This window comes from Micromys minutus (genome assembly GCF_963924665.1).
Source record: "Micromys minutus genome assembly, chromosome: 27".
NCBI classification, from domain to species: Eukaryota; Metazoa; Chordata; class Mammalia; order Rodentia; family Muridae; genus Micromys; species Micromys minutus.
The window spans coordinates 22,845,097-22,906,101 of record NC_137962.1 but is presented as its reverse complement, the minus strand read 5'-3'; the positions used below and the strand labels follow the sequence as shown (position 1 = coordinate 22,906,101).

The following is a 61,005-nucleotide window of genomic DNA, read 5'->3' as shown; positions in this document are numbered from 1 at the left end:
TGAAACTTGTAACACTTGCTTCTGCTTTGTGAGTGAACAATTCCTGCTGTAACAACTATTGTACAATGCAACGAGTATAATTTTTTTAAAGATTTACTTATTTTATTCATACGAGTACACTGTAGCTTTCTTCAGATGTAGAAGAGGGCATCTGATCCCTTACAGATGGTTGTGAGCCACCATGTGGTTGCTGGGAATTGAACTCAGGACTCTGGAAGAGCAGTCAGAGCTCTTAACCACTGAGCCATCTCTCCAGCCCCCAAGTATAATTTTTTAAAGTGCACAAGCCAATGTTTTCAAATTGATTGGAAAACATATCATCTCAAAGTAAGATCAGTTATTCGTTCACAAGCTTGCCTGAACTTTCGAATCACACAAGAAGGTAGGAGTTCGTGGGTGTGTCCCATACATGCTGATTTATGAATCTTATTCTAGAGGTTTGATATAATTAATCTGCAATCCAACTTCGGCTTTAGTCGTTTTCAAAGCATGGAGTACAGCTGTGCGGTTCAAGTTGAGGACCACAATTTACCTGCCAGTCAATGAAAATCCTTAGGTCTTTCCTCACAAGATCATATCATTAGGATCATTCCTTGACAGTGTGACTGGTTGCCTTTTAAGTTTATTTAGAAGTAAATAAGTCTCTATGGTTAAGAATGCTGTTCCCAGAACCCACATGGCAGCTGGCAACTCTGTAACCAATTCCGATGCCCTCTTCTGGCCACGGTTAGCACCAGGCATGCATGTGGTGTGCATACATACATACATGCAGGCAAGCTCCCCTACGCCTAAAAGTAAGTATTTATTAAAGTAAAAGAGCATTAAGTGTTTTCTGATGGAATTGTATTGCAGATAAAACAGCTTTTAGCAAAGTGTAACCAAGGCTGGTCTTGAACTCATAATTCTCCTGCCTCTGTCACAAATCCTACTTTGTGTTCCCCACCACACACAGCAGGGGACATTACAAAGAGAAAACTAGGTTTAAAAAATTGTTTTGATGTGTCTTGATGATAGGATACACCTTTAATCTTAGCACTAAGGAAGCAGAAGCAAGTGGATCTCTGTGAGTTCAAGGTCTACGTACGGAGTTCCTTGTCAAACAGAGTAATGATGATACCAGTCTAAAGTAAATAAAAGTAAGTAGGAATTGGGCTCACCAGTTAAGAGCACTGGCTGCTCTTCCAGAGAAATGGATTTGATTTCCAGAGGTGGATCACAACACTGTGTAACTCTGGTTCCCAGAGAACTGACATCCTGGGGCACCAGGCACACACGTGGTGCACAGATCACAAGAGAGCAAAACACTCGTACACACAAGATAAAGTTTAAAATATTTTTATTAAAAAATAAAAATGTAAAAGAGTCTTAATGTGCCCAAATTAACCATAAATCTATTATAATAGGTATTGACATTCATGGGAAAGTAATGACATTTGCTGTCTTACTTTTGGGCAGGGTTGATTGAGAAGGTAGACAGCAGGGAGCCAATCAGCTGCTTCACTAAAACTCCATAGCACCCTGGGGTAGTGAATCCTTCCCCCTCCCCAATGTGTGTACTGAATGCAATCAAAGGGAGAAACATTAATTATAACCGAGCAGTCTCCATGGCCATCGATTCCTAACTTTGAGGTGCTGTTGTCCCACTTGTGACTGCCGTGAGCTCAGACAGGGTCATCTTCTCTTTAGACTGCATGCCTCTCCACGTGAGCTGACAATTATTTTTAAATGGGCTCCTATAAAACAGGCAAACCATGTCTTCCCCCCCCCCCCCCCCCCGTAAATAAACTATAGTCATCTCAACTGAATTTATTGTTAATCTCTAAATAGTTGTTCTAAAAGAAACACTCTATGTGGGGTATGTGTTGGAAGTATAATGGTCAGCAGAAATATTTATTTAATCACCTTGAAAGTGAAATGCTGAGTCGAACTACTGTGAACGTTACTGATGTCACGGCCCAGTCATTGAGCCGTGACTTCAATAGTCCAGTGTGGAAGGACTCAGGCAAGTCTTAGGGGTCTTAAGAAAAAATGTATTAACTTCTTTGTTTACTGGTTGGGTTTGGTGTTTTGTTGTTTCTCAGACTCTCACTATGTAGCCCAGGCTTGCTTATCTTAATCTTAAGCTCATGATCTTCCTACCTCAGTGAAGCCCACACACGGCGTTCACTCACACACAACCCAGTCCTGCAGAGAACAGGGGTTGTAGAGGTGGCCCACCATAACCAGCTCCTAAGTGCCCTTACAAAGACAACACATAAGCCTTGGGACTCTGTACCATTTGGTTGTGTGTGAAAGAAAGCCTGAAATCAAAGTAATTTAAACATCACAAGAGACGTTTCTCTTTAAAAATAGACTTATTTTTCAGAATGCCCACTGTGTATATGTGTCTACCATAAGAGTGCCTGGTTCCAGTGGAGACCAGAGCTGGAGTTTCAAGTGGTTGAGCCCCTGGTGTGGGTGCTGGGAACTGAACTCATGTTCTCTGCAAGAGTAACAAAAGTTCTTAACTGCTGAACCAGCTCTCCAGCCCTGCTCTTTCTCTCTTATATAAGACCAAAGACAAACAGTCCAGGACTGGATGACAGCCAGCATTAGATATGGGGTCCTACCAACTCCTCTCTCTGTCTCTGTCTCTCTTTGTCTTTCTATCTCTGTGTCTGTCTCTTTCTCTGTGTCTCTCTGTATATGTCTGTCTTCCTCTGTGTTGCTTTATGTCTCTGTCTCTCTCTGTCTCTCTCTCTCTCTCTCTCACACACACACACACACACAGTTTTTACTAACAGCAGAATCTCAGGCTCCAACAATCTTGTCTAAAATCTAGCCAGCAGGGAGGGACAAAGCCATAAACAAACAGCACAACCCTCTGCTTGTTAGAATTTCTTCCCTGGGGGATGGAGAGGTCGGTGACTTGACAGTTAAAATTGCTTGCTTGAGGATGGCCTTATCAGGCATCAACAGGAGGAGAGGCCCTTGGCTCTGCCAAGGTTTGATTCCCCAGTGTAGAGGAATACCAGGTCGGGGAGATGGGAGAGAGTAGTGGGTAGGGGAACACTCTCGTAGAGGGAGGGGGAGGGGGGATGGGATAGGGGGATTCCAGAGGGGAAACTGGAAAAGGGAATAACATTTGAAATGTAAGTAAAGAAAATACCCAATTTTTTAAAAACTGCTTGCTGCTCTTTGAGAGAACCAGAGTTCTGTTCCCAGCACCCACAGCCATGCTGAGCAACTCACAACCATCTACAATTCCAACTCACTTTCACACAAGTGGCATTCACTCATGCAAATACAAACACATACACATAAGTAAAAATAAGACCCATCTTTTTAAAAATCCCTTCCAATGAGACATTGTATATAAAAGGGCTATTTAGCACAGCCTGAGACAGGCTAAGATCTTAACAAAGGTTACTTCAAAGCTTAGGTCTAGACCCTGGGATACAATGTATCTCTCTGTCTCCAGTTATCTACCAAGGAGATCTTAAAGAGACCAGTAAGAAAGAGAGGATGAGGGGACCAATGGGCAGAAAGGTTAAAATTAATCTGGCAAAGGTGAATTGTCTCTCCTAGAGCAAAGTAAACTCCGCAAAAGTCAGACAAATCTGCTGTTGCCTTGAGCAGGAAGATGGCTCATCAGTTAGGAGGACTGGCTGCTTTGCAGATGCCCTGGGCATAGTTCCCAGAACCCATATGAGAATGGGACCACAACCACCTCCTGTTCGAAGGAAACAAACACCCTCCTCTGGCCTCCGTGGATGCTAAACAGGCATACATACAGCAAAAAATTTACATGTAAAATAAAAATGTCAAAAGTATGCTATCAGACACTATTAATCCCAGCAATGGGGAAGCAAACAGATCTCTGTGAGTCCAAGGCCAGTCTTGTCTAAATAGTCAGTTCTAGGACAGCCAGGGCCACACCTATCCTGTCTAAGAAGACAAAACAAAAACAAACAAACAAACAAACAAAAAACCACCACCAACAACAAATGGCTGAGAAGAATGTGTTTTTACATTGCTAATTTCACACTGGTAATTAGTAGCTTCCTTGTGTTCCTGTTAAAGACACTGATATGAATATGAAATCTGTCCATGCGGTCGGACCCTGGAAAGACTTGTGGTGATCTAACTTCAGTATCTAGTCCTTGACTACCAAATCCTCCTAACCTTTCTCTTGCCCACTGGATCAGAATTATTCTTAGGGAGGGCAGAACAAAGCCCTGCCTCATCAGTCTAGGCACTGTACCTCATAGGAGTTAGTCCTGCCTAACATCTTCAAACTGTGGCCTAAACAATCCGATCAGTCTCTCTGGCACCCTGTCTTCCTTCCACTTGGTCAACCCCTGTAGCCACAGAAGCTGTTTCTGAGCCCCCTTCTGCTCCTCGAGTATGTGGTCAGGGGACTGGTTACTGGGACTGAAACCACCGGTCTCCATGTGTTCCTCACAGACGTGTGGGATGCTCTTTGCTGTGTTGCAGGCATACCCAAAGAGTCTTTTCTTCCTCCCCAGGATAGAGACCCACTGAAGCCTCAGGCACTTGGTCCAGGTAGCACATTCTCAGTTAGGTGGCAAAGTGCCCCAGTCCTGTTTCGGAAAGGAGGCCAAGAGACTGACAGTCAAGGTCAATCTATACAAGGGCAAGACACATTTCAGGTTTTCTCCAGTGGCTTTAATTGGAAACTTGATGCCTCTGAACTGTGGCACAAGCTTAGCTCTGTGGAGCTACATCTGGCCCCTGAGCATCGGGGAGGAATAAATACATCATTTGGGGTTGAAATAGAAACCCCAGGGTCCTTCTCCCAGCCCAGAATGTTTCAAATTTATGGCAGCTGAATAAACAATATAATGGTCAATGACACCAAATTACAGATTCTTTTCTTCCTGTGATGCTCACCCATCCTCCCTACTATGAGGGGAATTCTTTTGAAATGAAACAAAACACTGTGGGCTCAAATACATGTGTGTAACTGCACTGAACTTCTGCAAGCAGGGAATTTTCTAGAAGCAGATGCTAAGTTGGCCATACGGATGTTTAGGACTGAGGAAACCACCTGCCCTAGCCCCCTTACCATCCCAATCCATAACTGCACTGTCATAGGCCTGATTCTCTAAGATTCACCTGCTTCTTTGGGACCCAACACAGGGTGGGTCACAGCTGCAGACTGTGTGCACTGAGGGCCATTTGGTAATCCTAAACTCCTACCACCTGTTCTCCCTACAAACAATGGAAGACACTTCACAGTCATAATACCGTCAGCCTCACCCCCTCCCCAAGCCCCACAGAGGAAAGGGGGACGACCCCTCCCCTTCACATTAGAGGGAAGTGTGAGGCCAAGGACTTGCTCATGGCCCCACTACGCTAAAGAGCTGCTCCTTTCTCTAGGCAGAGGGAGCTCTATTTCCTAGTTCATGTTACCAAAATACAGGAAGACAAAGGTTTGGCTGATTCTCTGCGGTTTTTCTAATTATACCCTTTTTTTTTTCCCTCTCCCAAGTGGGTATTTCTAGATGGGAGATTCCTTTATAAAACCAGGCCCTGGGATTCCTCCCAGGCTCCTCCCTCCCATCCCTAGTAAAGAGCAAATAGCACCTGGATCCTGCTTGGCCCTCTGTCCCTCACACCCCGCTGGCTGCAAGCTCTATTGGGTAGAAGACACCACATAGGCAGTGGCAATGTACTTCTTGCCATTTCCGTAGGTGGTCTTATCCCAGGTGTATGTCTGGATGGCCAAAGGATGGCCGCCTAGGCTCAAATGGCACCTGTGGGGAAAGATCGTGAATTGAATTAGCGGAGCCCACAACTTCACCTCCCTCTCTTCCAGACAGGAAAGATCTAGTCATCCCAGCAGAAGGGCCCCACAGCCTCCTAGACAGAGTGACCTGCATCCCAAAGGTCCTTCTCCAACTCCCTGCGTTTGGCAAGCTTTCCAAACCCAGACCTTGGTGTCTCTCTGTCTATGGGACAATGAACGCTCTTGCTCCTCCCAGAGCAATACTCTGAATGCCTTGAGCCGAATGCTTCAGAAATTAGGTGTTTGCTTTCTGCTTCGAAAGCAATAGGACCAGAGCAAGGTACTGCTGGTGTCACATAGCCATAAACCCAGCGCTCAAGAGGCTGTGAGTCAAGAGGATCTGTAACCCCAGGTACACAGTGAGACAACCCCCCCGAAATAAAAACCAAAGTATTAGGACCCAAAACAAGTTCTCAAGTGACAGAGACCAGTTATTATCAACTGTGCTCTTCGGGACTCTCTGGTTCTGCTAAATAGCCTCCTGTGCCAACCAGGGAGGCAGGACAGTTGCAGTGCTGGCTTCTGGAAAGTTCCACTTTAGGGGGAAGGGAGGGAGATGGTTCCACTGCTTGATGAAGACTGGCCACTACCAAGCTAATCTAACCACTTAACCATCGACGGGAAGAACGGTGGTTTCTCCAACTGTCCGGCCACCGACCGGCAGACTCAAACTCTCCTGACGCTATCCTGAGTGACAGTAGTCAGAGACACCCCTACTGCCATGGTCCCTGGGCCACCCAAAGCTCACTTTTTGCCTGGCCTGGTGATGAAGCACAGAGAGTAAAGGGCGAACTCGAACTCAGGGCTGCTGCCGATGAAGACTGAGCCCACTTCCTTGTAGTAACCATCCCAGTTGAACTGCAGGGCCAGGACATCAGGGTAGGAATTCCACTGCAGAGGAGAGGACAGCAAAGGTTACATGCTAGAACCAGGCACTGACAGTCAGCTAGTGTATATGGGGGTATGGGGGAGCATCCAAGGGGAGCCTTCTGGAGAGACTGACTTCTTTAAGAAGACGGAAGTCTACTGTGCAAAGTGTCTGGGTCCCACTCAGACCCACTATCTGAAGCTACCAGCAGCAAGGTATGTACAAGCCAGAGTACAGGGACACAGCTCTTCCCTACAGCCCCCCACATGCAGGAGGCCAGTTCATTGTCCCCAGATTGTTTTCTGATGTAGGACAGCAAAAGTTTCAAATGACACATGCAGGTTAGCTCAGTTAGCGAGGCCGAACGCTCCAGCCACTCTTCACGGACAGGCAGATGCATGTCTTTGTTCTCGGCTCTAAGTCTTGATCCTTGACCTTTCCCCCACTTTGTCCCCCGGCAGGTTTGGAGGATTCACTGTAGGGACTTGGGGTGGACGTGACATCCATGGTCCCTGTTGGGCGGGGGTGAGGGCCAGAGCAGGTCTGGAGGTTTGGAAGGCAGAGGAAGAGCAGGAAGTCTGGGCCCCAGCCAGGCTCCTCCCTCCAGCCCAGGTACTCACAGGCCCATCGTAGTTGTGACTGTAATAGTCAAGCAGACCCTCCTTCTCCTGCAGGTAGAAGCGGATCCAGTTATGGAAGCCGGTGACCTTGCCCTTCTTCACTTCGCCTGCAATGAAGAGTCCAAGGTGGGTGGTCTGGGCGCCCTTTCCATCGCCTTCCCCATAGTCCCCTTCTACCTCGTCATACCACGCCCACCTCCTATGTCCAGGCTCTGACTTCTAGAACATTCAGCTGCTTACTTAGCCCCTTGCCTGATGCCTTCATATGCTTGTCCTTTCTTTTTTTGGCTCAAGACCTCAGGAGACTCCTTCCTCCTAGACAATCCACTTCCCTGACACACTCCTCTGTTTCCAAAGGAGGAAGCCAGGCTCAGTGGGAACTTTCTGGGATGAAGGGACACAATGGCCTAACCCAACGACAGAACCAGAGAACTGCTGAGAAGCAGATAAGCCAGTAAACACTTGCTGGTACTAGATAGAACCCTGGGAACCCAGAGCTGGTATTCTTCCAAACTCTTAGATATTCTAAAGCAACTGTCATCCCTCAGCATATTTCTCAGACACCTTCTTAGTTGGCCTGGGAGTCCCCCCCCCCCCCGCTAGGAGGTTTGGTGGCCTGTTAACCAATGTTTGGGGCTGTCCAGACACAAAGCAGAATCATTCTCCTTCATCTTTGTCCCTCCCGTTCCTCTCAGCCAAGGAGAGCGATCCTACCAGAGAAGACATGTTCAAAGCCACTAGAATCCCCTTCTCCATTGCCTCTTGAGTAGAGCCCAAACCACATGTTCTTCAAATCATCCACAAACTCTTGTTCGGAGCTGTAACGGTCTGTGGAAAGAAAAACAAAGAGCTATTCAGGGAGGAAATGGGTCAGGTCCTGGGAAGCAAAGAAGGGTGCCTGTTCCAGCATATCACACACACACACACACACACACACACACACACACACACACACACACAAAGACAGACAGTTTCTGTTTCTTTTCATGGGAAGATATGAATAATAAAAAACAAATAACATCTCAGATTAGTACAAAGTCTACCCTGTAAGAACTATAGGAGAAGAAAGATGTCAAATCTGTGTGCTTTAGGGCTTGGGCTTTTGTTGTTGTTTTAGATGGCATCTCATTAAATAACCCTGGCTGTTCCAGAATTGGACATGTAAAACAGACCAGCCTTGAACTCAGAGCTCTGCCTACCGCTACCTCCCAAGGCAAAGGAGTTGGGGCTAGAGCCAGAAAAGGAGGCTGATACCTGGAAGATAAGAACTTCTCCACACAGAGATCTGAAGAGGCAGCTCCCAAAAACAGTGAGCAGAAAGGGAGAAAGTCAAGTCAGAGAAAGAAGCAACACCCAGGTCCTTCAAGCCATAGCAGAAAGGTCAGATCTACTCCAGGAATATTACTCTAGTTAATACGCCAAGCCAACCGTGCAGCCCTACGGAGTCCTAGCTGCGTTCACACTAGCCACGTTCACACTAATGCTCCAAGTGCATCTGTAGCAAGACTTGATCTTCACACATCTAATGACACTTGTCAGCCTGAACTTGGAGATGCAGAAACTGAGGTAGACAAAAGTTACAGAACTCATGCAAGAGGACACACACTGTAGCCACTGCACTTGGCCCACACAGTATGGCTCCAGAAATGAACCTCTTACACCATGGCAGGTTCTTTATGGTAGACAGTGGCCTGGTTGTTTTGTTTTGTTTTGTTTTTGGTCAACTTGACACAAGCTAGAGTCATCTGAGAAGTGGGCAATTCAACTTAGAAAGTCCCTGTCAGATTGGCATGTATGCAGGCCTGTCAGACATTTTCTTAATTGGTGATTGACATAGAAGGACTCCACTCACTGTGGACAGTGCTCGCCCTGGGCAGGTGGGCCTGGGTTATATAAAAAAGCTTATGGAGCAAACCAGGAAACAGTAATTTTTTTTTAAAGCAAAATCCTGCCTCCAGTTTCCTGCCTCGACTCTGCTCAATGATGGGCTGGAAGAGTAAAATGAAATAAACCCTTTTCCTTCCCAAGTTGTTTGTGCCTATGGTGGTGTTCCTCACAGCAACAGAAACTCCATGACATGAATGGACAAGACAGTGGACATAAAGGGTTTGGGGGCGGGCAACTGTGTGACATGAGTTGTGATTTAAAGGGCCACTCTGGCTGTGTATGTAAAAGGTTAATGGGGCCCTGTAGGCAAAAGCAGAGAGATCAGTTCAGAAGCTAATGCTTTGTCCATAAGGTAGTGCTAGCTTTAGCCAGTGGCAGCAGAGAAGGGGTAAGAAGCAAGCAGATCTGCAGTATGTTTTGGAAGTGGAACAACGGAGATTACTGATGGGGAAATAGGGGTGGGGAGTGGTAGGGTAAAGAGAAAAGTCAAATGTATTTTGCTGGGGCTGCAAGCTCAGGGGAAAACTGATTGCCTAGCATGCACAAGCTAATTAGGTATAATCTCCAGCTACACACACACACACACACACACACACACACACGCACATACACACACACTTATAGAGACATTCACATACATACACACATAGACATATATACATATACATACACATATACATATAAACATACATATGTACATATATACATATTCATGGACATACACACAGACACACACATATACATACATACATACACACATACGTACATACATAAACACACACTCATAGACATACATATACACACAGATATATACATAAATATACACACACATACACACACAGACATGCATGCTCACAGACATACATACATGCACACACATATTCACATATACATACACATACATACACACACACTCACAAACATACAGATATTCACATATACATATACACACAGACATACACACTCACAGACATACACAATCACATACACATAGTCATATATACATATACGTACACACACACTCACAGATATACACAAACATACATGCACATATATACACATATACACACAGAGACATGCATACATGTATATATATATGGACATACACATACATATATGTGCATTCATACACACATATACACACATACACAAATGTACACACACATACACACACCCTAACTCCTAGGCTTTGGGTCTGAGAGCTGCTGGATTATGGTGATGTTTATGAGCTGAGAAGACCGAGGGAGGAGCAAGTCTGGGGAGGAGGTGGGAACAGTGAGTTCTCTTCACACTGTGTTATATAAATAAGAGATAGCCCAGTGACATGCTTGAGAGGGACACTGGGCTGCCGGGGAAGGTCAGAGCTGAAGTTTTAAATCAGGGACTTCCAGAATTGTGTAGAGGATTCAAAACAGATACCAGGAATATTCTCTCCTTTCAAGGACTTAGACCGCTGAGGGAAAACAAGGCTGAGTGGACGGGATAACAGACCAGCTTCGCAGAGCGAAGAGATACCCTTATTAGTACTGGCTGGGCTTCCACTCGGAAGCTCTACAAGCATCGGTCCCTGAAGACCTCGTGTCACAGATCAGACAGGGAGAAGTGACACCCGAACGGTTCAGGTCTCCCGTGTGCTGCTAAAGCCACGTCCCTGCCAACACCTAACTCATACTGAGTAGCAGTTTGGTGATCTCACATTCTAGAGTTTAGGAAATCTAATATTGAGCGCTAACGTCTGAGAAAGGTCAGGCAAAGGCAGGCACACTAAAGAGAGACGGAGTCTGTGATAAATGATGATCATGAATCAAAAGTTAAGTCGGCTCCCAAAGTTCTTACCTCTACATACCAGGAACACCTGACACTAGACATGACGGGTTTGTTTGTTTGCTTGGTGAGGGTCTGAGAGGGTTTCTCTGTGGCACCCTGGCTGTCCTGGAATTCACACTGTAGACCAGGCTGGCCCGGAGCTCACAGAAACATGCCTGCCTCTGCCTCCCGAGTGCTGGAATTAAAGGTGTGCACTGCCACCTGGCTGAGATTATGTTTCTAATACGGGAAATTTGGGAGGCCCCTTTAAACTATAACACCAGAATCTCACTTGTGGTAACGGAACCAAGAGTCAAACCAAGGCTGTCTGGTCTTTTTGGCAAACCATCATCTCAAAAAAAAAAAAAAAAGTTTGCATTGTGATTCATAGCTGTAGTAAAATTACTGTTATGAAGTAGTGACAAAAATAATTTTATGATTGGCGGTCACCACAACACAAGGAACTGACTGTATTTTAGGGTAGCAACATTAAAAGGTTAAAAAAACACGGGCATACCAGTCTCTCATGTGTTTACCAAGAGCAGGCACCAGGGGGCATCCCAGGATTGCGTGTATGTTAGAGAACCCTCATGTGTTTCACTTCTAACAACAGTTGGTAACTGTTGTCTGTGGTTGTAGACAGGTTTGCCTGGACGCAGTCCCCAGGGCCAGCAACAGAAACCCATACCGATCCGCATCTGAGACAGAATTCAGCTTGCCAGAGTTCAGGAAAGGAATCTGGAGCGCACTAACAAACAGAACCCAGAGCCAAGAAGTCCCAAAGCCAAAACCTTTTTTGGTCTGATTTGCATGAATCTGTATCTGAGGTGGTCCAGCCAGACCACTTCCTAAGAGAAAGGCTGTCCGAACCTTGGCTGGCTCCCTGTTGCTGTCCAGAAGGAAGTGGCAGGAACCCAAAAGCAAGGCTTCTAATGTGACTCTGGGATCTCTGACGTGGCTGAAAAGTGCCCGGAACGGAAGTAGAACTGGGGATATGGGGACCCTCGGTCCCTTCAGAGGGTAGAGAACTCACAAGACAGCTGACATCCAGTCAAAAGATGAGACAATATAAAGAAGCCAGGAGATCATTCTGCTCCTGCTAGGACCCTGATCTCAGTGACCTTGTCTGTGGCCCCTTCCAGATATTACTATCCTCCATGCAGTTTCTCCTCCTAGACTGCTCGCTCTCACACACACACACACACACACACCCCAGAGACCTCAGCGGTGTCTGGTTCTCCAGGAGACACCTCACCCCACAGCTCTGAGCAGCAGAGAAGGCTCACTCACTCTGGTGATGGAGAAAACTGTAGAGTTCCTTCATGACAGCTGTCTTCATGACCTCCCTGAGGAAGACACCCTGCTCCTCCAGCTGTTGGGCACTGAAGTGCTCCCCGTGGCCTGTGGCCCGCTGGTAATTGTTGAGTAAGTTGATAAAGGCTGCGTAGGTAGGCTTGGAGAAGAGCTTCTCGTTGACATAAGTGAAGAGTCTGGGCAAGTGGATGGAGACCCATTATAAGAGACTGAATATGCACTTGAAACTCTCCCCAGATCTTCCAGACAGGAAGGACATAGAGATGGCTTTGGGAGCGAGGGCTACCTTGAGGTGCTTTGTGGGTGGGTGCTGGTTTTTTGTTTTTTGGGTTTTTTTTTTTTTTTTTTTTTTTTTTTTGGTGGTGGTGGTTTTGTTGTTTTTTGTTTGTTTGTTTGTTTGTTTGTTTTGCTTTGTTTTTCTGTTTGTTTGTTTAGTTTGATTTTGAATTAGGGTTTCTCTGTGTAGCCCTGGTCATCCTGGAATTTGCTCTGTAGACCAGGCTAGCCTGGAACTCATAGAGATCCATTTGCCTTGGTTACCCAAGTGCTGGCATTAAAGGAGTACACTACCACCACCTGACTGACTGACTGACTTTTGACGGCCAACTCTGCCCACCTGTTCCCTTCCATCTCTCCACAGAAACCCGACCACACACCCGCCTAAGCTCAAGGTGATTTCTTTGTTTCTGGACTCCAGGGTCCGTTTCAGAAGGACATCCTCTCCCTTTGAGTTTGCCTGACTTGAGGTGTAAAGATCTGAGGCAGAGAAGGAAGTGAGGGTGGAGGAGAGACAGGGTGAGGGGTTGGAAGGACTGAAAGGCACTCACGGCTCTGGGCATCGGTCCACTTGGCTTCCTGTCTCTGCCGGAGAGATCCGGTTTTGACTGTTGAGGACAATGTCTTTCTTCTGGGCTTTGTTGGTATCTACCCTGTAGATGGTCTCAGAGATACTCCCAAGCTCCTCCTTGGTGATGGCATCGCTGCGGTGGGAGAAACCCTCTGAGAGGAATTGGGAGACGCATGAGAGCTAGAGGGTGGCAGAGCATCAACTCTGTCAAGGTCAGTAATGTCAGGCCAGAGGGATGGCTCAGTGGTTAGAGCATTGATTGCTCTTCCAGAGGTCCTGAGTTCAATTCCCAGCAACCACATGGTGGCTCACAACCATCTGTAATGGGATCCAATGCCCCCTTCTGGTGTAATATAAATATTATATTTTTTTAAATATAAAAAAAAAGATCAATAGTGTCCCCCTCTTGGCCCCCTCTGGAAGCTTGCACTAAGTGACAGGGAACACTGCCCAATACTCTGTAGTTAGAGGGCCAGACAGTAAAAATCCCTAAGAACAGCACATGCCACGGCCACGCCATGCCCAGAATTTCCACGTCACCCTTCCGCGCCAAGGTTCCCAGACCGAGGCAGGCATCAGAATCCCCTGGAGGGCTCATCAGAATGGCCAGCCCAGCCCAGAGTTCCTGAGCAGCAGCTCTGGGCCGCAGACCTTACTCCCCTCCTAAGGATTCTCAGATGCTGCTGATGCCGGTCCGGTCCGAGGACCACACTGGGAGAACTCCAGACAGTTCCCGAGCGTCTGGAGCGATGCTGGCGGGGCAGACTGACCATGGTCACCACACAGGCTGTTGAAATCCTCACAGCAGTCCCCGAACTCTGGGCATCGGTCATTGCAGTGGCAAGGGTGGTGCTTGTCGTAGGCTTCCCGGCAGCGGCCCTGGCAGGAGCTTGGTGCAGAGTACAGGTCTAAGGGGACAGAGGGGGGGGCTGTTTCCCTGGCAACCTCTAGAGTGTATCCAAGGAGCCTAAAGAGCAGCCCTTCTACCCACGCCCCTAGCTAAACTTCGATAAAGGTCTCCTAGAAAAAAACCACCACCACCACCAACAAACAAGCTTAACTTCTTGCGCACTCTGTGGCCAGGAAATCCTTCCCTTTCTAACCCTGGAACGCTACTCTGGCCTGTTTTTATAATCTCCCCACTCTAAAAATAAAATCTCTTTCATTTTCCTCCCCAGGCCTCAGATGTTTGCCTGGCCACCCCTCCCCTCGGCTGCTTGGATCACACCAGTGTCTCCCCTGAACAGATCCAGATTCACTCTTCTGGCTTAGCCTGGGGTCCTTGACCCTGGTGTGGCACCCTTTTCCCCTTGTCACCCCCTGGTGTCCCCATCTGGGCTTCAGGCTTACGGCTGGTTGGGATCTCATCCTCTGGATCCAGAAATGCCTCTGGCTCTGGGGGGTCTTCTTCAGCTATGACACAGGAAAATAAAGTCACCAACCATGCCAAGATGTCCCTCAAATTTGCTCCCCGGTCCTGGACTTAACACCTCAGAGGCAAGCACGTGTGTTAAAAGGGTTTGTGGACACCCCACCCCCCAACCTGACACAGGAGGTTGAGGACTGAAAATGGAAGGCTTTGCTAGGTCAGATTAGAAACTTAGAAAAATAAAATAAAATAAATAATAATTTCCCCAGGTGACAAATTTCCTACTGTTCTGGCGTTCGGTGCCCACTGCAGTCAAATGATATAAAAAGAAAAGTAGGTAAAAAGAGGAAGAGGCAGAGGAGCCCCTTCTGGACTGAAAACCAATTTGAGTTGCCCCATATGAATAGAGCAGTTTAGCATTCTCCAAATGACAAGGCTCTCAGTTGAGAACATCCTGTTCCTATTAAGAGGGTGAGTGGGGACCCACCTCTCCCTGGGGGGACTGGGCAGGTGTTAAGTATTGTTGAAGTGCTGTTAAAAATCTGTTCAAAATTACTGCTAATTTTGCTAAGTAGGGATACATTTTTCTAGTTCTTACTGAAGGCACTCTTTATAACATCAGGTAAACCAGCGTGGGATGGGGCAGCTGGACTCCCTTAACTGGCAGCTACTGGACTTTCTGGCTGCCTTAGATGCCTCGGGTTAAAGGACTGTTCTCAAAACAGCTAGCCATACCTAGTAGCCATGTGCCAGCTCCAGTACATGGGGGAAATCTACCAAATAATGGCAGCTGCTAACTCCAGCTCCTGAGGCCACAGTCCCGGGCATGACCGTTTCAAAACAGTTTGCACCACACTGCAATCACAAGCTTCCGAGGACTGACTATAACAATTCATACCCAAGCCAACCAGAGACAGAGCATTTCCCCTGCTGGCCTGACCCAGCTTAACTGTGAGTCACACACACAGCCTCGTATAGGGCCGCATAACCGAATACGGGGCTGGGGGCGCGGGGGTCAAGAAGAGCTCGCCGCCAGTAGAAATGTTTATGGACAGGCAGTGGTGGGCAAAATTAAACCCAACATAAAACCTGTTATGAGTCCAAGGTGTTACTGGCAGGATTCAATAATGGGTCACGTGACCTCACTGCATGTTTGGCTCTGAACCTACAACATGCAGTGTGCATGTGATTACAGCACACACGCCCAACAAGTCTGTTCTGGTTCAGGACTGCAGTGTGTTATGAGTTACATGACCCTTTCCTGGCCACCCCTACCCTCCCTGTGGCTTCTCGGATCACAGCAGTTTCTCCCCTGGACAGATCCAGATTCATTCTTCTCGCTTAGGCCTGGGCCTACTATATGTTTTGTGAGACGGGTCCTCAGCTAGACCAGGCTGTCTTTAAACTATGTAGCTAAAGATAGCCTTGAACCCCTAGGCCTATTGCTTCCATTTCCCTGGTGCTAGGGTTACGGGTGTGCACCGCCACACTTGGCTACTACAGTAAATGTCTGATATGTATACCTGTTTTATATAGCTATATGCCCAGAGTCACGTAAAAGTCTCTCAGGAATTAAGGAGGCCCACGTGGAAAGAGTTTAAGAAGCTTAGTCTGATGGAGGAAGGAATGAGCCAACTATCTCAAGGGGCCAGTGCCACAGCTGGAGTAAGCACCAAGCTTTATCCGCGTGCCCTGACTGATGCTAACACCTCTTCTCCTCCAACTACAGCATCAGGCTTCATGAGCTGGGCAGAGGATGCCCGCCTCTGCTGCCCATCCTGGTGCTATGGCATCAAACCCAGCAAAACACCTCTTCTGACCATTCCCTTTCCCCCTTAAGAGTGGGCTGCCCCGAACCCAAATTAAAAGGCAGAAACTGGGCCAGAAGAATTAAGACAGCCATCACAGCAGCAAGAGGACAGAGAGGCCAGGGGGTGTGTGCAGAAGGGAACCATGGGAAATATGTGCTGCCTTTAAGACAGGCCCCTGTGTATTATATGACATGTGGCCACTCTGTTCATTGGACCATAAACACGTGATTGCTGCTCCCATTGGGTCAAAGAACTATGCATAGGGTAAGTGAACTTTTCTTACTGGTTAGGCCTGTCACATGCTCAGAATTACCAATCTCAATAATTAAAAAAAAATGACTTCAATTCCACTCCAGTTCTCACCCTAAGTTTCATAAAAGGCAACATGATGGTAAACTTGACCCTTCAAACCTCTCTGTGGTGGTTTGAATGTGCTTGGCCAAGGGAATGGGACTATTGGGAGGTGTGGCCTTGATGGAGTAGGTGTGGCCTGTTGAAGGAAATGTGTCTCTGTGGGGGTGAGGAATGAGACCCTGTTCCTAACATGTGGGAGCCAGTCTTCTCCTAGCTGCCTTTGGAACAAGTGGGTAGAACTCCAGCTCTTCCTGCATCATGCCTGCTTGGACACTGCTATGTTTTCCATCACAATGATAATGGACTGAACCTCTCAACCTGTAAGCCAGACCCAGTTAAATGTTGTCCTTTGTAAGAGTTGCTGTGGTCACGGTATCTGTTCACAGTAGTAAAACCCCAACTGAGACACCCTTCCACTCTCTAGAGTCTTTCTCACTTTTCCTTGGTAAAACACATTCATCTTCTTTGCCGGCTCCTTACCACCCTTTCCTTACCCTTTGTAGCTGTGACAGTGAACCCCTAAAGTCATGAAGCCACCAGCCAGAGGTGGCTTTAGGGGCCATTGACTTGCTAACCCCAGCTTCTCCTAGTTAAGTCCTGTCATGCTCGAGGGATTCATTCCACCATTGTAAGCGGCAGAAACAGGTGATCAAAGGAAAAGAGAGACAGTAGTTGCTTCTTCGGGGATAGACTTTGATAGACACCAAAGCAAACTATAGTGTCAGCTTCAGTTAAGAAGCCATACAAGAGCTATGAGATCCTGGGGCTCCGGGCCCCCACAAAAGCCGTACAGAACCTCTAGACCCATACAAGAGCTCTATCGCTTGTAGAATGAAAGTACCAGAGGCCTGCCGAAGAGCTGAATCCTAGAAAGTACCTCCTGCTGTCCCTCCATCATGTACTGAGGCACACAGAAGCTACCAAGAACAATGGTTGAAACGCTCCTTGTGGACCCATGATCTCTACCCTGGGAGAAGAAAAGGACCCCAGCCAGCTGATGGGCAATACTCCCCTAACTGCCAGCCAGACTCAGGAGCAAGTTCTTAGGCCTTAATGGATATGAAATACCATCTTCCTGTTCTTCTTGGCTTCAAGTGACAGAACAGCATGTTCATCTCGCTGCCCAGTCCCTTACCAGAAAGGCTGAGTGACTAAAACCTCGGCTCTGGGCGGAGGGGGATTGGAGAAGAGGAGAAACAATTTCCAAGGGTCTGAACTTCCCTCTCATCACATGGTGCAGCACAGCTGCCCAGACCCACCAAGAGAGGGCAGCATTCCAGTAGCTCTGAGTCTTGGTGAGGTTGCTGGGTAGCCCCACACCGTCACCATCAGGACCACGAGTCAGCTTATCCACTCAGATGAGGCTCAATCCATTGCTTAGTGAGCGCCAGGTTGTGTTTCAAGTGTTGGAAATCTACAAGCATCTTAGCTACATCTGTGCTGAATAGGCTTTTGTGAGCCGAGCCAGACTTTCAACCAGTGAAAGATATTTTTTTATGGGGGAAACAAAAAGAAGCTCTGAGCTGCAAATCAGAAACTGGGGGCTGAGATGGCTCCCAGGTTGGCTTTGCCTACCATGACGGCTCAGGATGAACAGCCCTTTCTGTGCCCGCTGAGTGATTAGCCAGAGCCCCGGCACAGCAGGAAAAGCTGGGCTCTGATTCTGACAGTGAACTCTGGGCCTGATTCATTAGGACCTCTAGTAGATATATGGGTGCGTTTTGTGCAAACTGCAGGGTGTTTCACATGAGTGGAAGCAAAATCGGGAACCCATGGACACCTTTGAGCAGATGAAGAAGAGGCACTCTTGTGGTGATGACACATACCTTTAGACCTGGCACTCGGGAGGCAGAAGCAAACCAGTCTTCAAGTATGAGGCCAGCCTGCTGTACAGAGTGAATTCCAAGACAGCCAGGGCTACAGAGAGAAACCTTGTCCCGAGGTGGGGGGGAAAGACAAAAGGAGCTGGGGGTGGGGGTTAAGGGCATTCCTTCTTAGCAAACATAGGTCTTCACCAGAACTCACATCGAGTGAGAACGATGCAAACTGCATTTTGCTCTAGCTTGCCAGCTCAGTCAGGTGACCTTGCACAACCTGTAGAACCACAGGGGCCTATTATCTATGACTGAGTTCTCCATCACTAGGCTTTCCCAACTGCAGTCGGGCTCGTGGTTTGACAACAAACCCAGAAAAACTTCACGTCACAACAGCAGAGGATCCTACTACCCAGGAGTCTGCAGTGGAGGAAGCATCTAAACAAGGAGTCTATTCAAATGATGTTTTTCAAGGTCTGGAGAGGCAGTGGAGCAGTTAAGAGCAGTTGCCTAGACAGGGAAAGTTAGACTCCCAGCACACGTGTCAGGTGGCTTCCAACTGCCCAGGACTCCAGCTCCTGGGAGCCATCACCTTCTGGACTTCTTAGCTACACACACACACTCAAACACGTTCACACAAATGAAAAAAAAATATTTAAAAAACGGCTTGTCAACAAGTATTCACTTAACTGGACCTGGGCGTAAAAAGCCAGTGATTCTGGCATCTTGGCAGGCTGAAGAAGGAGGATCACAGTTCAAGGCCAGCCTGTGCTGCTTAGTGAGTTCAAGGCTGACCTTGGAAACTTATTTATATCCTGTCTCAAAATAAAAAGTAAGGACATGGGCTGAGACCACAGCTCAGTAGAAGAGAGGACCTTACCTTTGCACCTTTCTCATAGACCTGGGACCCGTGGTTCACTCTCCAGTACAGAGAAAAGAGAAATGCATTGTGTTGATAGAGAAATGGCCTTTTGGGGGAAGGGCATGTCTTGCTTTTGTTTGGTTGTTGTTGTTTTTATTTTGAGACAGATTCTCACTGTGTAGCTCCTGGCTGTCCTGGAACTCCTGTGTCTACCACCTCAAGGAGATCCACCTGCCTCTGCCTCCCAGGAGGCAGGAACTTTTCTTTCTTTCTTTCTTTCTTTCTTTCTTTCTTTCTTTCTTTCTTTTTCTTTTTTTTAGATATTTTAAAATTATTATTATTTTATGTGAGTACACTGTAGCTGTTCTCAGAAAGACCAGAAGAGGGCATCTGATCTCATTACAGATGGTTGTGAGCCACCATGTGGTTGCTGGGATTTGAACTCAGGACCTCTGGAAGAGCTCTTAACCACTGAGCCATCTCTCCAGCCCCCGAGTGCAGGAATTTAAAGCTCTGTGCTATCACACCCAGCATTGGAAAAGAAGTTTAAAACCATGGCTGTTCAACAGGTTCTCCGGAGAACCGCTGTCTGTGTTATGACGTCACAGAGGCCTGGCAATTTCCCCAGTGTGAGTGTTGCCTACCAGTTATGTGTGTGCTTTCTACACACTTACGTGTGTGACCAATAGTGAACAATATCATAAATACAAAAGCATCATTTTGTTCTCTGACTTGGGGGGGTGGTTACTTAAGCTTTCAAGATATTGTTAATCCCAACAGTTCCCACAGATCGTCCAAGTCATAGCATCTGTCCTGCTTTACTTTAGCAACTTCCTAAAATACCTGAGACTAGCGACCACCAAATCCCCGAGCCTTGTGACCTTGTCATCTCGGCTCTCCGCGCTCTGCTCCTGTGTGCTGGAACCCCCTCCTTATGGACTCCAGTCCGGAACCCCCCTCCTTATGGACTCCAGTCCAGACGCGCGCTCAGTCTGGCCTGCTGTGTCTCAGACCCTTCATCCCACAGATGTCTCACCAGTGCACAGATGTTCATAGTCGACACAGCAGTCATCATGGTGGGGACAGCGGCGGTCACACTGGCAGACAGCATCCCGGTTAAATCTCTCATTACAGCGAGAGGCACATGACTCCAGGTTTCCTAAGACAGTTAAGAGCACCAGTTGAGCGCTTCAGGGATCCCACGCTTTCCCTAAACTGCCCCTGCAGGGGAGCTCAGGGACAGATGGGGAGACCATTGCTGCCTGCAGGACAAGCATGCTTGCAGCCTCCCGACTCAGCGTAGGTCTTCCCCACTCTTAGTGATCCTGAACTCAGAGCACCAACCAGAGGCTCAGACTCGGCTGCCTGTTGACTTGAGGGACCCGGGACAGAAACAAGCCAAGGCAGTGTGTGAGCAGAAGATGGTCACAAACTCCACAGTGGCGGCCTGAGCGGAGGCTGTGGCCATTTCGCAGACACAGTGGATGTAGCCAGAGTCTCCAGATTGCCAAAAGAAACCTTCATTTGGGGGTGAAAATGTCTGATTTTCAATTCCCACCAGGCTGAAGAAAGAGGTCAGCAGCAAGGGCAAGGTCTGTTGGCCTGTCCTGTGGATAAAGAAGTGTCACTCCTGCTGTCTCCCAGCCTCCTGACCCTCACTCCCCTAGGCCACCCCTCATGCCACCCCTCGGCACTCTCTGGTCTTCTCCCCTCCTTCACCCTTCCTTCCACCCTATTCCCCTGTCCCATCTCTGCTTCTTCCAGCCTCTGGAATGCATTCTGTGCTTGGGTGGGGAATGAGACCGATGTGGGTGAGAACTGGGCTTTGGGACAGGATTCTGTTATGCAACCGCAGACCACATCCCTTGCTCCAGACAAACCGCTTACAGAGGCAAGCTTTTGCTCACAAGGGGCATATGGCCAGAACTTTTGTTTTGTTTTCTTTGTTTTGTTTTGATTTTCAAGACAGGGTTTCTCTGCATAGCCTCGGCTGTCCTGGAACTTGTTTTGTAGACCAGGCTGGCCTTGAACTCAGCGATCCACCTGCCTCTGCTCCGGAGCACCAGGATAAAAGGTGTGCACCGCCACACCTGGCAATGACCAGAATGTTTTTCAAAGAACACCACAAGCATGCTACCACTGTAAAAGAGAAAACAGCACCCCACTATGCCCACTACAGCAAATGGAGAACAGAAGGTAGAGGAGGGGGTCTCTCCACTTATAGGGTGCTTTTGCCTTGGCTCCTGAGGTCTCGGTGTCAAGAACACTGGGCTTAGGGGTTAGGATGAGGACTGTGCGGAACGTCAGGATCAGAGTCAGAAGCCAGACACATGTTTGTTATGCCGGGACTTGTGAGCTAGAAGCCGGAGGATCAGGTGTTCAAGGTCAGCCTCGATAACACAAGGTCAAAGTCAGCCTGGGAGGCATCAGATTTTGTCTCAAAAGAAACCTAACTTACACCAGGGCTGGAGTTGCCCTTGAACTTAGAGCTCCAGCAAGGAGGAGCCTGCACTAAATCGATTGATAAAGTAACCCTTTTATATTGATTGATAAGTGGGCAAGAGCTGGAGCAAGAGGAAACTTGACATTACTGGGTACTTGCATGTACCCAGACTAGAAAGAGAGAAAAAACCATGTTTGCCTCAGTGAGACTTGGAGTTGGGGTCATAGCATGCCTAAGGAGGGGTGCACAGCGGGGCGAGGCAGGACCCTGGGTTAGAATCCTGGTTATCCTGCCTTCTGGCTACTTATTTAACTTCTGTGTTTCCATTTGTTTGTTTGTTTGTTAATCTGTAAAAATAGGGGGGAAAATATCAGAGTTCATGTCAGACCATGTTCAACAATTAGATGAGTTAGCATTGGCAAGGGACTTCCTGTGGCGGGTGACACAGAACAGGACCGGTTCGGTGTTTGTTATGTAAATAAACAACGACCACATTCCACGTCCATAGCGGAGATGGCAGATGCCCAGACCGGCTGTGGCATTCGGCCGTCAGCCCTGGTCACGGAACCTGCACACAAACTACTTTGCCTGACTCCCCGCCCCCCCCCCCCCCCCCGCCCCCGTTCAGCTGGGTCTTGCTATGAGCAGGTTGTTAGCTCATGTGCGTTGAGATGGTTTATTTACCAGCTGATGTCACTGTCATTATGGGTCTATTCTTCACATCTAAGAGGTGTCAGGTCCAGGTTAAACCAGGTCCTGAGGCCATTGCATATTGAGTGCAGGGCTTCTGACACACCCAAGAAGGCAGGGCATTGCTCCAACCGAAGGTCCCTAAAGGAGGCCAAGCCCAAGGCCACGTTTGCCTCCAAGCGCACAGGCAACCCTTCGTGAATGTTAAATCATCTCACTTGGCACCTAAATGCTAAACTCTTAAGGAAAAAGTGTTCAGTGCAGGAAGGCTGGGTCAGTTGCTTACCCTGCCATCCTGGCAGATCACCCAGAGGGAGAGAGAATGCAAGAAAGCGAGGACCTTGCTCTTAAAGGGCCACAGAGGCAGAGTCCAAGGATGGAATTCACCGGGTTTTCCCGAGTGTGTGCTAGGGCTGGCAGGGGTTTAGGACAACTGACTAGCTGACTGTGGAGTCCGGGAGAGTTCGTCATCTCTGCCTCGGAGCTTTGTCCCCATTAAGAACCCGGATGCTTCAAAGTAACCCTGTGTCATGGGGTGGCAGGCTGGGGTGGAAGGGATTTTTCTTTACAGGGAACCTCAATGTGTTGTACTGGGGACATTAGATGACTCCTCACTGTGACTCCAGGTTCCCACCCAGTGCCTCGCTTTGTCACAAAGCTTTTGTATAAGCCTCACTCACCGGGCTAGGGCTGACATCAATCTTCCAGCAGCCTGTGTCCCTCACCCCTCTGCCTCATCTCTACCTTTCCTAGGCTTTCCTTCATGTTGTCTGTCCTCTCAGCCCTGGGTCCCCTTTCCGCTCCCCACTCAGACCCTTCCCCCACTGGCCATCAATAAAGGTTGGCCCAAGCCTGGATAGACAGAATATCCCTATATGTCAGCCCTCAGACCCTTTGACAATGAAGGCATCTCCACACGTTCGTCTCTCAGGGAAACACGGATGCTATTTCCATGGAAACTCACTGAGCCAAAAACCTTCTCCTCCAAGACCAGCTTCCTGCCTCTGTTTGCTTGAACCAGACAAGGCCTTGGAAAGCACCTGGCCACGACTCCTGGTGTGGTTCATACTTTGTATCTAAGTCTGAAGATGCTGGCCGCTCTCTCTCCATTCACTCTACCTTCACTTCCCGTCCATGTAACAGCAAAGCCTAAACCAACACTTTCAACCCTAGTAGCCCAGGGCTGCCCACACCTATGAAACCACCACAGTCATGCCCTCAGGGACCTCCTCCAAGGACCAAATGTCTCCCATGCAGTCCTATCCCGAGTCCCCTGACCATTCTCCTACACCAGTTAGTCCCCCACACTCTCCTGCATCCCCTCAGCGGGCAGACCTGAGATAAGGTCTCCTGCCTACGACCCACCCCCCTTTCTCCTGTTCCATTCCAGCTCTAGGACCCAGACAGCGCTGAGTCCTCAAAAAGGAGCATTTAGTGTTGAGAGCCATAGGCATAGCGTTTCTCCCCCGTGCCTTTCCTATTAGGAATCCCACTGGGGTTTCTCCCTGCATCCTCCGATGGAGGAAGATAGCAAAAGTCAGCTCCTCCTAGAAATATTTATGCTACAACCCCGACAAGTCCCAACAGGCTGAGCCCTTGACTGGTCCTCCTGCTTTAACTTATCAGATCCTTTCAACAGTCCGAGGCAGGAACACCCTGGGAGGCTGGGACTGCAGGAACTCCCACTCTCTGGGAGCAGAGGAGGATTCTGCCCACACCCCTCAGCTCAGTCCCCTCCTTTGTCCCTCCTCCCTACCACTCACTAATCGCTGATTAACACAGCAGCAGCTTTTTGTTCAGTTCCTGAGCAGGAAAGTGTCCCTTTCCTCTTCCAGTCCCCCACCTCCTTACAGCACTACCTGCAAAGGTAAGGCACATCCCTCTACTACTCAGCGCCCCTAACGCCATCACTCTGTTTCCTCGTTCCCAAACAGGACAAGGCTCACCTCTGAATCAGGGGCTTTGGTTTCCTCCTGAGCCCACCCATCCCCTAATGCCCACTTATCACCAAACAGCTGAGAAGGGACAAACCAAGGGCAACCAGGCAACCCCAACTCAGCAACCCCCTTCCCTTTTAAGCCACGTAGTGGCCCTGAGAAATCAAAACCTTGGCCATGTACAGAGTCTGTTTTTTTCTAGTGATGTTGGAGTTGATCCTCCAAGACTTCAGCTCTGCAATCCCTCCACATCATTAGCCAAATTCAGAGTCTGCTCCTGTAACCTCAAGCAAGGGCAGGTCAAAATGGCCCATTGGATTAAGGACCGCCTTTATCATCTGTTATGTTTCAGCCCTCTGCTCTTATGGGCAGCCCAGCCTACTCCCATGCCCACCAGACTTACCAGCCCAGGCTAGGCCACAGAACATAGCCAGTATAAACGGGACACAGGCTCTCATGATGTCAGCCGCAGCAGAGCTAATGTTGGACTTCCCACTACAATCAAGGTGAATGTCACAGTGCCCAGATGAGCCCTATTCCCCAGGCAGATCCTTTTAAAGACACCAGGACTTGTGGATCTGGTGTGGCTGGATCCTTCCAGGAAGGAAAGGGGGAGGGATGGATCACAGATGGATGGGGAGGGGTGGGGCCCCACAGCTGTTTGAAGCCTGAGAAGGTGACTAAGCAGGCAGGTAGTGCCAGATGTTCAAAACAGGTAATGCCTGCTGTTTGTAGCTAGAAAATAGGCCACACTAGCAGACGCAGCAAGATGGACCTAGTCTGGCAGGTTCTTTATTCAAGTTAGGAACACCAGTGTGCTCATCTCTGGGTGATCTAAACACCCACCTACCTCCAGTCCCAGGCCTGGCCTGCTGGAGACTGCAGTTCTAATTCCCATTCAAACTGCAGCGGTCATATAGCTGCCGAATGTCTAACTGGGTATAGAAATCCCTTCTGTGATCCCAAGTGCTCCTGGGACTCTCCCTTGAATGCCTTCATTCCTGGGGAGGTTGGGGTGCATCCTCTCTGGACTGCTCGTCTCCCCTCACAGATCTCATCCCCAATCCCTGGAACTTTACAGCCTAAGATGTACAGGTATGGAGAAAATGGGAAGGAATTGAGTGGAGAGAGACATCAGGACACTGAGCAAGCATTTGGCGGCTTGTTCATTCATGCAGAGATGACTTGTGGAGCAATGCGGATTCTCTGCTAGCTAGTTTTACAGCAACGTGACACAAGCTAGGGTCATCTGGGAAGAAGAAATCTTAACTAAGGAAATGCCCCGATCGGCAAATCGATGAGACATTTCCATGGTGGATGACTGATGTGGGAGGTCCAGCCCACTATGGGCGGTGTCACTCTTGGGCATGTGGTCTTGGGTTGTATAAGAAAGCAGGCTGAGCAAGCCATGGTGAGCAAGGCAGTAAGCCTTGTTCCTCTGTAGCTTTTACTTAAGTTCCTGCCTTGAGGTTCCTACCTTAGGTTCCTGCCCTCAGTGATGAACTGTTACCCGAGGATTGTAAGACTAATTAAACCTTTTCCTCTCCAAGTTGTTTTGAGTTGTTTTTCTGCAGCAATAGAAACCCTAAGACAGATGTTCATGTAAACTTATACAAGCACCTGAATGCTCCCCCAAACCTGCTGGCTGTCTAAGAACAGCTAGATGCTCACTTGGGCTTCTATCTTGACAGGTTTTTCCAGGGAACCACCATGAAAACCCCAGAAGACTGGGACCAGCGTGGGGAAGGATCCAAGAAGGGGTATAGTAGAGGGTGAAGAAAAGAATATCAAGGGGAAGAGGCTGAGGCTGCTAGGTCTGGGGGCAGGCAGCTGTCAGAGATGTGGGAAGTGGGTATCCTGTCTGGTGATAGCTATCAAGCTGCCATTTTATACTAAGGGCTATGTTATAACTGGGTTTAGGCCTTAATAATTCTCTCTGGGGGCTGGAGAGATGGCTCAGTGGTTAAGAGCACTGACTGCTCTTCCAGAGGCCCTGAGTTCAATTATTCCCAGCAACCACAACCATCTGTAATGGGATCAGAGCAACATTCAACTTCCTTTGGGGTTGGAGATTTAGCTCAGGGAGGCCCTGGATTCGGTCCTCAGCTCTGAAAAAAAAGGACAAAATAACAATAGTCTCTGTGAGTTATCGATCCTATTGACCTATTAACCTACCTATGTATATCTCATCTCTGTGTCTCTATCTCTCTGTCTCCTTCTTTGTGTGTGTATTTGTGAGCCTATGTTTTCACATATGAGTATAGGCACACACATGCTACTGTATACATGGGGAGGTCAGAGGACAGCCTCAGGTGTTGACTTTTGTCTAAGACAAGATCTCTATAGTCTCTGACTGTGTTCACCAGACCCACTGGCCTGTGTGTTTCCAGGCATTCTCCTGTCTGCACCACCTTTCATATTCCCAAAGGAGTTCTGGGATTTGCAGATTCGGCCACTACTTATTGTGTCTGGCCTTTATGTTTATTTTGGGTTCCTAACTCGGGTTCTTGTATTTTCACAGCAAGCTATCTCCCTAGTCCCTGGGCTAAGGCTTTCCTGAAACCATTGACTTCTGCTGATAAAAAGTACGTATGGACCCAGCAATAGTCCTCTGCTTGCTGGGCTCACTGGGAGGCAGGACCTGGCAGGATCAGAGGTTGAATTGGGAGAGAGAGAGACAGAGACAGAGAGACAGAGAGAGACAGAGACACAGAGAGAGAGAGACAGAGACAGAGAGACAGAGAGAGACAGACAGACAGACACACACACAGAGAGAAAGAGAGAGACACAGAGAGACAGACAGACAGACAGACACACACACACACACAGAGAAACAGAGAGACAGAGACAGAGACAGAGAGAGACAGACAGACAGACACACACACTCACACAGAGAGAAAGAGAGAGAGAGACAGAGAGAGACAGACAGACAGACACACACACACAGAGAGAGACAGAGAGACAGAGACAGAGAGAGAGACAGACAGACAGACACACACACTCACACACACACACACACACACACACACACACACACACACAGAGAGAGAGAGAGAGAGAGAGAGAGAGAGAGATGCCCTCTGGTCCTGTGAAACCAAGACCCAATCATGTCAACACAGAGCAGAATCTGGAAGAACTTTCAACTGTCTCAGCTCCAAGAGGTCTGGATTACATTTCCAGGGTGGGGGGCAGATTGGACTTCCAAAGGGACCCCAGTACATAAAGACGCTGGCTCTCCAGGCTGTGGCCTAACCCTAGGAACTGAAGGCTGAGCTTGCACAGCTGTCCACATCTGCTCTCACTAAGGCCCACAGCTCACATGTGGGTTCCTTTTCTACAGCAGTTTGAATGTGATGCAGCACAGTAGACTTTCCATGGTTTTCTCTTTGAAGTCTGCGGGCTGCCTGACCCTCAGCATCACAGTTAGTTACTGCCCGGGCCCAGAGTCCTGAGCTGTGTGGATGGTTCAGGCAGCCACACCCACGCTGACCTCTGAGTAGGACTGGCCGGCTGGCTGTCACACATTCTCCAGCCTCCATGATGTAGACTGTGCTGCAGAGATGTGCCTCTGACACATCAGTCACCTCTCGCCGGTACCAGTTAACCCCTGCACTGCCACTTAACCTTGTACCCAATCCGGCCATTTCTGTGGCTCATCTCTGAAATTCTTTCAGACGGAGGGATCCCGAGTCCCCTCAGCCGCTTGGTACAGCCGTCCCACATGTGTTTGAGAACTATCACTATGTGTCCAGGAAATCGCCATATGAGGGAACTAGGCAGCCTCACACCTTGTCACTAAGGACTTAGTGAAACAGGGGCAGCAGATGATTTCTGTGCTGTGAAAGGTACAACGTTGGCACCAAAGGGAATTGGACCCAGGGATTGGACAAAGGGATGCTGGAGTTGTATTTTATAAAAAAAACAGCTCTTAGCCATGGTGTAAGCCTTTGTGACTTTTTTGTTGTTGGTTTGTGTGTGTGTTGACACAGGGTTTCCTGTAGCCCAGGCTGACCATGGAGCCAAGGGTAACATTAAATTCCTGATCCTCCAGTTCCCAAGCTCCGGGATTACAGGCTGAGAGCCTCCTGGTATTTATATACAGGTATTTGTGGAAATTGTGGGTAGAACCTAAACTCCCAAGCTCCCTGTGATGGCTGCGTTGCGGTTTGTCCCTCAAGGGCTCACATTTTGGAAGTTTGTTCCCAGGTATGTTGGTATAGAGGTATCTTTAAGAGGTAGAGCCTAGGGGCTGGAGAGATGGCTCAGCGGTTAAGAGCACTGACTGCTCTTCCAGAAGTCCTGAGTTCAATTCCCAGCAACCACAATGGTGGCTCACAACCATCTGTAATGGAATCCGATGCTGCCTTCTGGTGTGTTCCAAGACAGTGAAGTGTGCTCATAAACATAAAACAAGTAAATAAGTCTTTAAAAAATATAGGTAGACCCCAGTGGCAGGCCATTGAGGCACTGTCTGCAGAAGGGATTAAGGGAGTTCTGGGAAGATTTCCCAAGGTTAGCTCTCGCTGGGGGACTGTGATACAAGGAAGCCTGCCCCCCAACCTTGTCTAGAGCTCAGAAGTCTACTTCCTACAGACATTCCCCAGCTCTCTGGAGGCTGAGGCAAGAACACAGAAGTATCAAGATGAACGTTTGCTAAGCACTTCACAGTGAAACCTGGTCTCAAAACAACAAAAATCGCACCTCTTTCCTAGACAAACGTATCCAGGGTCTGGTGCTTTATACTAACACACCACTGGCATATTAACTCGTTTTGGTGCTAGAGCTTCAAGGGGGCAGTCAACAGGGAGGGGTGGGAGGAGAGACAGGCAGAACCCAGGATTCTAGCAGCTTCTGAATTCGGAACATAGCTTCCTCCTCTCTTTGTGGACCCTGGAGTAATGACGCGTATCCTTGAAACACTTGAGGAATGGCAGGCAACTGTGCCAATGTTTGTTTTATATACCTCAACAGTGCTGATGAAGTAAAATTACTGTCACAGGTCCTCCGCCCACTTTGGAAAGAATCTAGGTTCAGCACGCACACAAAGACATGGATGGGACTGGCAGACAGAGATAAGGAAACTCAAGGAGACAGAAGGGCTGTGAGTGAAGGTGAGGCAAAGAGAGAGACCAGCCCTAGGCTGAGCGGGAGCCAGGTGTTGGCAGGAGGCACCTATGAGCTTCTTGCCCTGGGTGTGTTGGCGCAGTCAGACTAGCTTTGTAAAGATGGTGGTGAGACGCAGGACTGCCGGGAGCAGTTCCTGATCCACGTACGCAAACCTACTCTGTCAAAACTACCCTGATTCTTACGCTAGAGGTTAGGTTATGAGGAGTTTCTCCCTTTCTCAAACATCCCCTCATTTACTCACAGACCTGCAGATTGGTAAGCACGGAGTGTCACCATGCCACCACACGTTGGCACAGCAGACACAAGGTGAGTTAGTCAGAATCTGAGAGATGGGGCACAGTGGGGTCATATTTAAAGCTCTGCTTTGGGCCGCTAGGGCACAAGACTAAGACAAAATCAGGAATTAGGCCATGTCTGCAGCCCAGCTCTGCCGTTCTTACTTATAATTCTGCAGTTCCCTGACCCCCTCCGTCCTCAGTTTCCCTGACAGAGGCAGAATGGGGTGGGTAAGGGACCCCAACAAGGCTGCCGTGAGTACTGAATGGCTTAAGACGTAGACAGAATTGGGTAAGTATGTTTTTTTTAATGAATGTAGGGGCTGGCGATGTAAACTCTCAGAAGGTGCGTGAGTCCCTGGAGCCCATCCTCAGCATCACATAAACTGGACACACGGTGAATAAACCCAGCACTTGAGGCAGAGGCAGGAGGATCAGAAGTTCCAAGTTTAGCGGGAGCGGGAAACAAGAAGAGGCCGTAATAGGTGAGTATGAGAGAAATTCATTTTATATACGTGAATGAAAGGCCATAGTGAATTTGATTGTTATGTATAACTAATGTACATTAAGGAAAAATAAAAAAAGAGAAGAGTGCTCACTGCTCTTGAAAAGACTCCGGGCTGGGTTCCTGGCACCCAGTGGCCAACTCACAACTGCCTGCAACTTCCTCCAATTCCAGGGCATCGGTGCTTTCTTCGGACCTCATGAGCTCCTCTGCGCACATAAACTCACACAAGTGTGCACATATACAAATAATGAGCACACCAACACACAAGTCAACCAGGCTTTAAAAGAGAGTTTGAAGTGATCCTTAGCCATGTATCAAGTTCAAGGCCAGCCTAGAGTATATGGGACCTACCGGCAAGTGGGAAGAGGCCAATTTAAATAAGATGACTAGGCAAAGCCTCTTGTGTGTGTGTGTGTGTGTGTGTGTGAGAGAGAGAGAGAGAGAGAGAGAGAGAGAGAGAGAGAGATTGAGACTGATTTAGAATAGAGACATGAAGCATGTCTTAAAAATAAATGTAAATGTAAGCATAAAATCTCGGTGGCGGTCCGAAGGTCCTCCAATGGGTCACACTGCCTGTTTCACTAGAGCCTGGCTTCTGAGGTGCAGCCTGCACTTGCTCCCTGGGAGCTCAGGCCGTGGCGCACCATCAACAGTGGTCACCCGCAGCTGCTTGGTGTGAAGACCCAAGAGAAGAGGCACTCAGGAGGCCGTCCCACTCAGGGGCTCTCTCTGCAGGACCCCGGGGCGGGAACATTTCAGGACTTCCTGGCAGAACTGAGACCTGGCTCTGCTTTGCCCTCTGGTTCCCATCCTGGGATTTTTCCCAGAGCTGCTGAAAGGCTCCATGTTCCCAGCCAACACCCTGGCCCGTGCTCCCAACGCCCCTCTTCAGCTATTGCCTAGGACCAACTGTTTGCCCCCTTTAAGTGAACTCTAATGAGTGTTACTAGGTTATGCAGCGACACAAGGCTTTCTCTGGAAAACCCAGTCACCCACCCATGCGCTCATAGGGGCAGACATTACCTAAGGAGTAGCAAAGGTTTCATGCTCTTTCGAAACTTACCTTGCTGGGGACAATGACACTTTGCTCGTCAACTGTGTCACTTTGAAAAGTTAGCAGATCGGATGGGAGGCTGAGCTCTCTCAGAGTAAGGTACAGGACCCCACACGGGAATAAAAGCTCCCACTAGGTGCGCTGGCAGGCACCAGCTCCCACTAGGTGCGCTTGCAGGCACCAGGCACTATGCTCTCTTTTGTACCGGCATACTGCCTTTCCCTTGGCTGAAGTGTTCTGAGTTGTGCAGTCACTGTCCTGAGACCTCCCCCCCCCCCCCCAGGTGTAGCGCCTGATCTGAGGGCCGCACTGGCCGGCCTCCGTATTCCAACAGCTCCCAGGATATAGAGCTTAAGCTTTCTTCCTGCTTCCGAAGGTGGTGGTGGCTTCCAAAGCACCTGCCTCTGTGTTCCATCCACCCCTTCTACCCCAGCAATGTTCTGGGATGCCCCCTCCGGCCTGGGAGACCAAGTGCTCCTAAGCAGCTAAGTCAGTGTGGCTTCCCAGCATAGTCCAGTTCACTACCAGTATAAGGGGTACAACTACCCGCCCAGGCTGTAATCCCTTCATCCCGAGGTGCCCAGTTAGGCTATGGAAGGACTACATACAGCTCATAGATCTGAGAGAGGAGATCCCTTAATCAATGGGGGATAAGTGGACAGGCCCAGGTAAACAGGCTCATGGCTCTAGCAGATGTACAAAAAGACCAACTTCCGTATCTAACATGTGGAAGGGATGAATTATGAACAGCAAAATCAGAGCTGGCTCCAGCCACTGGCAAAGCATACCCGTCTGAAACTCAGGCAGTTCCCACCTCTGGTGTCCGGGAACTGCCCTCAACAAGAGGCAATGCTCCGAAAGCTGATGCCGGAGGAGGTGAGCATTCGATTCAATGGGAGAGCAGTTCTGGACCTCAGGTGAGACTCGGCAGCCAGAGGCTTTTACTACCCTCTAGATATGACCCTCAGACCTTCTTCCAATGGGCTTGTGTGGATCGATCCAGGAAGATCAGGGCAGCTGATCTCATTCACAGAGCTCAAGTCCATCCAGAGTTCATGTCTGAAAATTAGCTGCTAGGGGGAGAGGCAGGGAGAAAGGACTGCACGCCTGGGCTGTTGCTACAGGAAGGAAAATGGCAACCTGTGAGATGGTACTCAGCATGCTAGGGACATGGCTGACGGGCAGTTACTTCACCTGGCCACCCTGTCATTAAACCGTTAGGTGACCTTAGGCAAATCTCTCTGTAGCTCAGTTTCTTTGACTGTGAAAATCAGGGTAAAAATAGCCCGAGCTCCTATTCTGTCAGCAGATAAAAATATGGCCGTGGATGTGAAAGCCGGGTGAAGAGGGAACAAGGGCACCATTCACATCCCAGACTGTTATTATCCTGACAGGTCTCATGAGTAACAGCCACATCAGAATGTCTAATTTTTGCCACCTGGGAAGCAGAGTGGTCTGTTTCAGGGCTGTTGGGGACAGAGAGCCAAGACGCCTGTGAAAGCAGCCTGTCCCCTCCCAGTGGAACTCTGGGCTGGGGCACACTTCAGTGCTGATCCTCCTATGATGGGCAATAAGGCACAGGGGACAGGGGAGGGCTGGCTCCAGCCCAGGCAGCCCCTCACCAGGCACTGCGCACTACTAGAGAGGCAACTGTCCTGAGTGAAGTCCTAGCCTGGCTCAGCCTATGGCTCTAACCCTTAAAGGGACCTTAAGGGAAAGGGGAGGGTCACAGACATGTGCAAGAAAGCTTCCTTCAATTTTGTTTTTCCTCACTAGACACACAAACACACACACAGACATACAGACGCCCACGGAGACATACATGGATGCACACAGAGAAACACACACAAAAACACACACACAGAGAGACATACTCACACATATACACATACACAGAGATACACATACACACACAAACACAGAGACATGCACACACACAAACATACACACATGGAGACATACACAGACACACACACATAGATACACATGCACATACACACAGAAATACACACACATGCATGTACACACACAAATGCAGACACACAGACACAAACATGCACACAAGCATGCGTGCACACAGACACACCCACACACCTCCGCCCTACCTCTTTAGGTGACCCGTTTTTTAAAGGCTAGCTCTCAGGCCTCCTCCCTTGTTCAGTCTTCCAGCACCCACACATAAACACCCTGGGCTTCTAGGGAGCAGGAGCAGGCTCCCCACCCTCTGCCTGAACCCCAGGAGCCTGCGCTCCGAGGACTCTGTTCTCTTTCGTAGCCTCCTGGCTCAGACATCCACTCCCCAAGTCTGTGTTCCCTGCCTATCCAGAGCATCTTTCCCAGCAGGCTCAAAGAGGTCCAGCCTAGGGTCGAGCGGCTAGGAAGCTGCGGCTTGTCCGAGCCGGAAGACCCACAAGGAGCCCAGAATTCTGCTCAGAAGGAAGGTGTGTCCAGCAAGAAGGACAAAGTCTGTCTCATTGCCGGGCTGCTTTGACCCTGGAGTCGGCGATGACAGAAAAGGGCTAAGATGGCCTCCACCGATGCACAGACAATGGCTTAGAGGACACGAACGCTTCAGGGACTCGTGACTCACTGACACTTGGGCCTGGGTCATGATTGCTCAGCTCTGGTCTCTTCCATCAGATCCTCCCTCCCTGCCCACAGGCAAGGGAACGGGCTTGGTCATCCAAGGAGCTGTGTCAGACTCTACTCCAGGCCACAGACACAACAGGGCTGTGACAGTCACTCTGGAGGCAGGCAAGACCTGCTTTTTTGCTTGTCACTAACAACCAGATATCATACCCATCTTACAGATGGACAAATGAAGGCCAAGAGAGAACATCGATATACTCAGGCTCATTAGACCTGAGGTGTAATGTCCTTGCGCTGTCTTCTTGCCAACAGCTTGGATCTCTCCTGGGAGCGGCCGACAATGACCTCAGAGTGAAGTGTCTGGCAGCGTGGAGGCCAGGGGGAAGTGGGGTATGCCAACTCTAAACCTGGCCGCTGCACCTGCCAGACAAGTCAGGGCTGCCCCAGCTGCCTCCGGCCTTGCTGCTGTGAGCACACCTACGAGTCCGGCTGCCCTGGAGTTCACTCAGGGTCATCCCGGAGGCTGGGAGGTTTCAGATCAGATGTGTCTAGAGCTGCTAGGCTCCCAACAAGGAGAGAAGAGAGGGTAACGGTCCTCTCTGTCCAGGCAGGTACCGAAGAGACCGGGAAAAGAGGGCCTTAACCTCCACAGCCCGTGTGGGGTGGGGGTGGGACAGGACATCATCACCGAGGCAAATTATTCCTATTTTCTGGAAATCGGTTACCCACCCCCCCAACCCTCTGCCTGTGTCTCTTCTCTCACCCCCTTGAGGCCCCTGTTCAGCATGTGACATGTGACACCCAACAAACATGATCAAGGGCAGTGGGGAGAGCACGGCTGGGGAGGGAAGGTAGAGGGTGTTAGCTGTGACTGGACTTTGATTGTCTTTTTTTGTTCCCCCTTCCAGAGACCAGAAGGTCCCCTGAGTGCCTGGGACAACACGGGAGCCCATCTGGGCAACTGTCAGCCTCCCTGGAGCCCAGCCTGAGGTGGTGGGTCTGCTTTTTTGTACCCGGGAAGCAACCGCCTCCTCAGCTAGAGTTCCCAGCCACACACCCAGGCTGCAGAACACACATCTCTTTGTTAATTTATGGGAACAATACAACTCCCGCAGGGACCACCACTCAAGGCAACCGGCCCTGCCTGTGCCCAGCTGTTTATCTCGGATTCAAGCAGGGAAGAGAACTCCCCACCCTCTCCCAGATGAGGCACCACCCAGCGCTCACTCACGTACCAAGTGAGCTCGCTGGCCCCTTGTAAAAGCAAGGGCAGGGCCTGTACCTCTGGATGGTACAGCTGCTCATACAGATGTGCACAAAGCCGGGTGGGAGAGCCCTGTATCCAACCAGAGTCCTGCACCTCCCAGCTCTCCTATCCCTCCAGGGCCTCAGTGTCCCCTTTTCCTTGGCCTTGGACATCAAAGATCTCCATAGTTGACAGTCACCACAGGGGACAGCTGCCTCGACTCTGCCCACTCCAGGGCCTTAAGTCCGCTCTGTGGAGAGCCCTGCCCAGCTGTGGCTGGCCTCTGGACCTCTGGCTTTTTCCAAGAGAAGTGCCTGCTTCAGCCAGTGCCTCCTCATGGCTCCAGTTCCCGGGAGAGGCGGGACAGTTCCCGCTGGTTGTCAATGACCTTCAGCTGCTGGACATAAGCCCAGGTGCTGGCTGGACTCCGGGTGCTCAGGGACTGCTCGGAACCTGGAGGAAGGGAGAACCATCACAGAGGCGAGGCGCCACACCAGAGAGCAGCCTCGGCTCTCTCTCCCTTCTCCCACCGGTCCCCAGGCTGCGGTCTCTCCCACAGAGTCAGGAGGGCAGAGGTTACAAAGTCTGAAGAAGAGACCTCACCCCCTACCAAGATCTCAGCATAGCGCCCCCTTTCTCTAGGTCAAAGGGAACTAAAACAGACTGGACACAGTGGTGCAAGTTTATAATCCTGAAACTTTAGAGGCTGAGGCAGGGGGATGGAGAGTTCCAGGCCCTGTTCCAAAGAAAATAAACAAACAAACAAACAAAAAAAAGTGGCCAGGTATGGTGGTGCATGCCTTTGCCCCCAACACCTAGGAGGTGGAGGCATGGGGATCTTTATGAGTTTGAAGCTAGCCTGGAGAGATAGCTCAGGGTGTGAACTGCTTGTCTTACAAGGCGTTGTGTTGGGCGCCCGTAATTCCCGTGCGGATGAGACAGAAACAGGCAGACAGGGCCAGTCTGACAGCCTAGGACACTTGCTGAGTTCCAGGCTGGTGAGAACTTGTCTCACAAAGAAGAGAGAGAGTGGGTGCCCAAGGAGGAACACCCAAGGCTGTTGTGTCTCTGACCACCGCACACGTGTGTACTCATATACCTATGGATGGCACCCATCCTCACACATATGTACACGTGTATACTCATCGATAAAAATAAAACTGGAAAAAAGTTCACTGGGCGTGCAGGTGTGTGTGAGACAGGACATAGCTGAGGCCGTCTCAAATAAAAACCAATCAATCAATAAATGAAAATATAAAAGAAAAGATAGGAGGAACTGGAAACTCATCATAGGGGATGCTGTGGGGAGAGAAATGGGGTTGGGCTGTGGAGAACTCAGTCACCATCCGCACCTTCCGCTTTAGACTGAGCCAAAGGCTCCGAGTGTTATCAGCATGAGTGTATCTGAGAACACGGACAGGCACTGTGATCTGAGCCGTGACTACTCCTTAAGGGCACAAGCTCCCATCAGATAAGTGTGTAGGTTGGAGTTAGCAGAAGAGCTTCGCCTCTACCTCTTCCCCTTCAGCCTGGGCTAGCGGCGGGATCTGTCCCACATGGGTGCCAACGACTGCGTGTGAGCATCTCAACTGTACCTGTCCCACCACCTGTCCCACCACCTGTCCCACCACCTGTCCCACCACCTGTCCCACCACACCACTCACATGTGGAGATCCTTGATGCCTGGCTGTCCTCGTGGATGTGGGAAACTCGGCTTCTGAGTGGCGACAGAGGCGCTGGGTAGAGAGAGGAAGAGTCGGGGGGATGGCCTCGTAGGGCCTCCCTGGGGATGCTGAGGGTCTCCCACCCACCCTGGAGACTTACCGGAACTGTGGCTTCGACAACGGTGGAGCATCCGCACAGCTCGGGCCATCATTCGCTGCGGACAACACAAAGTCATGAGATCTGGGAGTCAAGCTCCCTTTGAACCTCGTTGATAGGGACTAGGGGTGGGGGGGTCTATAAAAGACAGAGATTGGGGAAAACTAAGCTTCAGACACACCAGAAGAGGACATCAGACCCATCACAGATGGTTGTGAGCCACCATGTGGTTGCTGGGATTTGAACTCAGTACTTCTGGAAGAGCAGCCGGTGCTCTTAACCACTGAGCCATCTCTCCAGCTCAGAACAGTGTGATGTTTGAGGCTATCATCTAGTAGCTTTAAAGGCAAACCCTCCCGTGCGCAGTAGGATGAGGCAGGAACTACTTTTAAAAACCAAACAAACAAACAAGGTCTCTCTAAAGCCCTGACTGTTCTGAAACACAGACTCCTCCAGCCCTGGCCTCCTGCGTACTGGGGTTACTTGCATACATGCCTGGGCTCAGGTTCTATTATTATTATTATTATTATTATTATTATTATTATTATTATTATTATTACTGGATATATTTTATTTACATTTCAAGTGCTATCCCCTTTTCCTGTTTCCCCTCCATCCCCTCCCCCCCATTCCCTCTCCCATCCCCGTGGGCTCAGGTACTATCAGTGGGACACCCACCCTTGCCCCTTCCTGGGCAACTGTCACACTAACCCACACAGGAGCGGAGAGCCCACTTTCCTGGAACTCACCATCTTCTCAAAGTTGATGAGGTTCTCTACCAGCGTGTGGTTTCCCTCATGGATGAAGGTCATGTCTGCAAAAGGATGGTTTCCTTTGCTTATAGGTCCCCAAAAGCCTTCCTCTCATGCATCCCAGGAAAGGGGAGGGGCCAACCGTAGGAAGCACAGAGCCCGTGCCAGCCACAGCCTGCAGCAGCTTCTGAGCCATGACAACTCCCTGGTATCTCCTGGGGCATCAACCACAGCCCCCGGCGTAGCCTTGCTGTGTTCCTGCCCTAACTTCTTTCAGCTTGTCAACTTCTAATTGAGCTGAGTGCTCCCTGTGTGTGAGCCCTTCAGCCGTCACTGCCACAGAGTGTTAAGGGGACGTGAAAATGAGCTCCCGGATGGAGGCAGAGAGCCCAGGGCCTACCTTTGAGTAGCAGAGGCATGAAGGGGATGACGGGCGGGGAGAGCTTGCTGAGAGCCAATCGGTACACTCGGTGGTTCCAGGAAGGGTCCTGCAAGGAGAGAAGGCTGCTCTGAGGGAGGCTTTTTTAATCCCTTACATGATGGCCCACCACAGATCCATCCTCATCTGGGTCCCAGGCCACACTGGAGAGGCTCCAAGCCAGCCTCCTCTCATACAGGAGACTCACTGTGGTACACCGAACAGCAATGGGGCCTGGCTTTCTCAGTTCCCAGTGTCCCCTGGAAATCTTCATGGTGACTAATCCCGGAGACCCCAGGTTTCTGGGAAACCTCTCTCAGTCTCTCTACCTCTCTGGTGGGTGTGTTCCCCTGAGACCCCCTGGACTCCAATTTTCTTCAGAATGTCTACAACTGAAAATACCTTGGTGCCCTTCTCTCTGGAATGCTACAAACCTTCAAAGGCTCCAGGAAGCTTTACCCCGTCTCATTCCTCACCTTTGTCTTAATAGTCTGGTCCGAGAGCCCCTTGAGGGTCCTGGAGGGTCCAGTGACACCCTCTTACCTGACACACAGTGGGTCTTCTGCTCACTACCTCAAGGAATACCCCTTTGCTGTCAAGCTCAGCCCAACCCTCGGGCAGAGCAGCCAGAGCCTGGCATCTTCTGCCTCCTTCTGGATCTCAGACCCAGGACATCCCTGGACCTGCTGTCATCTCATATCCAGGGCAAATGTCCTCTCCATGAATAACAGTGGGTAATGTCTACCACAAAGCTCCTATCACTATATTGAACACCCTCCACCAGTTCCCACAACCACAGACCAGAGGGATCCAGGCTCTAGGTGGGCACTGAAAGCCATCAAAGGCCAGGGTCCAGAGGAGGTGGGAATGGGCCCAGCACTCACCAGCAACCTTTCCAGCGCGGAGTACAGCTTCCGTACTTTATGGGGCAGCCGCTGTGAAGGTGAGACAGGTGAGGGGCCATGGCTGGGGGGAGGGAGCCACCCTACATCCCCCAGGAGGGTAGAGGGTAGAGGGCTGGCCTTGGCAAATCCCCCAGGAGGGTAGAGGGTTAGCCTTGGCAAATCCCCCAGGAGGGTAGAGGGTAGAGGGCTGGCCTTGGCAAATCCCTCAGGAGGGTAGAGGGTTAGCCTTGGCAAATCCCCCAGGAGGGTAGAGGGCTGGCCTTGGCAAATCCCCCAGAAGGGTAGAGGGCTGGCCTTGGCAAATCCCCCAGGAGGATAGAGGGCTAGCCTTGGCAAATCCCGGGCACTGACCTCCCAGGTGTGGGCCAGGCGGCTGATGGCTGAGTTGCTGAGGCCAAACATGACGGCAAAGAAAGAGTTGAGATTTTTCTGCTCCTTGAGGCTGTGAGCACAAGACCCAGACACCCTCAGGGGAAACAGCCAAATCCCCAGTGATGCCTTTGTAGGGTGGGTAGGTTAAATGAGAGGCAAAGGCTCTGGGAACCCAGGAACAAAGGGAAGGCACATTGGGCAACACAGCGGGCACGGAAGAGAGTTAAGAAAGGGTGGCCACAGGACTGGCAACACAGCACTGTCTCCACACATTCCACTATCCCTCCATACCCCCATCATCTCCACACACCCCGCTGTCCCCGTAGGCACTCACTGGGCTGCCAGTTTGATGAACTTCCGGAGTAGCTGAGCCCGGGGGCCAGGAACAGGGCAGAGACACAGCTCGGTGGCCACCCAGTACTGCAGCTCGTTGAAGCGGCGCATGAAGCGTTCCAGGTTTGCAGTGGTGACGTCCCGCAGGTGCTGGGGGCCCAGTACATAATGGATCAGTTCCACCTGAACAGGGCAAAGACCAGGTCAGCATGCTAGGCTGTGCGACCTGCCCACACCTCCTTCTTCCTCAGCTCTTCCTCCAGTACCTGGTGGATCCTGTTAAAGAGGTTCCAGTCATGTTCTGTCAGCTGGCCTGCCAGGTCCTTGGCACTCACTAGGTCCAGCATCTCAGAAGAACCCAGAGTGGGTCCCAGCTGCTCAGGGTGTGGGGTCTGCAGGAGAAGAATGTTCAGACACAGGGAGGACCTGGGACAAAGACTGTGCCTGTGGTGAGAGGGACAACGGACAGACAGGGCATTTCGAAGTAGAGAGGTTTCTCGGGTCTGTGGACAGTGAAAAATAGACTCTCCTGAGGGGGGTCACTGTTCTGACACCAGGACTAGCATGCTGAAACTCTGGCTTGAGCCCCTGGAGTTAGGGTCTAGAGCTAGCCCCTCTTTCCCGTTGGCATCTCCAAATGCTGTGGCCATCCCTCCCTTTACCCGGTGGAGACTCAGGAGCAGCCAGAGCCAAACACCTCCCTCTCTTCTCTGCCGCCATCCCCAAAACCCACCCTGCCTCCTGGTCCCAGAGCTTCTCAGGAGCTGGCATCCAGCCTGTCCCTACCAGCTCATGCACTTCCTGTGGGTCCACAACAAAGAGACGCTCGTTGAGCCCCAGGGACGTGGCCACACCGCGGGCATCTGGCTGTAAGCCAACGACATCTGGGAAGACAGAAGAGGCCGTGCTGAAAGGAGGTGGCTAGGACGGAGGCCAGAAACAGCTGGAGGCCCTGCCTATCTGAAAGTTTTCCTCTTCTGGCCATGGCTCGGCAAAGATTCTAAATGCACGGGTACTCAGTCCACACCTCAACACTTCCTATAGCGTTGACTCAGACAGCACCTAAGACTGGATGAAACGTCAACCTTCCCAATCCTCAGTGTCCCTAAACCGAAGCCTGCAGGATTCAACCCAACTACATCCCGGGTCATTTTTTTAAAAATGTGGCTGCTGTAGGTGAAAGATGTGTATAAAAAGCCCTCTGGAAATTAGGAAACATCCTATCTACCTCTTTTTTATTTAAGATTTTATTTATTTTATGTATGTGAGTACTGTTGCTGTCTTTTTCTGGTCTGTCTTTTCTGTCAGATGCACCAGAAAAGGACATCCGATCCCATTACAGATGGTTGTGAGCCACCATGTGGTTGCTGGGAATTGAACTCAGGACCTCTGGAACAGCAGTCAGTGCTCTTAACCGCTGAGCCATCTCTCCAGCCCCCCATCTACCTCTTAATGTTGACTTTCATCGGCTATGGTCTGAACAATGCTTTGAGGCGTTGAGTCTCTAGGCCCTTGACCAGTGGCTTCCAAAGTATGGCATACAAGACTATTCATGTGTCCAGAGAAAAAGTTAGCTCTTCTATTTAATCCAGTTTTCTCTATTTTCTTCCATAAATCCATTTCTTCTATTTTGAGTACAGCCTTATAGATCCATGTTGCGGAAGTGGTTTTATATATGATTTATATGCAAGTGTACACTTAGGGAGATCTGTAATAGAGCACTGGGGTTAGTGACCATCAGTGGTCTGAAAAGATGCCGGCCACATAGTAGGATCTCAATAAAGGACACTGGCCAGCAGTAACTCACCAGGTAGCCACCAGAGGGTAGTGTTTCCCAACGCTGAGTACACAGGTGAGTGCTAGTGTCACCCCTGAAGGGTGAGGGCTTTTGTCTTAGCTACCTGGTCTGATGGGCCCCAGTTCCTGACTGCTGGGCTCTGGTTGTCAAGGTTACCCTACTCAAAGATAACAATGACTTTTAACTTGCCAAACTCTCTCAAGGTCCGTCCTGATAACGTAGACAGGAGGGGTCTAGGCAGAGATATGCTAGACTCAGGATTGCATGCCTTATGGGTATCTGCAGTTTGACAGCTAAGGCAGACTCTCACAACAATGCACTCGATGGGCAGACAGGGAAATGGAGACTCGGAGGGGCCCAGCAGCCCCCAGCTGGGTAGTAGTGAATGTGGAATTCTCTCCAGCCCTGGGATTCGATGCTCACGGTCATCGAGTAGATCTGTCATAGTTGCTGTAGAAATTCTAGCGCCTAGCACATTCCTGCTACAGAGCTGACTGACCCTTCAAAGCGTTTTCTATCCGGGCTCAGCAATCAAGCACAATGGTTACTCTTCCAGAGGACCTGGGTTCTATTCCTACCACCCACTTGGTGGCTCACAACCTTCGGTACCTCTTGCTTCAGGAGCTCTAACCCCCTTATCTGACTTTCACGGGAATCAAACACGTGTACGGCTCAGAGGCCATGATTTTAGGTGTGTCTGAGGACAGCTATAGTGGACTCATATACATAAAACAAATAAATCTTTAAAAATAAAGATTTCCTCTTTTGAGGCAGTGATGAGAATGAACGAGTGTATAATGGTACATGTCAGAAAGCATTCTAAACACTTTCATCGGTGCTGGAGAGATGGCTCATCAGTCAAGAGCACTGACTGCTCTTCCAGAGGTCCTGAGTTCAATTCCCAGCAACCACATGGTGGCTCACAACCATCTGTAATGAGATCTGATGCCCTCTTCTGGTGTGTCTGAAGACAGCTGCAGTGTACTTATATATAATAAATCTTTAAAAACAAACAAAAAAAACACTTTCATCATTTAATTCTCAAATCACAAGGAGCTCACACGCCCCCTGCCCCGGGATCTACAGCCAGTGAGCAAACCAACGGGTTGGGTCTTCTGAAACAGCCAGAGATGTGGTGATCCTGCCACAAATCCGGGGCGTGAGAGTAACATTCTGAACTCGAGGGTGTGAGTTTGGATCTGAGGGTGCTCTCCCTGGGTAGAGAGTTATTCCAGAGACACAACTCACCACCTGCAGAATTCACCTTCACCAGCACCTGCCCCTTGGTCCAGTGGTCCTCATGGGCCAACGCCACCATCACTTCTCTCACAGAGGCCGTCACTGGCAGGTGCAGGGTCAGCACCGAGTGGTCAGGTCTGCAGATATCATAGGGGACTGGAGAGGAGGAGGGGGTGAGCAGAAAGCAAAGGCCTGGTCTCCCCTCCCATGGGGAACAGGGCCCTAGATCAGCAGCAAGAGGACTCCCAGAGGGCAGAAAAAGGGATGCAAAGAGAACTAGGTTTGTGTCAAGGCCCAGTGGGGGGTCCTGGATCTAGGGAAGGAACACAGGTGGCCGACCTGCTTGGTAGCTCCAAGAACCATGTCCTCCCCTGGCCCAGAGCAACAAGGGCCAGGCCAGGGGGACAGAGACAGCAATGCTGTTGATAGTCCATGCTTGGCTTGCTTATTTTCCCCACCCACCTTTGTCCCCAACTCGGATGGCACCAGCGCTGCTTGGGAGGGGTTCCTCCTGGTTAGGGAACCAAACAGGTGCATTCCGGACCTGAAAAGGAATAAGACCCCAGAGTCCATGCAGGGAAAAGTCAGGGAGGGCCTTTGTGGTGGTGACCGCCAGGGACCCCAAAGCATCATATTGCCAAGGGCTCTGCTGGCCGAATGAACCTAAAGTCCAAGGAGGGCAGGGAGCCAGGCTGGAGGAGACCCAGAGGTCAAGTGCAGGCCAGTCATCTGATAGGAGGAGGGGCGGTGTTCAGCCACCTCCGTAAACAGGGCCAGGGCTGTTCTGGGATGAAAATGCCTGGGCCCAGTTTTTTCCTTCTTTCCTTCCCTCAGCTAGCATTTGCTACAAAGTGGGCATTGTTCTGGGCATCTAAATATTCACAGTAGACCTTGGAGAAAAATATGTTTAGTCCTCACTTTATGGGCACGATGAACGCGGCTCCGAGACGTTAAGTGACGGGCTAAAAGCCACACAGCTGCTGCAACTCGGCTAGAAACTTGCTCTCTCTGTGCCCTGGTCCTGCAAGAGCTACCTTGTCCCAGTGGGTTACAAATGCCAGAGCCTCCTGTGAGCTGTCCCCACATGGGCTCACCAGGGCCCCGACCTTAAAATTACATCCCCACCCATGACCTCTTCAGACATCCCAGGGGTCCCCTGGTTCTTCATTTAAATGGGTCCCCAGTGCCATCTCTCCTACCTCAAAAGTTACCCCACCACCAGGTACAGCCACTTTTAACCTGAGTAGAGCCACACTGAGCTGGGGACAGAGTCACCATTGCTGTCCCCTTTAACCTCCCAATGGTTCACAGGCGGTACCCTAGGAGGAGGCGCTCTGGCCCCTGACCCCCTTCTTCCTGGTCTCATCTCCAGCCTCTAGCACTGCCCGGGGCCCTGTTTGTCAGCTCCCGGGACACCTCTCTAAGCCTCGGGGTATGTCAGCAAGTCATCTTTTCTCCGCGTGCTCTCTCAGGTGCCTCTGACTGCTCGCATCTGGAAGCTACTTTACAGTTCCGCACCTCTAGTGGCTGTGAACCCACAAACCAGGGGCCCCCTCCCGCTATACCATCCAGCACCCGGCATGTTGTCTGCCATACCGGGGTGACTGGCATTGATTCCTCAGCATCAGCCACATGCAGAAGAAAGTAGGGGCTCCCTCATGTCCAGCCCTACATCCTGACAGGATGTGACAAAACGCATCACAAGTTCTGGCATGTGGGGAGGAGCCTAGTATCAAGGAAGAATCGTAGAAAGCGGGGTGAGAGGACCCCTGGGTATGAGAAGCTTGAGGCAATGAGTCAAGTTCCCTTAGCAAACAAAAGAAACCAGAAAAAAAAACATCTGGAGATGCTCCGGATGGGAAATGGAAAGGTCTCTTGGGGCACAGCCACTCTGGACCTGTTCAGAACAAGCAGGGTCTAAAAACAGTGAAGGGCAGCGGAAGACAGGCCCACGCAGAAGGCTAAATGCAAAGGTCCTGGGCGAGGCCAACTGGGACGACGGCGGAAAGGGTTGGCTGAAGCCAAGGTGCTCGCTTGTGAGTTCACTTCCCTGTGACCCACCCAGCTTCCCTTCCTCTAGTTCTTTGTCCTATGACTGACTCTTCACCCAAATCTTAGCTCCAGTCACAGGTCCACAGCTCCTCCCCAGCCCCAGCCGAGAGTCGGACGGCCACCTGGAGCCCTGGGACAGGCCTTATCAGATCATCTAAGCTCCTACTACGCCACCAGCAGCCAGAAACCCTTGGCTCTTGGGGATGAACCCAGTCACCGGTCACATCTCCCAGCTGCAACTGCAGGTGGGAGTCACCTCTCAAAGGGATAAAAACTCCTTAAGGGTAAGGATGAAGGTGTCCTCTCACCCAGGACCTTCTCTGATGCACCCAGCACAGGTCAAGGACACTTTGGGTGTCAGGCAGAAGGAAGAAGCTGGGCTGGGCAGAGGGGAAAAACAAAAGGCAAGACAGGCACCTTGATCTGAGGAGATACATTTCCACAGCCATTCTCCAACCTGCAGAGAAAAGAGAGAGAGCCACTGAGGACCCTGGCAGGCAGGATGCTCTCGGGGCCAGTGGCCACAGTGGTCTGGATCCCATCTTGTCCTCCCCAGAAGTTCAGAGGGATGTGGGAAGGAGCATACACCAGGCAGGGGGCAAGGTTCCCTGAAGACCTGGATGGGCTTCTGTGGTTTCCAGAGGCCAGAAGGAAGGAGGGAGCGGGAGCAAGATACAGGTTCTTTGGATCTGAAGGAGCTCTTGCCCTTGAACCCCAGATACCCTCACAGATGTTTAGGGAAGCAAAATAAACTCAAAGGAGTTGATTGATGGGCAAGGCCAGTGGACATCGGTACCACAGTCCACAGTAATTGGTCCAAAGGGAGACATAAGCATGCAAATGCATTCAATGTATAGAATGAGCAAATGAATGACTGCAGTATCTATAGGAACGGAACAGTGGCTGATAAAGACATCTTATGGGCTAAGACAACCTGTCTAGCCAGGAGGCCTAGATGCACCAGCGGCTCAGCCTCTGATGTACAAGGAGGACTTCAGTCACCTGTGGTGTCGCCGTCTCTCCGGATACTGTTCCCTCAGCAAGTTGCTAAGTCGGGTATCTCTGCTCACCAGGTCTGAGAGTTTCTGGGAAGGCCCAAGAGTCAGCCCCTGGGATGGCTGCAGCTGCACCTTCATGGGTCAGCCCAGCCAGCCCAGCTATGCTCCCGGGTACCTGGAGGAAGCTGGTGGCCACAGGATCCGAATGGAGCACGGGGCTATACAGCGCCACCCACCGGCTGACTAGCCGCAGAATCTGCTGCCTCTTGTTGCAGATGTAGGTGCTGCGTTCCTGCTCGCCTCCAGCAGGCTCTGCTGGCTCCACGTGGAAGGTGGACACCAGTCAAGGGAACCACAACAAGCCACTAAGGCCACCCGCCGTGCATGGTCCCACTGGGTCAAGCATGTTTAAGGTGCCAGGGAAGGGTCCCAACAGCCACTTTGATGAGTATTCCTTCCCTCACCTCCACACGCCAGTCCATCCCCTACCCAGATCATCCTGGGGCTGGAAGGATATTGGTGCAGGAGGGCAGTGAAGAGCTGGGTGCTGGGCATGAAGACACTGTGGGTTAGCAGGAAGTCACTGAGGAATGTCTCTGTTGGGTAGAATTAGAGTTGGGAAGAGATTTCATAGCACACCTATGTGCAGCCGGAATATATGTCCCCTAAGTCAGCACAAGCAAGAAAAATAGTGCCCAGCCCCTGTGACAGCTTTCTCCACCCAAGCAAAGACCACTTCCTGCCAACTGCCAGTATGGACCAGTCTAGAGCCTGCTGAGGTCAGGCTGCAGTGACCTCCTGAGGACTGGGAGAACAGGGAGAGTGTCTTCTGACGATACCTGTTGGGTCATGAGCACTGGAATCCGGTCTCATAGCCTCCAAGAGGAGTTCTAGGATTTTCTCCGGGGTCCCAGACATTACCGTATACCTAGAGGTAAAACAGTCAATCGATAGCATGTGCCCTAAGGACACCGCCCCTCTGCACACAGACATCCATAACTGATCACATCATGCCTTCTGATTGGCCAGGCCTATCCCTCGACCCTCCCACCCCTCGATGGCCAAATGGCATGAACGTGACATGAACACAGAGCAAGGCTTGGAAGAGGGAGAGGTGTAGGCAGTGTGCGGAGCTGTGTGGAGAGAGACATGAGAGGCTTGTTACCGGTTCCTGCCTGGAGTTGGGGGGCGGGAAGGGCCAGCGCCCTGAGAGGTCCTCTCCAGCACTAATACCACTTTGCCGTGTTCTTCCAGTCTCATGGTTTTTGCTTCCACATCCTGAAGAAGGAGCCACGCGTACGCTTCAACACACTAGGCTGCGTTCAGACCTCCTGAACCACCCCCCTTCCAAACCTAGAGCCCTAGAAGCCCCTCAGGAGCCTCCGTCTCCAGATCCACCTGTATCAGACCTCTCGGCCTCAGTGCCTCCACAGACCCAACTCCCTCAATCTCCACCCCCGCCAGTCCCTGATCTCTCACACCAAACTGTGGGTGTCCACTCCCAGCCAGAACCCACGTTTCCTTACAAATTCTCCAATACCAGTGCCTCTGCCTGGACACTCCACCATGTCCTCCCCGCCACCCCCAACCACCTGCCCTATGGCACCTTGATGATGCGGTTGAAGTCCTGCTTGTCCACACGCAAAAAGTGACAGTTATTTTCCCGAAGGATGATGGTAGCTGCCCGAGGTGCGTCATTCACCAGAGCCAGCTGTCCAAAGTCATCTCCCTCGTGCAGTGTGGTCACCAGCCCCTGAAGCCAGGACTCAGTCACAGCCTGCCCCTACCTACCAGCCCATGTTGGGAGGGACAGACTCAGACATACGTGTGGGGTCAGCAGCCTTAGGGCTATCAAAAGAAGTGTCCATAAGGACATGAAGCAAAGAGGGTTGACATCTACCCCCCTGGGCTGGAGGGCGGGCTTACCTTGCCGTGGGTCACCACATTGACAGATCCCTTCCAGATAATGTACCACGAGGTACCCTTGTCTCCCTGGCTGAACACTGACAGAATCAACAATCAGATTTGTCCCGTTCCTACCCCCACCACTGCCCCATGGCTCCAGATACGGTGGCCAACCCGACTTACACACAGTTCCTGCCTTGCTGTGTGGTTCAAAGAGCAGAACAGCAGCTAGTTCCCGCTTCACCTAGGTGTGGAGAAAAGTAGGTCAGTAGGGCAACCTTGAGGAAAGAGAGACAAGCTGAGAGACAGGGTATATGCAAAGACAGCACCAGAGGACAGAAAGCTAAGGTCAGGACGCTTGTCCCTGAGATGTGGCAGAGACAGAGTAAGGAAAAGAAATGGACAATATTTAGGCTGAAGACTGGTGGTAAGAAACTTGGTGGGAAGCCTGGAGAGATGGCTCAGTGGTTAAGAACACTGGCTACTCTTCCAGAGAACCTGGATTCGATTCCCAGCATCCAGATGGCAGCTCACAACCACCTGTAATGTCAGTTCCAGAGGATCCAGTGCCCTGTTCTAGATTCCATGGGCACCAGGCATGTTGTGCACAACATATCCACATACATAAAATAATAAAATGATTTAAAACCGTAATTTAAGAAAGAAGAACTTGGGTGGAAATCCTCAAGCCATAGACAAAGGTGAGGGAAGTGCCCTCCTCCCCATCCACACACCCCTCCCCCCATCTAGAAGTAAGTAGGGAGAGGTCTGGCTAAAAAGCAAGCATGTCGTGTGTACTGACGGAGTTAGAAAGGTGAGCCACCGCCTTGATGTGCAGCAGTTCCTCAAAGATGAGGTCCAGTTCTTCATCTGTGCGCTGACCTGGGCTGCAGGAACAGAGGAAGGTTCTGAGAAGTGTGGCCCAGAGCCAAGGAGGAATCACCCCACCGCCTGCTGGGGCCTAGGGCCAGATGGCTACTCCACAACTATCAGTCAAGCCAATGGTTATCAATAGCAGGCTTTGTGGGTGAGCCCCAGGTACCAGGCGCTGTGCTAAGCACCTTTCGTCCATTAGTCCATTCTACCCTAGCAAGGACTTGAGCACCGTGATCCTCACTTGACAGATGAGGAAGCTGTCTGGAGAGGTCCAAGTCACCCAGTGAGTAGCTGGTTGGGCTAGAATTTGAGCCCTGACCTGTCTCGGTCCAAAATCCACACCCTCTGTCAGTGGAAAGGGTCTTCCGATCCTCTGGCCTGACACCCTCACAGATAGAAACGGTGTGGGATGTGGGGGCTAAGATCACACAACCAGTTCATAGCAAACTGAGAGAGCTCAGGCTTCTACTTCCTGGGTTCTGTCCCCCACATGAATCTGAGCCTTCCAGGTCTGAACTGAAGGTCACATGGGGGAAGGGAGCAGAGGGCAGGGCTCTCTACTCACGGCTTCCGGAGTGCCACAGTGAGTAGGGCATCAGGCCCTCGCTGGGAGAGTAGGGCCATGGCCTCCACAAGCTCCTCTTCCACGTCATGAGTTCCTGCAGGTTCCGGCTCCGGTCCAGGGAACCTGTAGAATTGGGCATCCCGGTCCTGGAAGGTCCAGTCATGTTTTACTGGGAAGCCAAGGCATAGGAAAAAAGAAAATCAGGCCAGGGATTGGGCTCAATTCTAACACTACCAGTTCCCAAACTGTGTGTCCAGACCCTTTTTGGGGGTCGCATGTCAGATCTTTACATTCTGACTCATAGTAACAAAATTAATTATGAAGTAGCAACAGAATAATTTTATGGTTGGGGCTCGCCACAACACGAGGAACGGTATTAAGGGGCCGCGGCATTAGGGAGGTGGAGAAACGCTGCCTTAAACCTCTCCACAGCTCCCAACAGAGTCGGCTCCCCAGGTCAGCCCTCCCTACCCCCACCCAGTCCTAGTGCCCAATCAGAGCTCGGCTCACCGTGGCAAAGGGCACCCTCATCCAGCAACACCTGACAGATGCCCACAGCTTGGCTTCGTGAGTGGACCCCAAGACCCAGAGCCAAGATCCCATCCACTAGCTCCCGGCCAGAGCAGCACTGCCTGTGGGAAATGGAAGGGAGCCAGAGAATCAACGTGGGAGGGAGCGGAGCTCTATCCAAAGGCACCGACCAGGCCTAAGCCCAGCTCTTTCCCGCAAAGCAGGGCTGGGCCCAGATGCCTGCAGGAGAGAAGGGGAAACGGCAGGCAGGACCCCAACTCACCACTCACCGATATAATCGCAGATGGTATTTTCTGTCCCGGATGAGGGTAGGGTACGTGGCCAAGAGATGCCGGTGCAGGAGCTTCCCTGCCTTGTGCACATGCTCTGTGGTGGCCTGGGACGAAGCGAGGGGGAGGGCACCACAAACTTCAGGCCCTGGACGCCGCCCCCTGCCGCCTGCAGCCCCTCCCAGCTCGGCCTTCCTTGGCTCGTACCTGCTCCAGGCTCACTCTGAAGTCCAGGGAACCCTCGCTGTTGTTAAGTGGTGTCTGAAAACAGTAGGAAAAGTTTGCAGATCAGTGGGAGGTCTTCAAACTCACAGAGTGGGGCCCCCCTCCCCGCCCCTCTCAGAAGACACCTTTTCCGCGCCGCCAGTGCGCTGCAGGTGAGAGCCCCAAGATCCCTATTCTGCGTACCAGTACCCAGCATACCCAGCGTCCACACGTGCTCAGGTTGCTAGGCAAACAGACCCCGCGTGTGGCTTGTCGGGATGGAGCTAGAGGAGGTTGGAAGACATGATGTAAAACTCAAGAGTGGCCAGGGAACAAAACATCGTGGGAGGCCCGGGAACGCCAGCTCTCAGCTGGGACTACAGGTTGACCTCAGTTCTCTGCCCAACTGCAGGGCCCTCTCCCTGTAAGGCTGTGGCTCAGTTAACAGAAACACAAATTCTGGAGCCAGGCTCTGTACTACTGGTGTTACCCTGAACAAAACCTCCATATACAAAAATCTCTTAAATCGTGGAGAAGAGCAACTTTGGAGCTATGGGCGGGCCCCCACAAGTCGGCCCAGATTGCATGTTTAACCAGTGCTTAGTGAATGGCCGTGACTGACAGGCCTGTCTCTCTCTAGCAGATACTGCAAGCCTCGGCCCTGTGGCCCTGTGAGCGTGGACAAGGCCTTCACAGCCCATAACCATGTAAATGATGCTCTTGGTAGCAGTGCAGCCACCAGTGACTCCAAGGCGAATGTGCCCTGCATATCAGCCATGAAGGTCTCTCACAGCCCCCTTTTCCAACCGTCTGGGAATGGAGAGTCTATGAACAGCTCTGGGTAGGCCGCTCTGTTCTCCACAAGCCCGCCCAAGGCACCCTTTGTAGCTCACAGAGCAAATCCACCTTCCCGATCCCACCACATCCTAGGCGTGACAGGCAGAGATGTGCTCCCTTATGACTCTCAGGGAAACAAGTCTTGATGTGAATTCAAGGGCCCTATATAATGTAACCATGCACACACAGGATTGTCAACTAGCTGTGGGTAAGCCGGAGCTCTCCCCCCCACCCCACCCCCCAAGACACCTTTCCAATCCCATTCCACATCTCCTTACACTCAAAGACCTGGAGAAGTGTTAGCTGGGGCTCTGGGATCCAAGTCCTCTCCCTGAGACCCGCAGGTCCTAAGCACAGGGCGGAGACCCGAGGTCTGATATGAATGGCTAGCCCAGCACGGGGTGGAAGTCACTAGGTGTCCCAAGGGTATCCCTGCCCCGGTCATGGGCCCAGGCCAGTGCCAGACACACAGTCCCAGAGACTTAAGGACAGGAAATGAGGAGGAGGAGCCAGGAAGGGAGGAAGAGCAGGAATGTATCCAGCCAGGCCCAGGGTTGGAACAAACAGTGCCCGAGTGCTAATGACTTTTTGTTATTCATATCAAAATGCCCAAGTCACCCTAGCTCCTGTCCCAGCTCCTCTTGGAGCTCTCAGCCCAGGCTCTAGCTGGGCTCTGTTATTATTGTTGTTAGATGTGTATGTGTGTGTGTACCCTGTGCTCATAGACGTTAGACAAGGGTCAGATTCCCTGAAACTGGAGTAGCTGTCACACTTTTGCTGGGTTGCTGGGAGCCAAACTCAGGCCTTCTGCAAGATCGGCAAATGTTCTTATCCACAGAACCATCTCTCTTCCCTCTTTTTTTTTTTTTTTTTTTTTTTTAACTTTGTTTTGGAGGCACGGTCTGGTGCAGTTCAGGGTAAAGACACTAAGTATCTGAGGATGACCTTGGACTTCTGATCACTACACAGGGCTCTGTGCCTGTTAAGGGAGCACCCAACTAAGTCCTAGCCCACCCTTCCTGGAATTATCCTGACCTGAGAGGCTACATGACCAAACTGGTCACTTCCTGCCCTACCCCAAGGGGATGGGCACAGGAGTCTGAGAACAGTAGCTTAAGAACGCAACCATAAGGCTTTTGCTTTGCTAAAGAAAGCCTGAGCCAAGAGAGACAAATTCACTGCCGAGGGTTACAGAGTTGCTCAGAAAGGCAAGATTCTAGGTGCTGTCTCTGTGTGAAGCAGGTGTTTGGATTCCATCCCTAAGCCAGAAAAGAAAAAGCGGTTACATAACCCACCCTAACAGGTGGTAAACAGCACTCACACCCTCACACCGGAACCAACCGTCTGACTCCTCAGCCAGTGCTTTCAGCTCTACCGCCTGTCATGTGTTCAACCCTGTTCTCACTTCCTCACTGCAGATCTCAGCCACAGAAATAGCAGGGCCATTCTGCCCTGAGGAACATTCTACAGGCAGCGCAAGAGATGAGCTTGTGACCCCTGTAATGCTCCCGTGGATGGGAACCTTGGGAACAGGCAGGGAGAGGACCGCTAATGAGCATCAGTGAGCACGTGTGTGTGACCTCCAGGAGCCTGTGTTCGAATGCTGGTTTCTGAACGGCAGCCAGGGTGTGTAACCTTATGCTGCGTTACACTCTCAGTGGATAAGCAGCTTGTCTGTGAAGGGGACTGATAATAGTAGTACCCACTCCCCAGAGTTATTATCGTATTATTTAAATAGGTTATTAAATCTGAAGCCCATGGAATGGTGCCTGCCCACAGGAACTGCTTGGCAAATGCTAATGCAGTAACTGAGCCTCTCTCTCTCTCTCTCTCTCTTTCTCTCTCTCTCTCTCTCTCTCTCTCTCTCTCTCTGTGTGTGTGTGTGTGTGTGTGTGTGTGTGTGTGTGTGTGTGTGTGTTTTAAGACCCAGTTTCTCTGCATAGCCCTGGCTAGTCTGGAACTCACTGTGTAGACCAGGCTAGCCTGGAACTCAGAGATCCACCTGCCTCTGCCTCCCGAGTGCCGGGATTACCATACCTCACCACTTTGTTATTTCTTATGTGTACCTACCGCCTTGACACAGGAGCCACAGCTGGCCCTGGACTTGGTCTCATGACCCTGAGCATCATTTTAGGGTCTTCAGTTGGCTCAGCCTTCACCTGCTAACTCTTCTTAGCCTGGGACTAGGTGAAAGACATGTGCTGGCATTCACCAGAGAGCCAGCCCCACCCTCCTTCCCTGTCACTACGTGTCAGAGCGTGGCTGCAGGGAGTCAGGGACGGCACAGGGACCCACCAGACCAGTTCCTTTGGTCATGGCCAACGTCCTAGGCCAGGTCGTGCATGGAGCAGGGACACAGAGGGTGTTGGAGGTATTCTGCAGGTAGATCTACAAAACCTGGCTCAGCCACTCAGCAGCTGTGCAACCTTTCACCAGCTGCTTGACCTCTCTGTTCCTTCCTTTCCACATCTGTAAGATGAACCCATTAGGACTCAGACCACCAGGCCGGTGTGAACATATTTAGTATGACAAAGCTAAAGCTGTCCTACGGCGGCACAGGACACAAGTACTGTGACTCTTAGCCACTATCATTATTTGGATGGATGTGAGAACAGAGCCACTTCCCCCCAAAACTGCCCAGTCTTGCTTGAGACTGTGGGACCCACCCAAGGTCACCCTGAGCTTTCTCTCACTCCCACAAATATTACAAGACCTCATCTCTCCCACATCCTTCCCAAAGCTGTTTTCCACCCATTGCTATACTACTGCCTTAGCCATAGTCCTTTCTACGCCTGGCTGGGCACCCCTCTGAGCTACCCTGCTTTCATTTGCTCTTATCCTGGTCTCTGATGAGCTAACTCTTTAACACCTTCCTCTGGGCTTTCTAAAGGAGATGTAGAATACCCTGGCTAGCCTTCCTGGGCTCACTTTCTTCACCCCAAGCACGAACATCCCCTGCTGGCACTTGCTGTCTCCCAGGAACACTTCATGAATCAAAAGAGCCACAAGAGAGCCAAGAGGTGCAGCCAAGGGGGCCGGAGAGCTTCTTAAGCACAGGTACAAAAGGCTAGATCACTTCATTCCGCCCATCAGGGAGGGGCAGGGAGAGAGCTGGGGACCAGTGGTCTCTAGCTCTAGAAACCTAAACACATTGCCTAAACACAGCTGGCAGAGGAGGGCCTTGCTTCCAGACCTTTGACCCCCTCTATACTCCGGCAGCCCCCACCTTTATGTTTCTGGCCTCCCAGACACTCTGGTCCTTCCTTTCTGAGGTCTTAGGGGAGAAAGAGACTGGAGAGGACTTCTCTCCCTTCTCCAACTTGAGATCCCAAGAGATTCCCAGTGACCTCATTGTCCTGGTAACTGACCTTCTCCTACCCCCTACCTAGCTTCTCCAAGCTGGGAAGGGGACAGGAAATGCACAAGTAATTATAGCCTGAAAGGGAGGGCGGTTCCAGCCAGCTAGATTCCAGCAGGAACTACCACAGGGACCCAGAGCCTGCTTGGGATGTAGGGCTCCTACCCCTAACCCCTATTAGAAAAGACCCAGGGAGAGGGGGGCAAGCAGGGACTCAGCTCTAGAGCCAAGTGTCTCCTTTAGACACACCTGGGGGCTTTCTCAACCCCATCTCCTCTATGAGAAATAGAAACAGTGTTTGAACCAGATAGGAAAAGGAAACAATCAGTGGCGATTTTTTTTAACTCAAAAAAGACTTGCTGGTGAGACATGATCTTTTCCAAGATTGTCACCCAGTCCTGTTTTCTCTCCACCCTACACTCAGTACCCTCTGCCCCCTACACACACACACACAGAGAGAGAGAGAGAGAGACAGAGACAGAGAAAGACACACACAGAGAGACAGACACACACAGAGACAGAGATAGAGAGAGACTCACAGAGACAGACAGACAGACACACACACACACACACACACACACACAGAGAGAGAGAGAGAGAGAGAGAGAGAGAGAGAGAGAGAGAGAGAGCGCACAGAGACAAGACTGTTGGGAAGAGAGGATCCTGGGAGTCTGGCTCCGGCCTTTCCCCCTCCCTAGCCCCTGTCCTCCCCACCGGCTTCCTTCAGCTGTCCTTCTCCACCCTGAAACCTCTTCAGTCCCCCGTGGCCAGGTGCCAAGCTTTATCCACACAAATACCTCACCCCAGGAGCCAAAAAAACAGATTTCAACCCGGTTCAATTGTTCACTAAAGGAGACCGTTGCCACGGTGATGTGTCAAGAACAGTAAGCAAGCTAATTTCACCCCCACTTGACCTGGCCCCACATCTCCCACTGCCTCACCGAAAGAACTCACAACCTGTAAGTCCGTGCCTGGCACATGGGGGTAATGGATAAAATGCTGGGTAGGCCCTTTCCTGCTCACCCACCGGTGGGTGGTGGGGCCGCGCAGCACGCCATGCACAAGGGGCACACAGGCTCATTGTGTGACCAGCCACACACACACACACACACACTGCCACCAAACTTTCCCTGCCTTCTATCCACCCAGATGTATTTGCTCTGGAGAAAGCTGCCTGGCCCAACCAGCAGTGCAGCCCTGACCCAACCTGGCAGATGGCCGGTACTCACCCAGCGAAGTCCCTGGATACAGCTGGGGCGCCGGTGCTCGAACACGAGCTGGTAAGAGCAGCACCGGGGACGGTGCATTCTCTTCAGCACCATATTGAGCAGCGTGCTCTCCGGAATCACGTCCGGGAGACCTCCCACCTGCGGTACCCCCACAGCTGGACTCTCCACCACAGCTGGGCCCACCTGCCAGTGGTTCTCACCTGGCCAGCTGACCTGTGATGTAAGAAGAAAAGTGGACAGCCATCGGCCGGAGGAGCTGGACCTTCCCACTACCACCCCAGGCTTAGCGTCCTCTGGACTTGGACTGGTCATGCGGAGGTGCGGCAACCCTGCCAGGAGCCGGGGGGGAGGGACAGGAAGACCTGCCCCGGGTCCTGCTGGCTTGGCGCACCTAGGGGTCTCCAGCTTGACTCACAAAGATGGGGCCCTTCTCAATTCTGGCTGCAATTCTGCCCCGCTTCACTGCCCATGTCCTGAAGGCATGTCCACCTTTGTACACACACTAGATCCCCAGAAGCAGCTTTTCCTCAAATTCTCCTCCCCGCTACTCTCCCACCCAAACTCCCCCACGTGTCGGCTTCCTCTCCCGCCCTTTCCAGCAGGTTTCTTTGACCCGAACCCGGCCCGCCTCACTCACCTTCATGTTTCTCCTCCAGCTCACGCTGCGGTGCTCGCCCTAGCAAGAGACTGCAGGATCTCTGGAGTGCTCCAGGGCAGCTCCACCCGGGAATCCTGGAGGAGTATGAGTGTCAGTCCCCGGCGGCAGGAGAGGGCCAGCTCCCAGCAGGACAGGTTGCCGGGAGTAGCGAGATGCTGGGCTAAGCAGATGGGGTTAGTCCTGGGTGAATAGAGGGCTGGGGGCTTGGGGGGGAATCCCCACCCCTCCCCAAAGACTAAGAACTCCGAGCCTCCGCCTCCGTCCCAGATGTAAGAGCCAGCTGGCACAGGGCGTTCAAGCGAAGCTGTAGCTGGCACTGGTCTGGGCGGGAGCTGTCACACCCCCTGCGCTGCCCTCCCCTTTCCCTCCCCGGGACAGGCCGAGGGGGCGGGGAGCAGGCACCGGCTTTACGGTAGGGGTAGGCATAGGGGAAGGGGCAGGGCCAGCAGCTGCTGGAGTCCCTACCCGGGACTACGTCAGAGGGTTCAAGCTCCCGTCGCGAAGCCTCAGCGGGTAGGAAGTGCCTTAGGGTATCTGCCCCTGCCGCTGCCCGTGTGCGGGGTTTGGGGTGGTGATGGCTGCACCCGCCGCCACGTGGCCAAGAGGAGAAATGCAAACAAGGAAACTAGGGAAGGGGGAGGGAGTGAGTCATGGCGGCCCCACCCGGGAGGGAAATCCGGGCTGGGGCTGCTTCCTGGCCAGGGGCGTCCGGCCGCCCGTTTGGGTTCAGGGTTTCCAGCAGCCCGGGGCTGGAATTGGGCAGCTTTCCCGTGGGGGAATCCCACTGCCTGGCTTCCCACCTTTGCCCTCCCATCGCACAAACTAGCGCGGGCGGGGAAATTGAGGCTGGCGGGGAAGGACTGCATTCCAGATGGAGAGAGGGACAAGTGGATGGATTTATGATGCCGGGGCTTAGATTTGTGGCAAAGTTTCAAAGACAGCCTGGGCTTTGGGGGGCCCTGCCCCCAAAGTGTTCCCGTGCCGCGCTAGGTGAAGGCAGAGCCCCCGCACCTCCCTGGGCCTCTTTCCACCGTCGTACACACGGCCGGCGCTTCGTTTCACTTGCCCCTGCTTCCTAGTGGACAGACTGTCCCGGGACGGTGATTTCCGTGGCGCCCAGTAATTAAGGACATTGATGAGGGTTTAGAAGAAGGCACAGGTCCCACCCGCAGCGTTCTAAGCCTCTCTAGCCTCTTCTTTCCCACTGCCATTAAACCTGGGAGGGGGAGGTAGGGCTGAATCCAGCATAGCTAAGCCCGTTTCCACCAAGGACTGAGAACTTTAACCATCATTTAAAAACTGAATTTAAATGTGTTTGTGTCTCAACAGTTTTTCTTTCCCGGAGAGCATATTAGCAGGATTGCTTTAAGTCCTCAAGAGTAATAGCTTGAATACTTGGCCTAAGAGGATAGGAGATAGGTAGTCTTACATGCGCCGGGTATAATGGTGGGTCTGGCCTAGAAGCTCTTGCAAAAAGAGTTTCCTGAAACTAACTGTGGAGTAGGAAGGAGGTGTTTCCTATTCCTGCTGCCCCACTTAGGACAGGTGAGAAAGATGTTAAGAGATGCGGCAGGACCTGTAACTTTTTCAATGCTTTATTATTTTTTTTTTAATTTTATTTATTTAATGTGTAAGTGCTCTGCTGCATATACATCTGCCTGCCTAAAAAGGGCATCAGATCCCCTATAGATGGTTGTGAGCCACCATGTGGTTGCTGGGAATTGAACTCAGGACCTCTGGAAGAGCAGTCGGTGCTCTTAACCGCTGAGCCGTCTCTCCAGCCCTCAATGCTTTATTTTTAATGATGTCACTTGAACGCTTTAACCCACCTTTAGCCCATCAGCCACCAGAGGTAGTGGAAAAGAAAGGGTATGAAGTGGGGGGTGGACCTGTTTAGAAAGATCTGGAAATCGGCAGTTCAGTTCACAGGTCAGCAGCGGCAGCTTCATCCGCTTGCAAACACTTCACGGATACATCAGCAGTTTCGTTTGGTAGAGTCGGGTTAGCAACAGTGGTGACACGACCAGCAGAGACAGCCAGGCCTCAGCCTTGGCTCAAGTCGGCAGGAAGGACCAACAGGAAACCAGGAGTTCTCTCAGCATAGATCAGTGGGACCCACAAGCATTGCACAGCCCAGCTGTACCAGCAAGCCAAGCTCCGTCTCTGTCACTCCGTGGAGTCCAATTTATACCCTCCAAGCATCCCGTGTTCTCCATGTGCCTTGACTAGGCACGGGGTCTAGCACATGCATCCAATCAGCCAGAGTCTGCAGAAGTGGCAAGAGACTGCAGCACACTCCAGAAGATTTTTGGTTCATTTCTCTCTATGGAGTCCTGACAAATGCAGCTCAGCTATGCAGTGTAAGGCGGACCAATACATGTGTGTTGCTAGCAAAGACCCTTTCATCATGTGTCCTTTCATATGCTCAATTTAGCAGGACATCTCTCCTGCATCTGCCTCAGCGAAACATTTCTTCATGAGTCCACCTTAGCCTTTCACACCTATGTCCACTTTAACAAAACATTCCTTCACGTGTGTGCTCCAGCTAAACACCATCCAACCGACTTTCCAAAGAACCCCAAGTTTCCACTTTAAGGACCTGCTTACTTGTTGACCTAACCACATGTCTGGCCCATCCGGGCTCCCTGGCTCGGCTTCACCCCCAGGATACCCCATACATACTCTCTCCAAACGATAGGAATCCTCTAGATTGCAATGCCCGGAGAAGGTACTAAGACACCGGAAAGGGCTATGAGTGTGGCAGCCAGGGCCCGGCAGGGTATGACCATTACTGTTCATTATTCCTTTGCCAAGGTTTAGAACCACCTAGGACACCAAACTCTGGCTCTCTGAGGGTGTTTTAAGAGATAAAAGCCACTTAGAATTTGGGCTGCACTATCCCCACAGACCAGGGTAGCTCCATGAAGGAAGAGAAGAGGAGCTGGAATTGATGTGACCATTAGCCTTTCTCTGCTTCCCAACTGCCTAATGCTCCTGTCATTGTCCTTGTTACCAACCAGACCTTCGAACGGCCTCAAAATAAAACCCGCCTTGAGTTGCTCTTGTTTGTCAGTGAGGGAAGCAGTCAACACACAGGAAGCACCTGAAGAAAGCTATTCAAATGGGCAACAATGTGTGTGTCCTGAACCATGGGCCCTGTCTTGCTTTTGTTGTCTCAGCCTTGGGAGGCTACAATGTTGCCTTTTGTGCTCACCTACTCACTGGTAGGCTGAGCCACCAAAGGGATTAGCTGTCCCTTCTGTGACAGCAGTCAGGTTCCCTGTCTTCTGCCAGTGGGTCCTCTCGGGATTCGTGGATGGAACCTAGCCGGTGCAATCACTGCTCCCTGGCTGTTGTGTTGAGGCTGAGGCCTGGAGGGTCAGGGGACTGGGACAATGTCTGAAGAAGTCATCCAGGCTAGGTGGATCATCTTGGATGTGATCAAGCCATTTCCTGTTGCTGCATCCACCGTCCCCAACTGTCATTACACGCCTGGTAGGGATCTTAGACAAATAATAATTACAGTTACTGTGCACTAGGCCCTATTCTTAATACTTCATATACACTGGCTTAATTGTCACAGCAACCCCCATTATTATTGTCCCATTTTTCAGATGAGGAGGCCGAGGCTCCAATTTGCCCAGCATTTTCCATCTCTCAAGCTGCAGAACAATGAGCGATTCTACCCAAAGGGTCACTGAACCCGTGCTTCACTCTGGAGCCACACAACAGAAAGATGGTACAGGCCCCCTAGAAACCCCCATGCCTCTTCAGGCAGATGGCAGGCAGCTCTCCTGGGGACTGGGCACGGAGGTGGGACAGTTGACCAGGGCTTCTGAGGCTTTGACTCTGGACTGTGCTTCTTCCACTAAGGCCTCTTGACCGACTCTTCACACACTGAGCCCACAGCTTCCTGAATTTCTACTGGAGCCTTAAAAGTCCACGTGTCCAAAGCTCCCTTCCTGCCCCAGGGGCTTCCTCCTCCTGCTTTGCCGCTTTCGGGCTCCTGGATTCCTGCCACTGTCTAAACAGGAGACCTGTAAAGGTTCCTGCAGTTCCCAGGAACCGTGTTGTAAAACTAGGTAGCAGATGCCACCCTCCGACTCTGGGGACAGGCTGACCGGGTAGCTCGGTTGATACAGAGCTGACTTAGCACACACGAAGCTCTAGAATCCATCCCCAGCACCGAATCCCAGCGCCACAACCAAGCTGTAGTGCAGGCCTATAAACCCAGCACTGAAGGGGGGGGAGGATAAGAGGTCCAAAGCTCTTCTCAGTTAAATAGCAAGTTCAAGGCCAGCCTGGGCTACAAGACACCCTGCCTTGGGAGTGGGGGTGGGGGATGGGATGGGGAAGGGTCAGGAAAAAACAACCAGTCAAGGCTGTGGGAACATAAAGTCCAGTGGGGTTATCTTTCTGTCTCACTCACAGGCTAATCTGATCATTCTCCCTCCTCAGCATAGCTAGCTGCCGTAAGTAGATGCTCCTCCGTGATTAGGGATCGGGATGAAGTCAAGGGGAACCCAGGAAACCACTCGGGGGCAGTGAGAGGGGCTGGTTCTGTCTGTCTTCAAGGTGTTTCCTTCCTCAGTACTTCCTGACTTTCTCCTTTCTTACCTTGTCCCAACGCTTAGCCACGTTAGGGGAGGTTGGAAGAAGCTGTTAACGTTTGG

General features: G+C 51.0%; 2 protein-coding genes across 7 annotated transcripts; both read right to left on the bottom strand.

Moving 5' to 3' along the window:
* Positions 1–5,638: 5,638 nt before the first annotated feature.
* On the bottom strand, positions 5,639–24,871 carry ENDOU (endonuclease, poly(U) specific; the record flags this gene model as incomplete). 2 transcript variants are annotated; one of them, XM_080939064.1, is made up of 10 exons in its annotated part: positions 5,639–5,759; positions 6,540–6,682; positions 7,280–7,386; positions 7,994–8,107; positions 12,263–12,462; positions 13,114–13,285; positions 13,904–14,041; positions 14,484–14,546; positions 20,380–20,502; positions 24,817–24,871. In XM_080939064.1, the coding sequence occupies 10 exons, from the start codon at positions 24,869–24,871 to the stop codon at positions 5,639–5,641; spliced, it is 1,236 nt and encodes a 411-aa protein (XP_080795190.1). The 2 variants fall into 2 exon arrangements, with proteins under 2 accessions (XP_080795190.1, XP_080795191.1); XM_080939065.1 differs by lacking the exons at positions 14,484–14,546; positions 20,380–20,502.
* A 10,158-nt stretch (positions 24,872–35,029) lies between these two features.
* Positions 35,030–56,637, bottom strand: RAPGEF3 (Rap guanine nucleotide exchange factor 3). Of its 5 annotated transcripts, none has more exons than XM_080939008.1 (28): positions 56,312–56,637; positions 55,675–55,887; positions 50,254–50,307; positions 50,047–50,153; positions 49,757–49,878; positions 49,247–49,415; positions 48,608–48,692; positions 47,989–48,049; positions 47,827–47,903; positions 47,507–47,653; positions 47,066–47,178; positions 46,740–46,828; positions 46,418–46,496; positions 46,076–46,232; positions 45,905–45,987; positions 45,320–45,359; positions 43,313–43,394; positions 42,860–43,006; positions 40,600–40,697; positions 40,080–40,205; positions 39,815–39,996; positions 39,460–39,550; positions 39,088–39,138; positions 38,186–38,273; positions 37,783–37,847; positions 37,037–37,091; positions 36,877–36,948; positions 35,030–35,665 (listed from the first exon to the last, which is right to left on the bottom strand). In XM_080939008.1, exons 1-28 carry the CDS (start codon positions 56,315–56,317, stop codon positions 35,547–35,549), a joined length of 2,778 nt encoding a protein of 925 aa, XP_080795134.1. In that variant the 5' UTR covers positions 56,318–56,637; the 3' UTR covers positions 35,030–35,546. The 5 variants fall into 5 exon arrangements, with proteins under 5 accessions (XP_080795134.1, XP_080795135.1, XP_080795132.1 ...); XM_080939009.1 differs by lacking the exon at positions 56,312–56,637 and adding an exon at positions 56,090–56,211; XM_080939006.1 differs by lacking the exon at positions 56,312–56,637 and having other exon boundaries at positions 55,675–56,222.
* Positions 56,638–61,005: the final 4,368 nt, after the last annotated feature.

What these genes read in the sequence shown, in the direction of transcription:
- RAPGEF3 (XM_080939006.1), bottom strand. Translation starts at nt 55,986, where the DNA reads ATGACCAGTCCAAGTCCAGAGGACGCTAAGCCTGGGGTGGTAGTGGGA. An exon ending in TGAGGGTGCCCTTTGCCACG is followed by an intron (nt 49,416 to 49,756) that starts GTGAGCCGAGCT and finishes TTGGCTTCCCAG; the next exon opens with TAAAACATGACTGGACCTTC. An exon ending in TTCATCAAACTGGCAGCCCA is followed by an intron (nt 39,551 to 39,814) that starts GTGAGTGCCTAC and finishes TTGTGCTCACAG; the next exon opens with CCTCAAGGAGCAGAAAAATC.